This window comes from Salvia splendens, chromosome 10 (assembly GCF_004379255.2).
Source record: "Salvia splendens isolate huo1 chromosome 10, SspV2, whole genome shotgun sequence".
Taxonomy (NCBI): domain Eukaryota; kingdom Viridiplantae; phylum Streptophyta; class Magnoliopsida; order Lamiales; family Lamiaceae; genus Salvia; species Salvia splendens.
The window spans coordinates 20,714,560-20,777,216 of record NC_056041.1 but is presented as its reverse complement, the minus strand read 5'-3'; the positions used below and the strand labels follow the sequence as shown (position 1 = coordinate 20,777,216).

At 38.9% G+C, this 62,657-nt stretch overlaps 4 protein-coding genes and 1 long non-coding RNA gene across 9 annotated transcripts; 3 read left to right on the top strand and 2 right to left on the bottom strand.

Annotated features, from left to right (window-relative positions):
* Positions 1–4,435: 4,435 nt before the first annotated feature.
* On the bottom strand, positions 4,436–10,719 carry LOC121750081 (protein FRA10AC1-like). The gene is made up of 11 exons (XM_042144536.1): positions 10,568–10,719; positions 10,424–10,491; positions 10,137–10,218; positions 9,601–9,684; positions 8,964–9,003; positions 8,383–8,428; positions 6,964–7,022; positions 6,351–6,418; positions 5,848–5,931; positions 5,687–5,751; positions 4,436–4,763 (listed from the first exon to the last, which is right to left on the bottom strand). Exons 1-11 carry the CDS (start codon positions 10,621–10,623, stop codon positions 4,675–4,677), a joined length of 741 nt encoding a protein of 246 aa, XP_042000470.1. The 5' UTR covers positions 10,624–10,719; the 3' UTR covers positions 4,436–4,674.
* Positions 10,720–17,987: 7,268 nt separating this feature from the next.
* Positions 17,988–21,834, top strand: LOC121752234. 4 transcript variants are annotated; one of them, XR_006040286.1, is made up of 7 exons: positions 17,988–18,409; positions 19,155–19,231; positions 19,734–19,807; positions 20,059–20,128; positions 20,204–20,307; positions 20,408–20,570; positions 21,606–21,834. It is a non-coding gene; the product is annotated as an uncharacterized LOC121752234 (long non-coding RNA). The 4 variants fall into 4 exon arrangements; XR_006040287.1 differs by having other exon boundaries at positions 19,900–20,128; XR_006040288.1 differs by having other exon boundaries at positions 19,734–19,957.
* Positions 21,835–33,877: 12,043 nt separating this feature from the next.
* Positions 33,878–40,918, top strand: LOC121750780 (cellulose synthase A catalytic subunit 3 [UDP-forming]-like). Of its 2 annotated transcripts, XM_042145385.1 has the most exons (15): positions 33,878–34,203; positions 34,427–34,597; positions 34,833–35,028; positions 36,135–36,349; positions 36,445–36,520; positions 36,623–36,815; positions 37,008–37,274; positions 37,523–37,868; positions 37,955–38,092; positions 38,320–38,445; positions 38,522–38,734; positions 38,850–39,111; positions 39,353–39,555; positions 39,735–40,085; positions 40,162–40,918. In XM_042145385.1, exons 2-15 carry the CDS (start codon positions 34,574–34,576, stop codon positions 40,744–40,746), a joined length of 3,195 nt encoding a protein of 1,064 aa, XP_042001319.1. In that variant the 5' UTR covers positions 33,878–34,203; positions 34,427–34,573; the 3' UTR covers positions 40,747–40,918. The 2 variants fall into 2 exon arrangements, with proteins under 2 accessions (XP_042001319.1, XP_042001320.1); XM_042145386.1 differs by lacking the exon at positions 33,878–34,203 and having other exon boundaries at positions 34,411–34,597.
* Positions 40,919–42,604: 1,686 nt separating this feature from the next.
* LOC121752289 (zinc finger CCCH domain-containing protein 30-like) lies at positions 42,605–46,165 on the top strand. The gene is made up of 2 exons (XM_042147276.1): positions 42,605–42,934; positions 43,730–46,165. Exon 2 carries the CDS (start codon positions 43,815–43,817, stop codon positions 45,936–45,938), a length of 2,124 nt encoding a protein of 707 aa, XP_042003210.1. The 5' UTR covers positions 42,605–42,934; positions 43,730–43,814; the 3' UTR covers positions 45,939–46,165.
* A 4,199-nt stretch (positions 46,166–50,364) lies between these two features.
* Positions 50,365–53,896, bottom strand: LOC121752301 (argininosuccinate lyase, chloroplastic-like). The gene is made up of 7 exons (XM_042147295.1): positions 53,576–53,896; positions 53,243–53,506; positions 53,040–53,156; positions 52,098–52,246; positions 51,513–51,804; positions 51,193–51,357; positions 50,365–50,752 (listed from the first exon to the last, which is right to left on the bottom strand). The coding sequence occupies exons 1-7, from the start codon at positions 53,846–53,848 to the stop codon at positions 50,501–50,503; spliced, it is 1,512 nt and encodes a 503-aa protein (XP_042003229.1). The 5' UTR covers positions 53,849–53,896; the 3' UTR covers positions 50,365–50,500.
* Between the last annotated feature and the right edge of the window lie 8,761 nt (positions 53,897–62,657).

Sequence of the window (62,657 nt, the reverse complement as noted above, 5' to 3'; positions counted from 1 at the left end):
GTTAAAAAGGCCCTTAAGGAGTGGAACAAAGAGGTTTTTGGAAACATTCATGCTAATCTAAAAGAAAAGGAGGAAGAAATTGCTTTGGCCCAATCTTGTTTCGAAGCAAGGCCGACCCCGGATCACAGGACAGCGATCAACAAACACATTGCCGAGTACATCCTTTTGCTGAAAATGGAAGAAGATTTTGGCGACAGAAGGCAGCTCTGAGGTGGCTTGCCGAGGGAGACAAAAATACCCGGTTCTACCAAAGCTGGGTGAAACAAAAGAGGGTTCGTCTCCGCATCCATTCAATACGTGTCAATGGGCAGGAGCTCACCGAGGAAGCCGAGATTAAAAAGTCCGCAGTGGAGTTCTTCCAACAACTCCTTGCCCCCAACAATCCGACACTTGAAGATCCAGACCTCGACCTAATCCAGCAGGTCCACTCAGCCGAGCAGTTCGCTGACATCGCAGATGCTCCAAGTGCGGACGAGGTCAGGAGTGCCACCTTTTGCATTTCCGGAGATAGTGCACCCGGACCCGACGGCTTCTCGGCCACCTTCTATCAAGCCTGCTGGCCTATTGTGGGACCGGAGGTAGTGGACGCAATCAGACAGTTCTTCAGAGGGGCCTTCCTGCCGAGGAGCATCACGGCCACAAGCATAGTCCTTATCCCAAAGAAGGCTTCGCCGGAATCATGGACCGACTACCGACCCATCAGTCTCTGCAATGTTTTAAACAAGATCATTACCAAGGTACTCACCTCTCGACTCTCTCCTTTCCTCCCACAGGTCATCTCCCCAAACCAAAGTGGATTTGTCAAAGGTCGGCTCCTTAACGACAACGCACTTCTGGCTCAAGAGATGTTCCATGAGCTTGCTAGATGCTCCCCAGCGCCTAATGTGGCAGTAAAGATTGACATGGCTAAAGCCTATGATAGGGTCCAATGGCCATTCCTCTTCAAAGTTTTACGCCGTATGGGTTTCCCGGATTCATGGATTTCACTTATGGAGAGGTGTATTGGGTGTTGCTGGTTCTCGGTCCTTGTTAACGGGGCACCCTCGGGCTTCTTTAGATCAACTCGAGGACTTCGGCAAGGAGACCCGATCTCCCCTGCTCTGTTCGTAATCGCGGCGGACTACCTGTCCCGAGCATTAGATAAGCTCATCCTCGGCCAAAAGGACATGACGTTCAAAGCCTCCCGGAGATGCATGGAGATCAGCCATCTAGCCTATGCGGACGACATTATCATCTTCACTCAAGCGGCGGCAAATCCTATGCGCCGGCTAAGAGCCTGTCTCGAAAAATATGAAAGAGTCTCCGGCCAACAAGTCAGCCTCGCCAAGAGTAATTTCTATATTGCCGAGGCCCATGAACACTGGGCAAACTCGATCCAGGCGGAAGGAGGCTTCTCTAGAGGGGCCTTTCCTTTTCTCTATCTCGGTGTCCCTATCTACCGTGGTGTCAAGCGCACGGACATGTTCCTCTTTCTACGGGAAAAGATTGCAAGAAGGATCTCAGGATGGGCACACCGTCACCTATCCTTTGGAGGAAGGCTTACGTTGATTAAGAGCACTCTTGAAGCGATCCCCTTGCACATCTTTCAAGCCGTCGAGCCCACGGCCGGTACCCTCAAGCAACTTGATCAACAAATGGCCCGATTCTTTTGGGGGTCTACGAATGAAAAGAAGCGGACCCATTGGATTGGATGGGAACAAATGTGCCGGCCCACTGATGAAGGAGGCCTTGGGATCCGAAAAACTATGGAGGTCCTCCACGCTTTCAATATCAAACTGTGGTGGCGATTTCGGGAGCAAAACTCCCTTTGGGCAAGATACATGATGGCAAAATATTGCTCCAACTCCACACCGCTCACCTTGAGATTGCCGAGCAGGAGTAGCCCTACGTGGAGAAGGCTCTCAAGAGCATGGCCCCTCGCGCAACCGCACATGAGATGGCTAGTGGGACAAGGGGACATCTACTTCTGGGATGACATTTGGCTTGGCAATAGCCCTCTGAGGGAACTTAGCCTTGATGATAGGGGAAGACCAACCACCCGGGTCTCGGAGTTCATTACAAATGGTGGTTGGGATGTGCCCAAGCTTCAACTCCTTCACAATCAGGCCGGCCTCCCTCAGCATGTTATCGATGGCATCATTAATACACCGATCCTCCATGACGAACAGGATATCCCGAGGTGGAACCTCTCTAAGCATGGGGAATTCACGGTGGCTTCGACATGGGACACACTTCGAGGACGAAACCCGATCATCCATGGTTTGGGGGACGTTTGGAAGGTAGGCCTCACCAACTCAATAGCCATCTTTATCTGGAGGCTTCTCTCCAATCGGGTGCCGGTTGACACGAAACTTCAGTGGCGGGAGATTGAGCTAGCTTCTAAGTGCCAATGCTGCCCCCACAGACCGAACACTGAGTCACTCCAACACCTCTTCATCCAGGGATATGGAGCTCGCAGAGTATGGAGTGAGTTCGACGGCTGGTTCACAGGCCCGTTCCCACGCATCCATATCAATGACACAATCCCTACGAGAATCGAAGTGTGGGCGCGAAGGTGCCAACAGCCGAACAAGAAACATCTTAGCCGAGCCACTCCATACCTCATCCTTTGGTTTATTTGGTCGGAGAGAAACAGGAGCCGCCACCAAGGCACACAGTTTAAACCACAAAACGTGGTATGGCAGGTCCACATGTTCATTCGAAATGCTATGTCTAATGGAAGCTTGAAGCCGAAACATTGGAAGGGAGTTAAACTTGGAATCAATATTCCTCAACAAGCGGCGGCAATCAGGGCGCTACCCCTAGCCATGGCAATCAAATGGAACCCCCCGGATCAGCCGTGGATAAAGCTCAACACGGATGGCTCCTATAATGAAGCGAACGGCAGTACAGGGGCTGGCGGGATTATTCGAGACCACTCGGGTAAGATGCTCGTCGCCGTCAGCACACCCCTTGAAGCCCACTCGGCGTTAGAAGCGGAGCTGTTGGCCATGATCCACGGGCTAAATATAGCCAAGGAATACGGCCTACCAATCTGGATTGAGTCAGATGCAGAGCAAGCAATCAAATTGGTCAATGGGACGGGATGGGGGCCGGCACTCGCTCGGCAAGCGGTGGCGCAACTAACCATTCTCAAACGCCAACTCAAATTCCGAGCCACCTTCATACACAGGGAGGGGAACAAAGCGGCGGACTTCCTTGCGAAAATGGGGCTAGTCCAAGACAGTGGCCTACGAATGCACTACAACTCAGCACCGAGAGAACTATTGGACTTGGTTAGATTGGACGAGATGGGAGTGTCGCACATCCGAAACCTAGACGGGGACGGGCATCAAAGTTGATCATGAGACGACGGGAGACAATAGTGACTAGCTTTGTGGTTAATTGTTTTTTGGAAAGGAGTATGATGAGGTCCGAACCTTGTGGGATCGGACCGCATACTACTCTTGATTTTGTTACGGCACACCACTTTTGGGTGTGGCCACGCCTTGTAATTATCTCTTGTGGAAATATAGGGATGAGGGACCCACGAACCCTCCACCGTAGAGGTGTTTGATTAAAAAAAAAAAAAAAAAAAAAAAAAAAAAAAAAAAAAAAACATTAAGGTTGTCAATCTTAAAATGCAAAACACAAATAATGATGGTTAAAGCCTTTTTTTGCACTATCTTGCCATCAAGTCCACATGTACTATTACAGTTTACATATCTTTATATTATAGTAAATGAGCCTTTATAATTATTTTCTCTTATCCAGACATAAAATTGCCCTATTCGCTCACTCTGTTTGTTTTTTACCGTCCTGTATATCGAAAAAAATAGTCATGTTTGTCCTAAACTAAACCCGTAATATATATTCCACCCATCTGTTTTCGAATCCTGGATGTGAAGGACGAGACTGGAGACATGTCACTTAGGATGGGACTAATTGGGAGTCCCATTAGGGAATTGGCATTCCTTGTGAATTGTGAATGACCATTCCTATATGCAAATACACGTATATGTCAATTTATCAATTTTTTACATTATAAATCAACATTGTAACTTTACTATAGCAATGAATATTGCGGTTATTCCGTCATGAAGAAATCATAAATGTTCTCCTTTCACATAAGGGGGGAAATGACATGCTACTATTAAACTGAATTTATCTTGTATTTTTATAATGTAACTTACATAAATATTTCAACGATTCATTTTACTCTTAAATATAAATCTACATATGAGAAATAGTATTTGGTTTGAACATAAAGTATACCCTCAATAGAAAAGAAAAGAAAAAAGCAAAAGATAATTTACATATTGTACTCCAATCTCGTGGCTTTATTTCACTCATCATAATATGATCCAATAATGAAAAAGTTTCCATGATCAAGACAAGAATTTGTAGGTGACCAAATTATCTAATTAGAATAACAGGGTGGGTAAAGAATGTATAGTAGCAAGGCCAACAACATCATTCACTTGTATTCCAAATCAATTTATAAGAAGCAACATTTCCCAGTTGGAAGAACATGTACTAACCCACAAACTTGTATAAGCACAACTCAAAAGTAGTACTTATAAAATAGCAAGCTGAATGCATTTTGGAATAAAATTCTAAAAGCACATTAGCAATGGCAACATCGGTGTGATGAACTCAGTGAATGCTTCCTTCGAATGAAAACGCTTGTAATGTTCAAGGAAACATCCCACAGAGATATTCGTCAAAGTTTTCATCATCATCGTCTGGCTTATGATCACTGTCAGATGTCAAAGCCTTGCCTCCTGAAAGCCAAATGCAAATTCACAAACCAAGAAATTGCCAAACAGGAGACGAATTTATTTTGGAAGATTAATTGGAGGGGGAGGGGAAGAAAGCAACCATATACCGAAAATCATTCACCAATAAGCTTTTTTATACGGACTTCAGGTAATGCTTGTTAACATAACCTTGAAGCCAAATCTATCCTACCATGTAAGCTGCTGAGGAAGTTTTTTTTACCTTTCTTCTCATGTCTAAACCTACCATCTGTATAGAATTCGATACTGCTATCGCCATTGACCTACAAACTAAGGCCAGTTTCACACTCTCCAAGTCGCTGAAACATCAGAGCTGAAGTTCATGGGTAATGTTTTCTACAGGTTTACTGGTGGTGCAGAGTGAGCTGAGGTGAGGAATGAACCAGCAAAATATTTGCTTTTAAAGAACAAATTGTGGATAAATTAGAGATCCGACTCCCAAAAAGGATTCAGATAAGACATCCATTATGGTCCCATTATTTTCATCCAATTCAGATATGTATAATAATGGCCCAAACTAGCACCCATCAAGGAAAGAATTTGGGTTTTGGAAGCTTGACAGAGTGATATCAATAGAATACCCTAACCGCCTATCCAGAATATAGATTTTGAGATATCAGAAGGCTACTAAAACAGGCAATGCACAATTTTATTAGCAAGGAAAACAAATCCAGCTCCCAAAGAATCATTGAAGGAGAAAGAAGTCACAAGAAGATATCTATATTACACTATCACAGAGTCAAAGACCATAATGCCTTTATCTTCCATAGTTAGGGAACGACTGCTGAGAGTATGTATATGATAGTACTATTTAAACTCTACGGTTGTAATACTTTAAACTCTCCATCCTGTATTTATAAACCACAAGTGATAATAATTCAGGAGCATAATTTTGTGAAGCATAATACCTTTTCTCCTCTCTTTGCCTTTTCCATGCTTGCTACTTGTGTCATCATCACTCTCAGAGTGATCCCTAAAAGGAAATTAATTACCCAAACAATTTTTTTGAATTTCTAGTCTCGTTAAGAAATATGTACATAGTACTAAATACAATTAACAGGACGCTCACCTTTTCCTTTGGTGCTTTTCGCTTTCTATTCTCTTCAATCGTTCCTTCTCCTTTTGTTTCTTATAATATAGCTTCTCTGCACATCTACCCGATAATCAACTTCAATATAGAAATTCATGATCTAGAAAACTCACAAATCAACTTCAATATGAAATTCGCGAAGAAAATAAGATAAAATAAAAGTAGATTCTAAACTTGAGTGATCCCTGCTATAGTTCATCTTCATTATCAATTTGGCAAAAAAATCTAAAACTACATTTTAATGGCCTTTGTGAAGGCCTTATTAAAAGTTCACTTTATGAGCTGTGCATCTAACACCAAAAATAAGGAACAACATAAGATCGCCAGTATACCTACCAATAGGTGATATATCAGGTGCATAACTAAAATGCAAAAGGAATATTTAAGTAACTAGTAGTATGTTAACTAGGTGAGAGACAATAAGTTCCTTTGCTTTAGAATTATATCTACACAACAAAATGATGAAACTGTTAATAAATTACCCCTCACAGGCTACTAATTTCACTAGAGCTTGTTTGTTTTCTCCAGCTTCAAAATAGGAAAAGTTCACCTGGATATGCATAAGTGAGACGTTAGCTAATGCATCCATAAAGAAGATAAAAGAAAGCCTCAATGATAGATAAATTTGTATACTGTCATTAGGAACATCAAACATTCAGTTGGGGTTCTCTTTTTATTTGGAACAATTTGCTATGCTAATTTCCTCTTTGTCATTTCAAATCCAAATCATACAGAACAGATGATAGCTTTTTGAAATTGGCGAGTAACTGGAGCCTTTTCAAGCACATTTTCCACTGTCTCCTTCTCCGTAAAATTGCTATGCTAATTTCCTCTCCGTCATTTTCAAATCCAGATCATACAGTACAGATGATAGATTTTGAAATTTGCTAGTAACTGGAGCATTTTCAAGCACATTTTCCATCCCCCGTAAATTTTTTATCGTTCCATTAAGCTCCATTCAGAAAATAAGGCCACACAAAAATGATACCAATGTCACCTAGAAATAGGAGGCAAATGATGCCAAAAGAAAGTGGTTTCCATTCCTCATTCATTCACTAAAAAATAATTGGCAGATAATCTTGGCCACAAACTTGCCTCATAGCTTGACAAACCATCTTTATGGTCACAGTGCTTATTGCCACAAACAAACTGTCCTGATAGTTTAAGAGGCATTCAGTCAGAATTAATTCCAAAGAGAAAAACAGAAACTCCATAAGCTGAAACTGAAAAGCAACAAACTATAATGAATAGAGAGCACCCAAAAGATCGTTCATGGATAACACCTCATTTTTAGAAAACATTAATGTTTTTTTTTAAGTTATTCTTCTTTTCATTGACACTTGGCATGCCTTTCGTTGCCTAAAAGGTTAACCACTTATGCAGATGGCGACTCACCACCCATTGCACACAATGAAGGGTCGTCATGTCATAGTTATTACATTAGTGGTAGAGTTAACCAAAACTCATATGAAATTTTTTGAAAAGGGAAAACTACTTAATTTTCAAAGGAAGTACACCAAAATAATTCCATCAGGTAACACCAATAAGGAAGAGAACTCCAAATTAATCTTGTTGAATCCTAAATGTCAAACGCCTTCCCAGAGTAAAACTGAATTGCCCTTTAATCTTCTCCTCACATAACTAATTTACTTTCAGCATACTCCATACTACCTAATACCTACAAGGGTCGGGGACAATACAACACTTGACTGGTGTGGTGGTGCCAGAAAAGGTACCCGAAATACATGAAAACAAATAAGTAGCAATTAAAAAGATAGTCTAGAAATAGCTCAGTAGTATGACTGATTTCTACCATATGATGTGTAGCTAATATGAGATCCCTAGCCAAAGTACAAAATGCCCTAGAACTGCATTTGATGAATATTTAAATGGACAATCCAACACTAAGAAGGGATCACCAATGTTTTATTTTAGAATACAGTAAAGAGAAATGTTTTCAACAAAAACTTAACTTTAAACTGAGAATGAAGAGAAAGCATCATTTTTCACTCATGTTTGACTTCCATGATCCAGAAAATTAGTGGTTCTCAATAAAATTCATGGAAACCTAGAATCATCTTGATAATTAACTTTTTAAAGCATTAAAGATGGTTAGCTTACAAAAGATAACTAACTACTTTACCTGGTTCTACAAATTCTAGAATAGTATTTTTATTTGCCAACTTATTGTTTACACTCAAAAGATTATATTTTGAATTTCCAAGAGCATAAGACATAATCTTGGTTAGCCCTCCCACGATTTGTTCTCCTTTATTTTCATTGGCTGTGAAGATATTGACTTATCACTAAAAGTTATACTTACAACAGTAATGCAAAAGTTAGAAGATAAGTTCTGCTACAACTAAATGCTAGACAGAGGAAGAATCATGCTACAAGCATCATTTGAGTGCTTCGTGTAAAAATGTTTTCCATTAACACTTATAGTTGAAAGCTGTCCTAATTACTTAATTCTAAGTACTTAATAGGAGAAAAGGAATTTGAAGTAAACCATACCTTTCCCAGCTATTACTTCCTTTTCAGTCCTCCATCTGAGACCAATCTAAAAATAGAACAAGCTACGTTTTAGCAAAAAGGCTTAGTATAAAATAACTAAATCATGCAAAACTACAGAAACAATAGTTGCATGCATGCGGGTCACCTAAATATACTGTATAGCTAAGTAGGTGAGTCTTACTAGCTAGCCCAAATAAATTCGTTCTGAAATATGCTGAAAGTACAAGTGTTCGTTCAAATTCTCTTATATTCCAAAAAGGGTCCTCGTTTAAGAAATCTAAGTAAACAACAAGCAGAATATATGTATGAGATAGATGGACGTCTCCATACATATCCAAGCCAAAAAAATTAGCATTCCTTGGGTTTAATCAAAGATACTGCAGTTCATAATCCACCATCTGGCTGAAGTTGAGCATCTATGGGAAGCCAGCTGGTTACTTTGATTACTGTTGGAAGAGATTTGAGTCTACAAATTTTGATCATTCTTCTAGGCTCTAGAGGTAAAGTAATAACGAGAGATGGGGTGGGATCCTATTGACTATAAAAGCCTACTAGATGCTAAGGATAAAAAAAACTCATACCTTGCCAGTCTTGTAATGGGACATGTCAGCTATGCAATATCTTGAAAGCGTTAAGATAAATAAATAAATTGGAAGAATCCGTTTCTCAAAAACCAATGTAGCAGCTAAAGATTCTATTTAAGAACTTTTTCATACCACAACATTGTATGAATCATGATGTTGAATGTTACTTGACATGTATATTTAAGGGAACAGAATTAGTAAGATGACATGACAACATTTTCACTAGTTACTTCAACACTAAGTTTGGTATAACTAGCATTTTTTTTATATTTCGGCCTTTGGAATCATGTGTCTTGGCATATTGGTTTATCATATGTCAGCTAGTAACCCGAGAACTATCTAATGTCCCTGAGTTAACATTTTTCTAACTACTTTGGCCATGTGAATGTGCAAAACAAATTTCTCAATGTCATTAAATTGCAACAGACATAGACTTGACAGATCCAATCTGAAATAAAGGACATACTCACATAGCTATATCTCTGTGCTCACCCTCCAATACATGAATTGTCTTTCACGAGTTCAACGATGTGATTGAATCATGTTTACTAATTTTCAACCCCAGGGAGGCAGTAGAAAAACACGAGAAACCAATAACATAGTAAGATACTAAGATCACTTATGCAAAGGATACTCCTTGAACAGCTTGTCATAGTAGCGCTTTACTAGCTTGTGTTCCCAAGAATGATTCATGTCATCTTCCTCAGTCATTATGAACCTTTTGGGAATATGACGAAAGAAATAGTTAGGATCACTGACTAAACATAAGAGCTCAAATAATCAAACTGCAGCGTTATTCATATAGCATACTTACATGTTGGATTTAGTCATTTAGATCTTCAAACCAAAGGTACAAACAATCAACGATTTCTAGAACATATCATTTCAATTTCTGAATGTATTTCAATGACAAAAACTTATACTACAAAGTATTAGTACTAAGTCACTGGACTTTGTATGGTTAGATACCAGTATAAAGCCTAATATATATAGTAGGGCTTATGTTTTCTATCAAAAGCTTTGTATTGTTCACTAGCTCCCAAAGCAAACCCATATGACCAAACAAATCACTTCTACTTGGTTGTCACAACAGAACATTTTAAAACTCAAATATCTTCGAAGCTCGAACTCCCAGGAGCATTTTAAAATCAAACGAAATTTGAAACCTACCGATATCCTTCTCTAATGGTGTCTTGGTCAGTTTTAACCGGCAATATTTCTCGAGCAGATTTCTCTTTTCCATAATAAGCAACTGCAACCATAAAATAAAATGACTTTAAAAAATGATTGACCTCTGCTAATATCCCCAAATGCTCTTCCCACAGAAGAACCAGAAATGCATATACATAGAAATAGTATTTTTTGTTAATGCTATGATTGTTCATAAAAGGCCATATCCTATCATATTCATTACAATAACAGTCATAAATTGATGAAACGAAAATTAAAAAACTGACCGTAATCATTCAAAAATTTCTTGTGGCGATCGAATGCGTTGAGCCCTCGTATATTGTCCTGATACTGCCTGATTGTTCGGATATCCTAATTCAGAATTCTCCGAATATACATAAAAATTTAAAACAGAGAAAAAAAACACATACTGCTTTCTTGCTTGTTTGTCGAAAATTTCTTGCTTGATAGACCCAAATGACGCCATGAATCTCTATATCTCAGCGACGCTTCGATTTTGATCAGAAATCAAAAGGGAATTTCATTATTTCTGGAGTAGTGTTCTGTTCTGTCACTTTTTAAATTTTCATCTATTCGAACCTTTCTTTTTTAGATGGTAAATTAATATTTTAAATATAATAAGAAAATATTTAACTGAGTTTATAATTTTAATTAATTATTTTAGTTATTACTTAAAGCATAAATAATATAGGTTGTCTGGGACATACTAAAAATAAAAGTGTCAATAATATAAGACGAATAATACAGGTTGTTTAGAGCATCCGCAATGGCGGACGTCAACGCGGAATTCCCACGGACGTGCCGGAATTCCGTGGCGGACGTCCGCCATTGTGCATACCGGGCGCAGATACGGAATTCCGAGGAAGACGTCGCAGGTCCGCGGAGTTTAGCGGAATTCCGCACGGAATTCCATCCTGACCCCACCATTGCGTGGACTGTCACGGAATTCCGCACGGAATTCCCGTGTGTTGCATTAAATGTTTTTTTATTTTCTATAAATACATCCAATTGAACTTCATTTCATTCACACCACTTGTTTTAACGAGTATCTCTCTCTCTAAATACCTTTCTTTCGAATCATCAATGGAGCACCACGATAGCGATTCTTCTCCCGCCTCAAGCGATTCACCGGCGCCGCATTTTCCCATCTAGTATGCAATTTTCCCAGTCGATGTCCCAAATTCAGGGGATGCTGCCCCAATCTCAAATGCCATCGGGCATGATGCCGGGGTACTACAACATGTACCCACAGTGGTATGGGATGATGCCCTAGATGCAGGGGGGTGATGCCCCAAATGTCGGGGATGATGCCCCAGATGTCGGGGATGATGATGCCCGGGATGATGCAAGGATCGCCTGGCGCTTCGGGGGGAGTAGGCCGGGGGTCCCTCAATCGCCGGTGGACAACGTCTATCGGCCCTTTATGGACCTATTGTCAACGGACAACCCGGTGAGTTCTCCTCTTGAGACTCAGTTCACTGGCATCGACACGTTCTCGTTGGAGGAGTTGAGGCTTTCTCCGATCCGGGAGAATCCGCCGGCGACAGAGAGGATGGGGAGGACAGGGCGAGGGAGGGGCAGTGGACGGGGCGTCCCGGTGTACGCTGCTGACGTGGGGGAGGGATCCAGCGGGACCAAGAGGACCATATGGAGCTCGGACGAGTGCGTCGCGCTGGCGAAGGCGTGGATCAGTGTGGTTGAGAATCCATATGTCGGGGCGAACCAGCACAACGACCGGATGTGGTGGCGCATTAGCCAGAGCTACCTCCAGTTCAAACCGCCAACGGGGAAGCTCCACAACTCGGAGCAATGCCGGAAACAGTGGGATCGGTTGAAGAAGCCGCTCAACCAATTTGTCGGCATTTACACAAACAACCTCCGCTCGGCAACCAGTGGCATGTCCACCGAGGATATGAAGCTGTTGTCTCACCAGCAGTTCCTCGACTCCGAAAAGGGCTTCGGGGAATTCAAATATTGGGAGGTGTATCTCGCGGTGCATGATTCACCCAAGTTCACTGCGGGTGTGGGATCCGGCTGGCCGAAGCGGACAAGGATCAGCGCATCCGGAGAGTACAGCAGCAGTGCTGGTTTCGCTGAACTCCCCCTCGCCGATGCAGAGTTCCCCACTCCCACGTCTTCGGCCCTCCGCCGTTGCCCGATTGGGCAAAGGTCCGCCGCATGTTTGTCGAGGGGAAGTCCCAGCGGATCCGCCGAGGCCCAATCGACAGCACCCACCCAAAACGATCCGGATCCCGAGAACCCCTCATATGCCCGCATCGCCGCACATGACACATTGTTACGTGGGATGCAGGAATGGTGCCAAGCAACCGACCCCCACTACAAGCGGAAGCTTAGACCCCTCCTCAACAGTATGCGTCGCGACTTGGGGTTCGATGCGATGTCGGATAGCGACGGCGAGAGGGGCAACGGCGGGGATGGCGAGGGAACCGATGGCGGGGAATCCGAGGAGTGAGAAACCGGTTTTTATTTCAAAAATAATGTACTTTTTTTTAATCAAGTATGTTTTTTAAAATAAAGTGGTTAAATTTTCTCTGTATTCGTGTCGAACTTTTTAATTCCATACATTGTTTAATTCCGAAAAGTGTTTAATTTGTTAATTTTGTTTGTTGTGGGAATTCCGTCGGGAATTCAGCAGGGAATTCCACCACTATGCAGCGGGAATTCCGTATGACGTGGCAGAGCAGTGGGAAGTCCTTATGACGTGGCAGGATGTGTTTTTGAGAATTCCGCGGGGAATTCCGTCGGGACATCCGCACCACTGCGGATGCCCTTAGGAGTAATATTTATTTGAGAGTACACTTCAAAATTAGTATCTGAAAAATAAAGTTCGTACATTTTAGAGCATCAGGAGTGGAGCGGAATTCCCGACGGAATTCCCAAAAACACCTACTGCCACGTCATACGGACTTCCCACTGCCCTACCACGTCATACGGAATTTCCACTGCACAGTAGCGGAATTCCCAGCGGAATTCCCACATTAAAAAAATAAAGACAATATACCTATGACTGATGAAAATGAAGGAATGTGAGAGCATCCACAGTGGGGCGGACCCGATGCATCGGGCGGGCTATCGTCCGCCTTGCTACTAAATTGAATAAAATAAGAAATGACAAAACACATACCATATGATCATGAAAACATATTCTGAAAACATATTCTGATGCATTTTTTTATGTCCAAACCTGAAGACAATATACCTATGACTTATGAAGAAATGAAAGAATGTGAGAGCATCACAGTGGGACGAACGATAGCCCGCCCGATGCTCTCACAGTAGGACGGACGGTAGTCCGCCCGATGCATCGGGCGGGCTATCGTCCGCCACTGTAGCAAGGCGGACGATAGCGTCGGAATACGCATCGTCCGCGGTATCGTCCGCCCCATTGTGGGCGACGCGGATGACACCGCAGACGATGCAACACGTTCTTTTTAATTTGTAATCTATATATACCTCATTTCTTATTCCATTTTTCACACCAATCTCTCTTTCCGATCTCTCAATTCTCTTTCATCACACACTAATCTTTTTCTCACTCTAAAAATGAGACCCGACGACGACTGGAGTACCTCGGAGGGCATTACTCGGGCCTTGACTCGTGCTTTATTCGATTGCGTTCATGAGGATGCAGCTGAATGCTTGGCCGAAATGGAGCGCGAGCGTGAAGCGACGGAACAGCAAGTCCAAGAGGAGCAAATCCAAAGGCCAATTCAACGTCGGACCTTTGTCCACCGCGAGCACGACTTGGCTCACCAACGTCTGTTCGCATACTATTTTGCCGAGGGATCACGGTGGGGCCCGATGGTTTTTCACCGCCAGTTTAGAATGAGGCGAGATCTTTTTCTCAACATTGTCCAAATGTTGGAGGCACGTGATCCTTACTTCCAGTATCGGGAAGATGGCAATCGGCAGACCCGGACTACGCCAATGCAGAAATGCACGGTTGCGCTCCGGCAATTGGCCTACGGCACCACGACAGACATGTTATGGAGGGGAGTTGTGGAGACAACTGGTCGCGAGTGCCTGAAGAAATTTTGTAGAGGAGTTGTGGAGGCTTACAACAACAAATATTTGCGAAGGCCGACTACTGACGATTGCCAGGCCCTTACGAAGATACACGAGACGGTGCACGACTTTCCTGTAATGCTAGAGAGCATAGATTGTATGCACTGGGAGTGGAAGAATTGTCCGACGGCGTGGAGAGGCCAATTTACTAGTGGATACAAGGGCAGCCACCCGACGATGATCCTCGAAGCCATCGCTGACCATCGACTCTGGATCTGGCATGCTTACTTCGGTGTGGCAGGGTCGAACAACGACATCAACGTCCTGAACTCATCATATCTCTTCACCGAGCAATGCAATGGCAACCGCCCGACCATCGAGTTCACTACAAACGGACGCCGACATCATATGTGGTACTACTTGGTCGATGGTATATACCCGAGGTGGCCTGTTTTTTTGAAGACAATCAGTTGTCCAATGAGTCAGAAGAGAGTTTTATTTGCTCAAAAGCATGAAGCTGCACAGAAGGATGTGGAGCGGGCATTTGGTGTGCTCCAAGCGCAGTGGGCAATAGTGAAAGGCCCGACGCGTTTTTGGTACAAGGACGTCATCGCCGATGTCATGTATGCGTGCATCATCTTGCATAACATGATAGTCGAACACGAAGGTGGAAGCGTCACCGATTGGGGCGATGATGGAGCTGGATCTAGCTCCAACACGGCGACCCCGCCCCACGTTCGAGGATTACCGATGGGCTACAATGAGGTTCTAGCTAGACATGCCTCAATATGCAACCAACAAGGCCATGCTCGGCTCATGTCCGACATGGTTGAAAAAATTTGGGAACGTAACTGTCGTTGAATTTGTAGTTTTTTTTATTTCGCACTGTACTCCTTGAACTTTCAATAAAATGAAGTTTTTTTTTCAAATTTTGTTGTGTTTATATATTCAAAGAAATCAAATGCTATATGGCGGAATATAGAGCAGACTATATGGCATTCCACTGCAGGTGAATGGGAGGAGGATAAAATGGTGATGCGGCGGAGGATAGGCAGGCTATAGGACACCTCATTGTGGATGCTCTGAATTCCATAGTTTCAATTTTCACCTTCCAGTAAGATCACAAAATTAGTAATATAACAATCACATAAAAGGTATACAAATTATGTGTAAAATATATGAATTTTAAAGTATTACTATTGGTGAACAGTAAGAATCCTAGTGGAAAACAAAATTGCTGAAAATTTAATAATGCAACCAGAGAAGGTAATGTGGAAATGAGAAATAAACTATCATATTTATCGGCCAATGAAGAAGCTATTCTAATTATTGTAACTAGAATTCTAAATAATGGAGTGGTTAAATGACATAATAAAACCTCCCACTCACTTCACTTAATCACTTGTTTTTAGCTTTTAATTAAATAGTTAAATGGTATTTAATTATACATTTTTAATTTAATATAAAATTTTAAATTAAATAGCAATCTTGTAAATTTCTCCAAAACTCCCCTTTTATATATTGTATAGATTACTATAGATATTTACATATTTCTTACACATCACATTTACATTCAATGTATATACATAACTATGTAGTTTATTATTTTATTATTATTATTATTATTATTATTATTATTATTATTATCATTTAAACGTATAAATAAATATAATATTTGCTTTGTATGTAACTTTTTTGTTTAATAATCAATATATACATCAAATTTTTGTTTTAAATTAACATTATATGTTAAATGATTTTTAAACTATAATCATGTTAATAATATTATTTTATACTACAACTTTACAGAGACTAGTGTTAACACCTGTGCTATGCACAGGGCAAAAGATTTTTAAATAGTGAAGATATATTAACTTAAAATAAAGAATATAGAGTAAATAAATATAGAAATATTACTTACAGATTCGAAGTAATTAAAATAAGTATTTGTAATATTATAAACAATTAAAGATATTATAAACAACAACAAAAAGATATTTGTACTTCTCTTAACCCACTCTCAATGAAACATTTCATATTTTAGCAGATTATTGTATACTATTTCAATATTTGATATAAGTGTAGTAGTATAAAATAAAAGAAATAACAAAAGAAGAGATGTGTGGATGAAATCATATCAGACACACAAATAACGAAAAATGTAATACTACTATTTACAAAAGAAAAAAAGCAAACTATTTGAACGAATACATAGCTCACCGGTTTTGATTAATAAAACATAAGTATTCATAAATGCAAACAAAAACAAAAGAAAAACAACAACAAATCAGTAGCTCATAGGCTCTCTCTCTCTGTCTATATTACTCATTTTTCATGTTCTAAATATGTGATATTATTCCCCTTTCTCCCTTTTATTTTTAAATTTCCTAAAATTGTGATTTTATCTCTCGCTAATGATTTCACACGTACTATCTCATTCATAATTTCTTATATTTACATGATATAAGATTTACGAAATTTACACTTTGATACTATCTAGTTTCCTGTTATATATATTTGTTGCAATTTTTTTATTTCATGAACTAATAATAAAGAGAAATTCTAATGTATGTAGATTAAAAAAAGATATAAAAAACTATAATGATATTTATGGTTATGAATATATGTTAATTATAATAAGTATATATAATGTTATAAACAATTAAAAATATTATAAGCAATAACAAACCACCCTAAATGAAACATTTTCATATTCGGCAAACAATTTTATACAATTTTAATGTATGATATGAGTGGCTTAATATAAAATAAAACAAATGACAAATAGGAGATGTGTAACTAATGGTCAAAGATATGAGTTAGTTAGAATAGCTCAACAAAATGTGATCAACAAAAAAAAAATATTCATATGTAGGGGAGTAAAACCAAGGAAAACAACAACATACCAATAGTTTATAAATTTTGGAAACTTCTTTGTAAATAACATTAATAGTAGAATCAAAAGTGAACATGGATGGTGGTATACATATACCGAACGTCCCAAGTTTGGTTGAGATTTGCTCTTAGAGTTGAAATGAATGGAGAACAATATAAACAACATTAATATATTTTTAATTTGTGAAATGAATAGAGAAGAATATACTTTGTTATTTATAATAATATAGTATAGAAATAAATATTTATTAATTAGAATAAAGATATATATATATATATATATATATATATATATATATATATATATATATATATATATATATATATGGATAATGCACTGACTCATGAGGACAAAGTATATACTAAGAAATAGTTAAAGGAAATTAAGATAGAAAAGGCAAATGAATGTGAAAATTAACTATATAATAATGGGACTATCAACGGATCCACCTACATCAACTACAAAAAAAATATTATTAGAAGAATAAAAGTAAATTAACTATGATAAAATTGCAAACAATAATTATTTATAAATTTTCCAAATTTAGAAAGAAATTAACACATTTACAAAACAATTTGATATAAAAGCATAATTTCATTACAAAAATCCATTTAGAGAAGCCCAATTTACAAAAGCCCAAGTTTTCGAAATTAAGACACAAATTGACAAATGGGCTGAATTTGTTAAATTTAATTCACAGCCAAATTCAATGATAAAGAAAATTCCAAAGAACATAAAATTTCAAGCCCAGTCTTAGAAACATTAATATCAGCCTAAATAAAAGCCCATACAATTTTTAAACAAAAGCTGCCACTTAACATTACACTAATTTAAATTATTAAACATAATTAATCAACTTAGCTCTAAAACAAACATTATTAACTCAAAAATATATAAAGCTTTTGTCACAACCATTTACGCCGCCAACACAAACCCTAGCTCACTCCTTCTCCACGTCGCTATGACTCCAAATCGACCGTTCTCTGGCGGTGGACGGCGGAAAGGAGTCACATCTCCACAAATCGTCGACGCCTCAACCTCCACGCCTGTCGGAGACGGCGATAAAACCCTAATCACCGCCTCGGAGACAAAAAACCCTAATCCCTTCACCTTCTACCCGCCTCCACCGTCGAGAACGGAGAAATAGAGGAGTTCGGTGGTGCGTACAATTCCATTATCGAAACAGTGAGGCAGAGGGGTTGATTTCTTCGAAACCCTACGAAAATCGTTGGCTTCGAAACCTTACCAAAATCGATTGTATTCGTCGAAACCCTACCAAATCCATGGCTTGCTCCTCGGCTACACAATTCCTCTCCGAAACCAAAATAAGGTAAAAATTGATTAGTCTAGAATGATAAGTTTTAGTTTTTAATTGCATGTTCATATATTGAACTTATTTCGCTTTGAAAATGTTTGCTAGGAACTGATATAAAAATTCTAACACCTGCGTCAAAGCAGAATCAAGTTAACCTTCGACATTTTTAACACACTAATTATTATTGTATTCATATTGCGAACTCTCATTGTTGAAAATTTAGCTGGTTCTGTTACGAAAACAATATCTTCAGAGTTTATCTGTGATTTGTGGATTAAATACATATCATGAACTTTATTCTGCTTGATATTTGATTTGTCAGAATCCCAAGTTCTTTATAAATTCTAACATTTTTTCCCTAATTTTGCAAATGCTGGCAGGAAAAGAGATGAAAAAATACAGAAAAATGAACACTAATGTAGTTCATAGATAGCATAAAAAGCTTAACATATTTTGAAACCTGATGGGGGCAGGTTGTGGCACACATATTCACTTAACTTAGACAGCTTGTAGGAAGATTAATTCTTTTAGTTTAGTAATTAAGTTTTATGGGTTGGACCAGTTATAACATCTGCAAGCTTGATTTATTAATATCTTTGATCATCTAATTTGTTGTGTCATTTTAGTGTATTATGTATGATAAATTCAATGTCAACATATCGACACAACTTGGTATTCAGTTTAATTATGTGTTATAATTAGGAACATACTGAACTATCATTGATTACACATTCAAATGTGTTATAATTTCTGTCACCAGGAGCAATCTCATAAGCATGGACTGAATAGACTTTGATGATAGAGTTCGTTATTCTCGGATGAAGATTATCTATCAAGGTAATGAAAGAGGTCATAATTTAATTACTGCTCTTTGTGACATAAAACAATTACTGCACTATCAGACAAGTACTTACTATTAAAGAAAACTATGTATTCAACACAAGGACATAGTCTCATTTATTTACAGGGACTGATCTCTTAAAATAAGAAATATAGGAGGCAGGAAAGGAATAAAGATTACATACAACTGTTTATGAGGAGGTCACTAATCTCTATAAATTGAACTGGGTATTCCAAAGAATTGATATTAACTGCAGTTACTACTTTCCATGGAAAGAGAGAAATATTCCAAAATAAGAACCCTCTTTAAAGATAATTTTATCATTATTTGCACAATAAAGACAGGAATAAAAGATCTGAGCAAATGAATGTTACTCTACTTCATAACCATGACAGAAAGAAAGAAGGTTAGAGTCTGTATGAATTATTAAAATAGTATTCACTTATCATGAAAATGGGAATTTTACTTTAAGAACTTTAGCTCATTGTTTTTTTGCAGGAACTAATATCTAAAAAAAATAAGAAGTACAGGTGGAAAAATAGGAATAGAGATTGCATACAAATATTCATGAGGTAGTAACTAATCTCATTATTTTGGCATTATAATTGCTGCCTTCTTACAATTAAACTAAACATACCATCCTATCATGAAATACAACTTTTAGATTTGTGATCATTCTTTCTTGTCTCCTGAATTTCCTTCAAAAAAGATTTTCAAGCAAGGTAATGAAAGGTTCCATTCTTGAATTACTACATTCTGATTTAAAGAAACAAATATAGGAGGATCAGTAATATATTAAAATTAACTAATCTTTTCTGTGCAGGAAATGAATCTCAAAACAATGATATGAACATGGAAAGATGATATGCATTTCTATACGCAACATTAAACAAGTAACCATCTCAATTTCAGTTTGTGCCTTATTTGATAACAAATAAAATTTCATGTGCATCTAATCCTACGTACAGTTTCTACAGGAAATAATGTACAAAAATTACAAAATGAATTGGCAAAAAGGAAGAAACATCGAATGCAAAAAGGAAGAAGCATGACATGCAATATGTGACATCAGGTAAACAATAACTGATTAGTTTAAATTACTCTAAAAAATAAGTATTCTATTCATACTCATCAGAAGTGCTGATACACCTTCTGAAATGACTTCAATTTAGGAAAATTCAGATCAAGAACGGAGGCACAACAACTGTCAGCAAGATCAGGAAGGCAGGCACATTCATTAGTTGCAGGAACCTCATGAACCAAAATATGAATGAGAGGTAGCACTCAAAATTTCACAGATGAGGTGCATCACAACAATGACAAATACAAATCCAGGTTAGAAACCTACATCCAAAGTGTTGTGCTGAGTAGTTATAGTTACTTATAAAAACAAAAGTAACATGAAGACATAATATGAAACTAAAATAGAAAGAAATAGTGATATAGCATAAATAAATTTCAATGGAAAGAAATACATTAAGAATAAAGACTGCAAATTCATAGAATAATAAATAAAAAATAAATGGGTAGCGAAAAGGAATGGAGTGGAGAATGTATGAAGAAACTGAAGTAATTCTTTGTTGCTGATAATGTGAGTGATTTCTGTTGCAAAGAGCTTGCTTATTAAAAATATGCATATAGAAGAACAGTGAGTGAAGAAGAATGGAGTGGAGAATGTATGAAGAAACTGAAGTACATCTTTGTTGCTGATAATGTTTGAGTGATTTCTGTTGCAAAGAGCTTGCTTAGTGATTATGAAGAGTTGGGGCAGGGTATTTATAGGACACAAATGGAGTGCAAGCTGGTTAAAAAAAGTGCAAGTTCCCAAAAAAGCACAATCATGAGAAAGGCATTCCATTTAATAAATCAAAATATTGTGTCAGCTAATAATCTTCACTGAATGGGCTTTAAAAATAGTCTGTAATATATTAATAGGATTTAACATATAATATTAATAGGATTCAGGTTCAATCTTTCGATTGTTTTTGAACTGTCATCTACTAATAACTCCATTCTTTGTGGGGAATTAATGCATTTAATAGTGTTTCTCCTTTTGTTTACAGAAAAAACATTTGAAATATTAGTATATTTAATAAGGTCTCTCACTATTTGCATATAGAAATTAATCTCTCATTATTTCGAGATTATGTATTCCAAAAGTTTTATATTTATGGCTCCTAATATGTTGATTAATTTATTACAGCATCTCATTGGAAACAGACAAATGGATCTGTGACAGTTTTCTCTCGCCTCTTCATAAACTATCCACCCCCACCCATCTTTTATTATATTAATTCATTTACATTTTGTTTTGATACTATATCTGAAAGTTTACTTAGATTTTAACTGATGATGTATTTAATTTTTCAGGTATGGATTGCACCCGTGAGTTTAATTTTTGACTGTATTTAATAATTTTTGAGGTATGCATTTTAACTAATGATGTATTTACAGTTTCAGTACGGATTCTATTAAATCCTTTTATTCTTTATTAGGATTTCTTTTGTTATATTTTATATTTATATGTAATAGTAACTATTGTAATAGAATAATATATAAAAAGTAGGCCTTCAAGATGACAGCTATTGGCCTGCCTCTACACAACTTTCCACAAAATACTACACTCAATCTATATTTAAAATTAATTAAAAAAACTTAAAAATACAGCAACTATAATGCCCAGTTTCCCGCCAAAAAGGGCAAAATTGGCATTTAAAAAAGTTTCCCAAAAACTCTCACTTTAGATATTGATAGATTGAGCATTATACAAATATTTGTAGCAGTATATTTTTTCAAAAAAAGGAATGCCTATTTTTACTTATTACTTGTATTTTTGCATAAACTGAAACAAAGAAAATAATACATACTATAATGTTATACTTTGAATTCATAAAGTATTAATAAATTAGATGAAATATGCCCTCGAGGAATCCATGGATAAAATAGAAAAAAATAAATAGATAAGGACTTGAAATGTGATTAATAATTTTCCAGAGACTTGTGGTGATATTTTTTCAAGTTCAGAGACTAAAACGTGTAAACCTCATTTTTCAGGGCAAAATTTGATGTTCACTCTTTAGTTAATTAGTTATGATTTACTGATAAGTAAATTTTAATTTTTATTCCATTACAATATAAATTGTACTAGTACTACTAGTATAACTCAAATTTTGATTAAACTAACAGTAGTGTAACCTCATGAATTGAATTTGACTATGTGGTGTGGGTTAGAGAAGCCCAATGTTATTTGAACCGTCGGTTAACTGTGAAACCAAAACTGTGGGTCTGTAGGGATCAGACTACCCGGATTCACTAATTACCGAGACCTCTTTGGTCTTGTACAAGATAGCTCAGTCAAACTATCACCCTCGCAACTGATTTTATATAAGTAAAGTCTAGCTATTACAACAGATATAGCTAACTATCTCGGACCACAGCACTCCTGGACCCGAAGCTCCAAGAACCACCGAGAACCCTGCACACTAGAAACCCTAGTTAGTAACACAATAGACGATCCTCTCGGATCTAAACAAATAATGTAGGCAAAAGAGAGAAATCAAAGGAATCGCATAGATCTTGTAGCTATGGCTCAACCACCCGCTAATAGTACAGATCTATTCACCAAAACCATGATCCAAGGGAGCAACGTTGAATCCAACCGTGAAACTCTTCACACACCACATATTACAACCCCAAACCACTCCACTATACCGGATCTATCCACTCTCAAAACCACTCACACAAAAAACCTCTCAACAAGAAACCCTAACTTCTCTGGAACTCAAGCAACCGAACCAGTTGCTTATTCTCACCCACACACACGTTTAGTCACTCAAATATCCGTGATAAATCGCAGTGAAACACCAGAGAATCATCATCATAGAAGAAAACCAAGGGAAACTCAAACAGACGCGAGAGAGAGAGAGAGAGTGAGAGAAAATGAGAGAGTCAGAATGAAGTGAAGCGGCAGAGATGAGAGAAGGGGGTATATCATCCGGGGTTTGGGCTAGGGCAAACACAAGCCCGCACCATTACCTCGGCCAAAATAAATCCCAGGTCCAACAATAATAGTCCACCAACAAATCAGCCCATATAATCAATATACTCCACCTTGGATATTATTTTGGGAAACCAATTGCACTATTAGCTAAGGTTTAAAACATCATTTCCTACAAGGCAGTCCCCACAGCACCAAAGAACCAAGTTCACTTGCTTAGGGAAACCACCAGTTTTGCCTACTAGGCTCCAGAGGGGCTGACACCCATTAGCCTATAGGACTTAGTGCCTCTAGCCACCATACACTCTTACCAAAGTAGATAAGGTGACTAAGGTCTTTTACCCCCGGGACATGCAGCTATCCTAGGTCAAAATGCAGATACTTAATGCGGAAAAGAAGTTTTTCAAGTGGTAAGCATTTAATCCCCATGTCAGCTGGGTTTTTATCAGTGTGCATTTTTAAAAGATAAACTTTATTCTTTTCTACAATATCCCTGATGTAATGAAATCTTACATCAATGTGCTTAGTTCTATCATGGAAAACATGATTTTTATACAATTGAATGACAGACTGAGAATCAGAGAACACAACAGGAGGAGTTTTCACAAAATTGAGTTCAGAAAGTACTCCCTTCAACCACACAGCCTCTTTCATTGCCTCAGTAATGACAATGTACTCAAATTCAGTAGTGGACAGGGCCACTATATGCTGCAACTGTGATTTCCAACTTATACAAGAACTGCATACAGTAAAGACATAGGAAGTGGTGGACTTCCTCTTATCTCTATCATTAGCATAATTGGAATCAACAAAGCCAGTCAATTTAACACCTTCTTCACATCTAGAATAGCACAAACCTTACTTTGCAGTATTTTTAAAATATCTCAGCAACCATTTCAAAGCTTCCCAATGATCAGGACCAGGATTAGACATGTATCTACTCAAGCAAGACACAACATAGGCAATATCAGGCATGGTGCTAACCATCAAGTACATCACAGATCCAATAGCATTAGCATAGGGAACTTTCTTCATGGCATTGATATCATATTCAGATTGAGGGCACATGTCTTTACTCAACATAAAATGAGCAGCTAAGGGCACAAAAGCAGGCTTAGCATCATACATGTTAAATTTTTTCAGAATTTTGTGCACATAGGGTTCTTGATGCAAAACAAGCACACTCTTTTCTATTTTTGAAAATATTAATCTCTAATAATTTATGAGCATTCCCTAAGTCTTTCATGTCAAAATTCTCACCCAAGGTAGTTTGCACGACAGTTATGGTTTTCAAACAGGGACTCATGATCAACATATCATCCACATATAACAAAAGGAAGACAGGCACAATGTCAAGGTTCTTCACATACAAGCAAGCATTAAAAGTACTTCTAACAAAGCACATCTTATGCATACACGCATTGAACTTAATGTTCCACTGTCTAGGAGATTGTTTCAGACCATACAAAGCCTTTTTAAGCAAACACACATGATTAGGAAACTTAGGATCAACAAAGCCTTCGGGCTGTTTTATATAAATTGGTTTATCCAAATCACCATGCAAGAAAGCAGTTTTGACATCCATTTATTTCAATTCACAATCAAAATGAGCACACAATGTAAGCATTAATCTCACAGTAGTAAATTTAACAACATGAGCAAATATTTCAGTGTAATCTACCCCCTCTTGTTGAGTAAAACCCTTGGCCACTAATCTGTCCTTGTATCTCAGACCCTCCACCTCAGATTTTAGCTTATAAAGCCACCTGCAATCTACCACAGAAGTACCAAGAGGCAGGGGTACAAGTATCCAAGTAAGATTGATTTTTAGTGAATTCATTTCCTTCTACATGGCTTTATGCAATTCATTCCAGAACTTAGATTTAGTATCCTGCTTATAAGATTGAGGCTCATCCCCATCAGATTCATGCACATTAAAAGCCAAATTGATCAAAGCAACCAACCCTACATAGCCATCATCTTTAGCAGGTTTTTTAATATTTTGCCTTCTAGTCCTATCTCTAGATAACGCATAATCATTCAAGTTGGGAGCATCAATAGCATTTTGAACCCCTGAGGGACTATTTAACACATTCTAAGGAGGCAAGGGAGCATTCACTCTAACAGGACTAGCATGCATTTCATCAGCATTATCCACATTGTCAGGCAAGGGCACATTAATAGCAACATTATCTTGCAGATTTCCCGCATTAGGTGTTTCACTAGGTGCATAGATTGGTGTAGAGTTCCAAAATGGTTGCTCCACCTCACTTGGAACATCCTGTGGATGCTCCACATCAGTGGGCTTGTCTGTGGACTCCACCTCAGTGGGACGGTCATTGTCCACACTCTATGGAGCAAGGTTTTCAGTCAATTTCAAGCAGGGGAACTCAGTTTCATTAAACACAATATCCCTGCTAATGATGACTCTAAACCCAGGCTCATCTCTCAGCCATACTCTATACCCTTCCACACCTTCAGGATATCCCAAAAACACACATTTTCTAGATCTAGGTTCAAGTTTGTCAGTTTTAGTGTGCACAAAAGCAGAACAACCAAACACCCTCAGATGAGAAAGGTTAAGGGATTTTCCAGTAAACACATACTCAGGACACTGTCCTAACAAAGACACAGATGGAGATCTATTCACAAGATAAGTAGCAGTCATCAAAGCTTCACCCCAAAACTTTTTGGACAAACCAGATTCAGCTAACATGCATCTCACTTTATCAAGTAAAGTCCTATTCATTCTTTCAGCAACCCCATTTTGTTGTGGGGTATAAGGCACAATTTTATGTCTCTTAATACCAAAACCAGCACACATATCATCCATTTGTTTATTACAAAACTCCAAACCATTATCAGTTCTAATAGCCTTGATCATTTTCCCAGTCTGAGTTTCAATAAAGTTTTTCCAAGTAACAAGTTTTCCAAAAACATCATACTTATGTTTCATAAGAAAACACCAGACTTTCCTTGAAAAATCATCAATTATAGACAGGAAATACACAGACCCAGAGTGGGAAGACACACATCCATATGCAAGTATTCCAAAATATTTCTTTTTTTTTTATGAATCAATGAATGGAATATAACGACATAAAGTAAAGTACAAGCAAGACACGAGAATACCCGAGGGATACATGCCTAAAAGCCGAAGCTAAGTAGGCCGATGGGGGGGGGGAAGTAACTCAAGGGACAAACGTACCCTTATAAACGGTAATACAATCTATAAATTGTACAAAGATAATACATGAGTAGGATCAAACATAGAAACATCACATCGGTAGAAGTCTTCACGATGGGATCCTCACGACATGCTCCGGTAATTCCCTCAATCAATGTGTGCTTGTACTCGTTGCTACCATCCACGTTACCCCAATGGATGTAGGGTAGGGCCTCGTTAAAACCTTGTAAAAATAAAACCCAGTGGGAAAAAATCCCTAGGAGGAAAAATAGTACCCCCGTGGCCGAGAGCAACGCTAAACTCCCAAGTGCTCGGTAACCTGATCATGCGGATAAAGGGAGTATAAGACTGCATATGTTACCTTCTTCACTTCAAACACCAGGTGCTTGGGTTCAAAAGCTGATCCGTCGAATATCAAGGCATTCCTGTCTCGCCAAATCAGGCTGACCATTGCAATGAGGGCTAGTCTTCTAGCCTTGCGCATAACAGCTGCTCCGCTTCTTTCCTTGAGCATCCACTTGATGGCGCTCGGGATAGTAGTGATGTTCCTCCTCAGTCCCAGCCAGGATTTGATCTCCTTCCAAACTGCCCAAGTCTTGTGGTATTTGAAGAAAAGGTGGTCCGCGGACTCCATATGCGCCATGCACAAAGGGCAGCATTGGTCGATGTTCTTGTAGCCCAGTCTGTTCCTCGTTGGGAGTCGTCCTCTGAGGGCTTGCCAAGTAGTGAAGGAGTACTTTGGCGGGACAAAGTCCTTCCAAACGAATCGGTGCCACAGTCGTCGTTCACCTTTTGGCCTGAACCACTCGTACGCCTCGACCGCTCCCTTGCTCTCGTTCCACTGTCCCAGCATCTTCTCCACTTCTCTTCTCGGCCGGTCGGTCAGTAACTCGTCTCGGATTTCAAGCAGCCTCTTGAAGAGTGGTGAGTCCCGCGATCTCGCCGTCCATTCCCACAACATCCGATCCTTGAGAAACACACTATGGATCCATTTGATCCACAATGAATCCTTCTTCACGTGAATGTTCCACAAGTTCCTCGCAAGTAGAGCCTTGTTCCACACCCAAGGTCCCGAAAGCCGAATCCCCCTTCATCATTCAGTAGGCAGAGATCCTTCCAAGCCACGGGGGGATATTTCGTACCCCACAGGAACTCTCGGCAGATGGAAATGCCCGATCCCTCACATTTGCTGGCAGGGGAAACACTTGTAGCCAGTAGCACTCTACTCCCTGCAAAACAGAGCGCACAAGTTCAGTTTTACCGGCATATGAAAGGTTCTTACCTGTCCACTTTTTGGTGAGGGATGCAATCTTGTCGATCAGCGGCGTGTAGTGCATGATGTTGAGCTTGCTCGACGCAAGAGGCACTCCCAAGTACTTCATTGGCAAAGAACCCAACGGGAAGCCGAAAATACTCTTGATCTCCTCCAAGTCCCGTGATGACAGCTTGTCTCCTGAAAAAATGTTAGACTTGTCCTTGTTGATCTCCAAGCCCGAACAGTCCGAGAATTCCGCCATTGCATTCTCCAAGATCTCCATGGACATGTAGTCGCCCCTACTAAAAAGCATAAGATAATCTGCAAGAGCCAAGTGAGTAATCTTTTCCTTCGCACATTTTGCATGGAAAGGTAACCCTATGTTGTTTACCTACCTAGCACACATGTGTCACAGAAAGATAAATCACCATGAACATCAGATTCAGACAAGATAACATGTTTTTTCAGAATATTCAGCCCCTTTTCACTCATGTGACCTAGCCTATTATGCCATAACATCAATTTATCAGATTTCACAACATTGGCACATGCTTTTTCACAAATAAGAGGCACAACAGTACAGACATACAAACCACATTTTCTTTTGGCCTTGAACAAACACATGGAACCTTTACAGATTTTCATGCACCCTTCCCCCCATTTTCCACCAATGCCAGAGTTTTCTAAAGAAGTGTATGACATCAAATTATAGCATAATTCTGGAACACACATCCTTCAAATTCAACACATAGCCATTCTCAAATTTCAAACAAATTGTGTCAATACCAAGAATTTCACACTTCTTGTCATCAGCCATTGACACATAAGTATTGGTTACATGCTTTATCTCAGTGAACACTTCCTTGAAGGGACTAACATGATGTGTACAGCCGGAATCACACAACCAATCATTTGATGTAAAAGGACTCACAGGGGAAGCATTTATGTACACCATATCATGCAGCATAAACACAGATTCATTTTCAGCATCTTGCAATATTAGCAACATTTTCAATCTGAGGGTTTCCATTGTTATTAGGAGGCTTATTCTTTTTAGGCTTATTGCAATCTCTTTTAAAATGCCCAGCTTCTCCACAATTATAGCATTTCTTAACAAATCTGGAGTCTTTACTATTGGACCTAGATCTAAATTTCTTCTTGGAATTAAACCCACCATTCGATTCATTCCCCCCTCTTGATTTAGATCTTCCTCTAACATTTAAAGCCCTATTTAAAGCATTTTTGTCAGAGGCTCTTTCCCTCAGTTCCATTTCTTTAGATTTTAGGGAACTAATAATCAAATCCAGAGGAGCAGTGTCTCTACCATATTTAATGGCAGCTTTCACATCACTATAAGAATCATGTATGACATTCATCAAAACAATACTTGTATATTCATCAATAGTTTTATCACCTGATCTCTTTATATCTTGAACATGCTTTTGAAATCTATCCACATTGTCATCAATATCTTTTGACAAATCAAGCTTAAATTTGAAAAGTTTTTCAAGCAGATACATCCTTGAAGGCATAGAATTTTCAGTATACAAGGTATCAAGGTGTTTCCACATTTCAGAAGCAGGTTCAATGTGATTAACCTTCCTAATCACAGAGTCAGACAAATTGAGAATAATAGTAGCTTTAGCCAACTCATTCATTTCATCCAGTTTATCTTGTGGAGTATCATCAGGCACAGAACCATCAACAGATTTGAAACCTTTTGTTGAATAAGAACACATTTCAGTTTCTGTTTCCAAATCACAAAATCATTTTTGCCATTAAAAGGAACCAGGCTAACAGGTTGGGTCATTTTTTAAAAAAAAACAAAAAACACAGAGAGCAAGGGAAAAAACACACAATCTTGCAATCAGCCAACACAGAAACAAGCCCACACAGACAGCAAACATGTTTTTCATATATTTCACCCAAAAAAACACACAAAACACACAGGTCATACCTCAAATCCCTGACTGTCACGAGCAACACTGGCTAAGGCTATCCCAGTTCACAATCACTCACCTCTAGAGGGCGCAGGGGGTCACTTAGGCAGTATAATATGCTAGGTGGTCAGGTGAAAGGAGATCAGAGATCAAAGAGCACCAAGAAACCACGGAAGCAAGCAAATCACAGAGAAAAAACGCAGCTAAAACTAAGTCTTGCCAAGACTGTCTACAGCAGCAAAATCTCAATCCTATATTTGGCACTACACAGAAAATAGAAATCCAGAAAGTTTCAGCCAATTTACCAGAGCAAACCCCCTACTTGAGGGAGAGTTCCACGTGCCCACCTCCTTTAAGCGACTCGGTGTGCCGGAGTAGTCCCCCCTGTGGCTCTGATACAACTGTAGGGATCAGACTACCCGGATTCACTAATTACCGAGACCTCTTTGGTCTTGTACAAGATAGCTCAGTCAAACTATCACACTCGCAACTGATTTTATACAAGTAAGGTCTAGCTATTACAACAGATATAGCTAACTATCTCGAACCACAACACTCCTGGACCCGAAGCTCCAAGAACCACCGAGAACCCTGCACACTAGAAACCCTAGTTAGTAACACAATAGAAGATCCTCTCGGATCTCAACAAATAATGGAGGCAAAAGAGAGAAATCAAAGGAATCACATAGATCTTGTAGCTATGGCTCAACCACCCGCTAATAGTACAAATCTGTTCACCAAAACCACGATCCAAGGGAGCAACATTGAATCCAACCGTAAAACTCTTCACACACCACGGATTACAACCCCAAACCACTCCACTATACCAGATCTATCCACTCTCGGAACCACTCACACAGAAAACCTCTCAACAAGAAACCCTAACTTCTCTAGAACTTAAGCAACCGAACCAGTTGCTTATCCTCACCCACACACACGTTTAGTCACTCAAATATCCGTGATAAATCGTAGTGAAACACCAGAGAATCATCATCAGAGAAGGAAACCAAGGGAAACTCAAACAGACTCGAGAGAGAGTGAGAGAAAATGAGAGAGTCAGAATGAAGTGAAACGGCAGAGATGAGAGAAGGGGGTATATCATCCGGGGTTTGGGCTAGGGCAAACACAAGCCCGCACCATTACCTGGGCCAAAATAAATCCCAGGCCCAACAATAGTAGTCCACCAACAAATCAGCCCATATAATCAACAGGGTCACGGTTCATAATCAAATTTGTGAGAAAATTGTGGAACCAGAACAATGAGTTTGAAGGAGGAGAACCAATTTGGGTTTACTAAAAGGGCTATTGGATTTAGTGTTGTGTGTATAAGACAATTGTATTTGAGATAGTCTTAATCAAGGTTTTGAAGTTATGTAGTATTTGGTTTCTAAGGTAGGAGATCAAACAAATGATCAGTCCCTATGGTAGGCACTACATTGACACCACATTAAATTGCATTGGTACCATAGTAAATTGATTTGATTTTAGTATTGCATCTTGATGTTGAAGCTACATCACGTACTTTGGAGCAAACTTTTCTCTATCTTTTTTATTCTTCAAAAATTTATCCCCCAAGTGGCAGAGATCAAATGTGTCTGCATAATGGTTTGTTGAGGTGGAGTGAAGAAAAAAGGCCCATCAACCGTACAATACAGTAATTTTGATATATAAGGGTGTCCACAATGGGGGAGCCGCGGCCCGCGGCTCGGCGCGCGGCCCCCCATTGCAAAGGCCGAGAGCCGGGGCGGAGAGGCGAGAAGCGTGGCTGAGCCGCGGCCGCGGCCTTCACGCGGCTGAGCCGTGTGAGCCGCGGCCCTCCCATTGCAAGCGCCGAGAATCGCGGCTGGGCCGCGGAAATTATTATTTTTTTTTTTAATTTTCGAAATTTTGTGCATAAATATACTACATTTCCACTCCATTTTCCAACTCCATTTTACTCTCATTTTCCTCCAATCTTCCCTTCCAACTTCAATTTAACCTTGCAATTATGGATTCCGACGATGAACAATTCCAACAAGCGGTAGATCTAGAGGTACACCGATATGCGGAGCCAAATATCGCATGATTCACTGCAGGTTGATATGGTTGAAGAGGTCTGGAACCGTAGAAGGGGCGCTGCAGAGTGATTTGGGTTTCCGGCTTGTTGTTTTTAAATTATGTCACTTTCGTTGTATAATTTTCCTATTTCAATATAATACAACAAAGTTATTGTTACATTTTTTCTAGGTTGTGAATTTTCTAATTTACAATCCACATTATTTTACTTTAATTAAATTAATAAATATCATAAATTTAAAACTAATAAAATTTATTAGACTTAAATTAAAAAATAATATTAAAAAAATAAACAAATTAATTTTTTTTAAAGAGGGCCACATTTGGTGGCCCTTGTTATTTTTGATAGTTTTGTTGACTTTACCATTACGGAAGCCATATGAGAGCCACGAATAGTGGCCGGGCCACAAATGGTGGCCCTTGGCCTTCAAGGGCCACCATTGTGGACACTGAAAATAAATTCTCTGTGTTATTTGATCGAATCTATTGCATAACACCACTAGCTCTTGATTTGTCTCGATTCTTTACTTGCCCCTAACATGAAATGACACAAATATATTAAGGTCAACCCTAATTGCAGATTACGTGGAAGAGGTTGGTTAAGTCGTTGGTTGAGATGACTCCTTGATGGAAAATAGTGGAATGGACTGAGTTTTGTGATAAGTTAATTTCATTTTAAAGTTGAGAAATTGCCCAATATTTGTAAGGGATTGGAGAGTTTCTCAAATTCATTTCTCAATAATAAAATGTAAATATTGATTACTAGCAACTACTCTCACAGCCTTTTACATATGTCAAAACTTGAAATCATAAGCAACCTACTTCAATAAATATTTATATCGTTTGAATAAAAAATAGCAATCTAACCACTCCTTTATTAATAATAATTAATAATAATATAGGTACAATATGAGGAAACAAAGTAATCATATCTTCAGTACTCCATTCTTGAAGCTAAGAAGTCATAATCACTTGCCCTCTACATCATTTTCTCGTTCTACAACTTATTTTAGCTTGCATAGTGTAATACTACTATTAAAATGGTTAATTGATTACATTCTCAAATTTTAACTTAATTTCAGATTTTCGGCTACGTTTTTAAATTTATTAGTACAGTATTATTAATATTTTTATAGTTGTAGAAAACACACACACCCAACGCCACTCTATTCTCAATAATTATGTGCGTCATTAGTTGTAGCAAAAAAACATACAAGTAAAGTATCATATACTGAGGAGGCACGACTTGCCACCATAGTAGATTAGAAAGTTCCTAGAGGGCCGATTTTAGTCTCCTGGAAGCCCCCTCTGCCGAGTATATTGAAACTAAATAGTGACGCATCATTGGAGAGTGAATCGAGACAAGCGTTTGGTGGTGGCGTGATTTGGGATGATACAGTGCAATGGAGACATGGATTTGTCGTGAATATTGGGGTATGTTATATTCTTTTGGATGAAATTTGGTGTATTTTCCATGGGTTGGAACTTGCAAAGACACTTGGAATAAGAGTGTTGGAGGTGGAGAGCGATAACTTTGTAGCGGTTGCTATGATACTGGGAAAGTTCGAGGTGTCTGTTAGTTGCAAGACTGTAGTGGGAAGGATTTGTAAATTAATCTCATAGTTTGACTCAGCAGTGGTGCGCCATGTGCATCGTGAGGGGAATTTTGCAGCAAACTTCTTATCACACCATGCCTACAACTCTGCATGCTTTGGATCAACCACCGCCAAGTCTTAGTATTTGGCTCCTTCATGATAGATTAGACATTTCATATTGTCATTAGTTTATTTTCAACTCAGGCTTAGCCTGCTTTCTTTACCAAAAAAAAAAGTATCACATCAATTTTTTTCATAACAAGTCACATCCCCATCGTTTTCAATAGTTATAAACTATCTACAAACAAAAATCAAACCAAACATCACCATTCTTTTAGCTATCTAAGCTATCCGCATAAAAACGTTAAATTAGTTTTCAATCTCACTACTCACAAACTAAATGTAACTTTAAACATTGATATACATCAAGACATTATGTTACACAAAAAAAAAGAAATAATTTTTCAATTACATCCCGATCTTGGTAAGTCACACTCACGAATTTAAATTATTTCTTAATGATAAAAGGGCACTCCAGTCTGAAACGTACAATCCTTCGAAGCGCTGTAATTATGAACAAAGTACCACTCCACTGGTTGCACTGTCGGTGGAAAATAGTGCAACCGTCACTCTCTCTCTCTTTCTCTCTCTCTCTCTCATCCTTAGCAGCTCCACTGTCGTATTCTTCCCTTCCACGCCATTTTTGATATTCCTCATATTTTTTATTTCCAACAATCATAATAATTGAGATTTGAGAAACCACCCACTCGTTAACAGCTATACATATCTCTCTCTCTAGTGAGAGAATGCGAGCCGACAGCTAGTACTTCCTCTACTCGCTCTGCTCTCTCACTCTGCATTTCCATCTCCCTAGCATTCTGTTCAGATCGCCTGCGGACCCGTTCTGTGATTAATTCACCGCATTATCTGGATTGCACGGTGAGATTTCTGTTTACGGCTACGGCGCCTTTTGCAATTACTCAGTAGATATTGATATCTGTTACTTTTTGTGAATTGTGTGGGTGATATTTAATGCAGTGTTTGAATAATGTCGCTTCAATTTAGTTGGAAGAGTTTTGATTATTTAATTGTTCCATAAACGTGCTGAATCTGAGTGTCGGCAGGCGTGATCGAGGGTTTGAATTTGTTGTTTTTGTGTTAGTGTTGGATGTAAACAATAGATCTAGCTTAGAGTTGACTAGCTCGGAGGGATTGAGGCAGGACATTTTTCAGTAGCGCATTTCCCGGGGATGTTAAATTCTGAGTGAAGCTTTCCATCCGGCTGATTCTGATCTGAGACTCACTGACAATGGAACCTGAAGCAGAAATCAAGGTTGGTATGAATGTTGTTCATCGATATCATGTTCAGATAATTGCTGTTCTTTTTTATCGGATACTTGAGATACCTTGACGAACGGATCCATGGATTCCTGATTAAGTTTTCTATCTACTTCTTTGCTTATTTTTATGTATACTTTTGTTTCTTACTTTGAGTGTTGGATGTGATTTTATTTACTGGGAGTATTATGTTCCGTTTTTTTAACATAGTTACCATGTTCGGTTGCTAGGGAAAGACCTTGAAGACTATTGGCAGCCAGGTCTGTCAGATCTGTGGGGATGACGTGGGCTCGACTGCTGACCTTGAGCCATTTGTTGCTTGCAATGTCTGCGCATTCCCGGTTTGCAGGCCTTGCTATGAATATGAGAGGAAAGATGGAAATCAGTCTTGCCCTCAGTGCAAAACCAGATACAAGAGACATAAAGGTATAGTGAGTTTTAATAAAATTGTCACATCATTTTGCCTCTTCCTATCCTCTTTCAATTTTGAATAGATCAGATGCAGGAAATAGTAAGAGTTTCACAGTATACTGCTAAATGAGTTGCAGCGTATCTTTCTGTAGTTTACCATAAAAAACTATAATGAGTTGCACTAGTCGGTAAACATCTTCAAGGTTGTCAAAGTTTATCTTATAGTAAATCTAATGCTCCTGAATTCAGATGAGACCAATATATGAAACTTCAAAGTACTGATTTAGATCAGTGACCTCGGGGGATTTGTATCATATGTGAAAACAATGTTAGGAAGGGGTATAGGTCTTGAAATATTCCACATACAATGCTTGAACAGTATATAAAGTAATGGGAGCGGTATTCTTGTCTCTCTATTTACTTGTTATTTATTCCATCCGCCCACCATTAAATGTCCCATTTTACCATTTTAGGATGTCTGTCATTGCATGTCTAATTTCACTTTTACTATATATAGTAAGTCTCACATTCCACTAACTCACTTACTTATACTATTTATTTATAAAACTAATGTTTAAAAGCGGATCTCACATTCCATTAACTTTGTCCACCCATATTCATTTACATTTCTTAAACCATGCTGATCCCAAATGGGATACTTAATGGAAGATGGAAGCAGTACCAATCTATTAGTTTAAATACTTTTCTTGGAAAGCTGTGTTTTCTGGAATAATTGGGTAGTACATATGCTTTTGGTTTCATTTTTACAAGGAACATCTAAAGTTTTTACAGGGCAGATTCTAATTCTAATAATGTACTAGAACATTTTGGTGTTTGGTGGTCTCACATCTAGTTTGCATATTGTTATGTTTTGTTATGGTATAAATGTAACAATTATAGCATTAAGAAAATGATTACGCGTGATTTTTATTGATTATCTAGCTGTGATATACATAAATATAAATCTAGCTGTTGTGATATGCATAAATATAAAAATACGTTCTTAATATAATTGAAATACTGATGTATCTACATTTATGCCATAGGTCATTTCAAATTTGAGAAAATTACTACTGTTTCAAAATCTGGTTTCTGAAAATGAATTTGACACTTTCAAACAGGGAGTCCTGCAATTCATGGTGACAGTGAGGAGGATGGTGTTTCTGATGATGTCGCTGTTGAAGCCCATTACTCTGAAACTCAAAGTGAGAAGCAGAAGATTTCAGAGAGAATGTTGAGCTGGCGTGTTAATCATGGGGGAGAAAGTCTTAATGCCCCAAAGTATGACAAAGAGGTCCCTCGAAACCACATTCCATTGCTAACGAATGGAACGGATGTAAGTTTTAATGCTTTTGGTTCACTATATTCTACTCTAGTGTTGTGCATTCATATATCATGGCATAATTGATTAACCTTTTCTATGTTTTGCAGATTTCTGGGGAATTGTCTGCTGCATCACCTGGCCGCCTTTCAATGGCATCTCCACCTCCAGGAGGCATTGGAAAACGTAATCTTTTACTTTGTTACGCTTCCTTCAATAGATTGTAATGTTCTTGTTCCCTAAGTATTTTTATACTTTACCTAATAGCTTCCTCTTTTCCATTTCCAGCCAGGATCGTGGATCCAGTGAGGGAGTTTGGATCCCCGGGCTTAGGTAATGTTGCCTGGAAAGAAAGAGTGGATGGCTGGAAAATGAAGCAGGAAAAGCCTGTTATTCCAATGACTACTAGCCATCCTCCTTCAGAAAGAGGAGTGGGAGATATTGATGCAAGCACAGATATTCTTGTTGATGATTCTTTACTGTAAGTTCACAATTTTTTATTTAGAAGTTTTCTCTAGGTATACAGGGTATGATTGGAAAAACTTTGATGATAATGATGAATTCAATAGAACACCCTGTCTAGCTTCCTGCTTTCATGTGGCTGCAAAAATGACACACTCTATTTTGTTGCGTGGTCTCCATTCTTCCTCTGATAATATTCTTCTTGGTGCAGCAATGATGAGGCCCGACAGCCCCTAGCAAGGAAGGTTTCTATTCCGTCATCAAGGATAAATCCTTACAGGATGGTTATTGTATTGCGGCTGGTGATTCTATGTATTTTCTTGCACTACCGAATAACAAACCCTGTACCCAATGCATATCCATTGTGGCTGATTTCTGTGATTTGTGAGATTTGGTTTGCTATATCCTGGATTCTGGATCAGTTCCCAAAATGGCTTCCTGTCAACCGCGAGACGTATCTTGACAGACTTGCTCTGAGGTGAGAAATTGTCAACGTATGTGTATATTTTTGTTTGGCTTCATTGTACGTTCCTCCCAGTTGAAAGGCCTGTACTTATAATAGGTAGATAGTGCAGTGCCTTTGTTTAGTTCTGCTGCATTTATTCTGCTAAGCTCTTATATTTGTAGTTTTTATTTTACCAAAACCCCACTCTTTTTATCCTAACCGGAAATCACTTTTTCTGTCTGATTTTGAAAACTACATAAATAACGTGTGTTGTATAACAGATACGACCGGGAAGGAGAGCCATCACAATTAGCTGCTGTTGACATATTTGTCAGTACTGTTGATCCTCTGAAGGAGCCTCCTCTTGTTACAGCTAATACTGTTTTGTCCATTCTTGCGGTAGACTATCCAGTGGACAAGGTTTCTTGCTATGTTTCTGATGATGGGTCTGCCATGTTGACATTTGAAGCTCTATCAGAAACATCTGAATTTGCAAGGAAATGGGTTCCTTTCTGCAAAAGGTACAGTATTGAGCCACGGGCTCCCGAATGGTACTTTGCTCAGAAGATTGACTACTTAAAAGATAAAGTCCAGCCATCTTTTGTGAAAGACCGTCGGGCTATGAAGGTGAGAATTTTATTTTACCAGATTTTCCCTTCACGTTTGTTATTTGGTCAAACTTCTTATTTCTTTCTTCTGGCTTTGTACTATAGAGAGAATATGAAGAATTCAAAATTCGTATCAACGCTCTTGTATCCAAGGCTCAGAAAGTTCCCGAGGAAGGTTGGGTTATGCAAGACGGTACACCATGGCCTGGAAATAATACAAGGGATCACCCTGGAATGATTCAGGTGAGAAGATAACTGGAGTTTCTACCTTATTGAGTCAAGCGTCAATGTTCCTTTGTACAGTATAGTGTTTGTTCAATTCATATGCAAAGGGCGTACATTTCTCATTGTTTTCATGTTCCTCTTTGTTTAATTTTAAAGCAAGAGCCACACATGCTGCATGTGTTCTGCCTCAACAAACATTTACTTACTTGCATTCCAGTAAAGGTCTTAATATTTCTTGCTTATAGGTTTTCTTGGGCCAAAGTGGGGGCCTTGACAGTGACGGTAATGAGCTGCCTCGGTTAGTATATGTTTCTCGTGAGAAGCGTCCTGGTTTCCAGCATCACAAGAAAGCCGGTGCCATGAATTCACTTGTAAGTAATCAAAAGATGTGTTTTTTAACATCCAGCTTATCATGCCGCTAGCTCTTATGTACTATACTTCTTGCAGGTTCGTGTGTCAGCAGTTCTTACCAATGGACCTTTCTTGTTGAATCTCGATTGTGATCATTACATCAATAACAGCAAGGCCTTGCGTGAAGCAATGTGCTTTTTGATGGATCCGAATCTCGGGAAATATGTGTGTTATGTGCAATTTCCACAGAGATTTGATGGTATAGATAGGAGTGATCGATATGCCAATCGTAACACTGTCTTCTTTGATGTAAGTTTTAGTGTTTCTAATCAGAACAGTTCTTAGTTACTTACAATCCATGTCATACAAGTTCTGATTTGGTTACCTACGACTGATTTTCGACCTGTTCCTTTTCGCTCACCAGATTAACTTGAGAGGTTTGGATGGTATTCAAGGGCCTGTATATGTGGGTACTGGATGTGTCTTCAACAGAACAGCTTTGTATGGTTATGAACCTCCTCACAAACCTAAAAATAAGAAACCCGGGATGCTTTCTTCCTGCTTTGGTGGATCAAGAAAGAAAAGTTCTAAATCAAGTAAGAAGGGTTCAGATAAGAAGTCTAGCAAGCATGTTGATCCTACTGTTCCTATCTTCAGCTTGGAGGATATAGAGGAGGGTGTTGAAGGTATGCTCTTCTTGAATCTAACAAATCAAAGCATGGTTCACGTGTTTTTCCCCAAAACTATAATATGTTAAGATTTACCACCGTGATTGTTCTGCTTTAGATAGTCGCTCTTTCAGTACAAAGAGGCATGAGTTGCGGACATCATTAAAATTTCAAGTGTCAACTCTATTTGCTTCATCCCCTTGTGTTGCTGATTCATCCCCTTGTGTTGCTGATTCACCCCCTATGTTGATTGAACCAGGTGCTGGATTTGATGATGAAAAGTCATTGCTCATGTCCCAGATGAGCCTGGAGAAAAGATTTGGACAGTCAGCTGTCTTTGTTGCATCAACCCTGATGGAGAATGGTGGTGTGCCTCAGTCTGCCACACCAGAGACCCTCCTGAAAGAGGCTATTCATGTCATTAGTTGTGGCTATGAAGATAAGTCAGAATGGGGAAGTGAGGTATGCAATCTTTACTCCATCTGCAGTTCTATGTTGCATTCATACTGTGTACTCTCTGCCTTACTAATACCTTGAAAATTGAAATAGCTGGATGCTTCTATTGAGATTTCCTAACTTCTGAAATTAATTCGTGTCCACTTGATATTCTAATGAGATTCATTTTCCTCTCAAATATGCAGATAGGATGGATCTATGGTTCTGTCACAGAGGATATTCTTACAGGATTTAAAATGCATGCACGTGGCTGGCGATCAATTTACTGTATGCCTCCTAGGGCAGCCTTCAAGGGATCAGCTCCAATTAATCTTTCTGATCGATTGAATCAAGTGCTTCGATGGGCCTTAGGATCTGTGGAGATTCTTTTTAGCAGGCATTGTCCAATATGGTATGGATACAAAGGGAGGCTAAAATGGCTAGAGAGATTCGCATATGTCAACACCACGATTTACCCGATCACTTCCATTCCTCTGTTACTTTACTGCACATTGCCAGCTGTCTGCTTGCTTACTGGGAAATTCATTATCCCACAGGTGTGTCTTTCTCGACAAATTTAATGTCTCTTGTGGAAGCTGAGAAACATGTTTTAACCTATATATTGTGTTACAGATTAGTAACCTCGCGAGTATCTGGTTTCTTTCCCTCTTTCTCTCCATCTTTGCCACTGGTATACTGGAGATGAGGTGGAGTGGTGTTGGAATTGATGAATGGTGGAGGAACGAGCAGTTTTGGGTCATTGGAGGTGTCTCGGCTCATCTCTTTGCTGTATTCCAAGGTCTGCTCAAAGTTCTTGCTGGAATAGATACGAATTTCACAGTCACATCCAAAGCTGGAGACGAAGAGGGAGATTTTACTGAGCTCTACATGTTCAAATGGACAACTCTTCTGATTCCTCCTACCACTCTTCTCATCGTAAACTTGGTCGGAGTTGTTGCTGGGATTTCCTATGCAATCAACAGCGGGTACCAATCATGGGGGCCGCTGTTTGGAAAACTGTTCTTCGCCTTCTGGGTGATTGTTCATCTCTACCCCTTCCTCAAAGGTCTTATGGGGAGGCAGAACCGCACCCCCACCATTGTCGTGGTGTGGTCGATTCTTCTAGCTTCGATATTCTCTTTGCTGTGGGTCAGAGTTGATCCCTTCACTACTAGAGTCACTGGCCCCAAGGTCGAAGAGTGTGGAATTAACTGCTAATTTCGGCTTCTCAGAAGGGACTTTTTTGTCTTTTTTTTTTGTGTAGAAAGGGAAAGATAAGAAAGCTAAATTGTTTGGTATACTTATAAGTTAATGAAATGTTTGTCTATTGAAATGTTAGAACTTGTAAGCTGCAAACCATATTTATAATGCATTAGTTTATTTTTTTCCATTCGTTTCTTTAGCTGCATTTTCTTTCCTATTTGTGCAAACCATAGTTTTACTTGCATTTTTTTGTTGATCCTTAGATTAAAATTCCAATATACTGTATGATATTAGATCAATTCTAGACCAAGCATCAAAATATCGGTGCAACTGCAATAATCAACTATTATAGTCCCAATAAAAATAGAACAGGTGTAGAATTATAACTTGATAGACATATATAATTCTGACATTGCAATGCTGCCCAAAAAAAATAAACTAGGATACTTATTATTTTGTGTATTCTAAAATTTTGGCGGTATAAACAATAACTACACAAAATTTTTGACGGAAGTATATCACGTTGACATACAGTACTATATAAGGGCTTGTCTGGTAGCATTGAAATGGAGTGAAACCCCAATTCCAACACGCCTATTCCACCGTTTGGTACGCCGAACACCAAACGGCCGACCCGGGAATCATCTGCCGGGTTTCAGCCTTACATAGACTACTATCAGTGAATCTGTGTCAACTCTATTAAGGTGAGGAGCTGGTATTAGATTTGGGCGTCCGTCGATTAGGCTGAAAACTGCACAATTGTACCAATTTGCCCTCCGAAGTCGGTTCTTCCTCTCATTTTGGTTACCGTTGGCAGCTCAAATTCCGTCGTCGCGACTTCGCCGGTCTCCAACTCATTTCATTTCCGGTTCCGTCGTATTACCTTCGTCCGGGTATGTCTATTTGTAGTGTTTTGTTGTTCGATCTGTTTGTTTATACATTGAAGATGTATTTGGTGTTGATGTTTGAATTGGGTCCGATTTGAACCAATTAGTTTCTACATCTGTAGCTTAGTAATTTGCACTGTCGAATTGCAGTTTTTGGAAGGGCGATCTGTTGGTTTATGTTTTGAATATGGATTTAGTCTGGTTGTGATGTTGCATTCGTTCTGCATTTGTGCCAATTTTGCGAATTTGTCTTCGATAAGGCTGAGTTGCATTATTGATTTCGTCCTGCAAAAACCATTGTTACTCATTTTTGGATAGATTGTTGTGCATCTAAGTTTCCTTTCCTTACTGCCGTATTAGTTCGAATTTGAGGTTTATTGGATTTCGATCTGTTGGTCAGATGGGGTGTGCGACGCTAATCAGATCCCAGACCTGAGAGGGTAATTTAGTCAGATGGCATTTTGTTTCCTTCACTCACTTGTTGAACCAAACGCTGGAAATAAGCCCAAACATCCTACATGGGCTGAACCAAACAACCTATTATCCTATCTACCAAATCAAGAAAGCCCATTAACCATGAAAACATGTTAATAATTGTGGTGGCTACCAGACGCCCCCTAACTCTAATGTAAATTCTATCTCTCATTTTCGGTACAAAAAACTATAGAAATTAAAGAAGCATTATGAGGTAATTCTTCCAACAGTTATCTTAGAGTAAGTCCACATCAAACAGAACAAATCATTAATTATTTATAAAATATGCTCCATGTGTTTATAATTAAAAAAACGAATTACTATTATTATTGAGCTGAATAATAAATAAAAAAATCCAACGCAAATGCAGTGCCTTTAATATTAGGTCTGTCTGCTTTCAATTTATAAAAGAAAAAACAAACCGCCGCCCTCGATAAAAAATCTCATTTCAACACCATTTCATTTCGCTCGAATTTCAACACCATTCCATTTCGCTCTAATTTCATCTACATTTCAATTCGAATTTCATTTGCAAAACCGCTCCTCTCTCTCTCTCTCTCTCTCTCTCTCTCTATATGTGCACTGTACCTAAAACATCTCCTCTTTCACTCCAGAACAAAAGCAAGCTTCCCCCTTTCGCTTTCGCTTCCTCTCGATTTTCCACCTCTTCTCCCTTCCGACTCTACACTCCATGTTCTGCATGTATTCGTCTTCGCAATGAATAATTTTGTGTATGTCACTCGTATTTTCTGGCTCCACGCAGTAGATCGGTAAATGAGTGATGGATACATTATGAACCGCCCGCAGATCTTCATCAAAAGCTTCGATTTCTGGAGTCCATGGTCAGTTTTTACTCATTTTCGTTGTTTCTCCACGCTTTTTTAGTTGCGTTGACTCCGCTTTGAACTGATCCATTTTGGAGTGTTGCTTTTAGGTTTTGCTAATATCTGTTTCCTTTTTGTGCAAATCCGATTTTGTGAGTGAGTGTATTGAAAGTGACGTTAATGATTGCTTCAGTATTATGACAATTGGGGGTGTTTAGTCGTTTAATTAGAATATTTGAACGATCTGTGTTGAGCTGGCTTTCTTTTATATGGGTGGGGATATAGGTTTGGTGCGATATTCGATTTCCATTATAAGATTTGTTATTCTAGATGAAATTAGTAAAAAAAAAACATTTGGAAATTATTAGGTTTTTGAACTATGATGCAGAGTACAACCTACTTTCGGGTAAATAAACCCCCCCTTCTGTGATATCGGAATTGGTAATCCACCAAATCCAGTTGATGGCATGTTCCTTTTTTCCATTTCCGTTAGAGAGGTAAACTTCTAAGAGTCTGGATCTCAAGCATATGCTTTTCCTATCTATAGTACTTATAGGTGCTATTAGTGCACACATGTAAAAGTTAAAACTTGTGTTTTCTGAGTAGGGTTTATATCCTGAAACTGCAAAGTATGGAGTTTTTTTACTACTTGTACTAGATGATCACTCAGTGTTAATACAGAGTAGCAACATTCATGCTTTTGTTATCAATGCCTTGTCGATTTGTTTGTTTCTCTGTTTGTTAAATATGTATTTCTTATGGCTGTGCTTTACATGACCTCATGATTGAAGACATATGTTGTTTAACGTGCAGCTGACTGGGCTATGAGCAGTGGGCTGGATATTCAACATCCAATTCTTCTGCTACTGCCTCATCTAGTGTGACGAAATCTGAATATATGAAAGGAATGGGTCAATTATCTGTTGAAACTGAGGACTCTTTTTCCAGTTTGCTTGAGTATGCTTCCAACAATGATGCTGAAGCTTTCAGGAGAACAATTGAACTTGATTTATCTGCTGTTGATGAGGCTGGGCCCTGGTATGTTCGTAAGAGAGGTGGAAAGCAGATTGCACAGGAGGAAAGAACACCTTTGATGGTAGCCGCTACGTATGGTAGTGTTGATGTGTTGAAGTTGATAGTTGCTCTACCAGAGGTTGATTTGAATAGATTGTGTGGCCCAGATAAGTGGACTGCTCTCCATTGTGCTGCCTCTGGAGGATCTGTTAATGCGTTTGATGTTGTAAAGTTGCTGTTGTCTGCTGGTGCTGATCCAATTATTGAAGATGCCAATGGTCAGCGCGCAGTCGATCTGATTGTAGTTCCTCGAGGAAATCCTAGTGCTAAAGCTGCTCTTGAAGACTTGCTTATGAATAGTTACTCAGATGGATATGTTGGTGACAGCAGTGTACAGGTGTCAGTAACTGCTTCAAGTGCATCGTCACCTAACTTATCATCATCTCCAGAAAGTGAGTCTCCATGTTCTCCATCTGATTCTGCATCGTCTCCAACAGCACTGAAGCTCAGTGACATGGCTGCTAATTCTTTGTCTGAGAAGAAACAGTATCCAGTGGATCCATCTCTTCCTGACATCAGGAATAGTATCTACTCGACTGATGAATTCCGTATGTATTCGTTCAAGGTCAGGCCTTGTTCAAGGGCCTACTCTCATGATTGGACCGAATGCCCTTTTGTTCACCCTGGAGAAAATGCCCGCAGAAGAGACCCTCGGAAGTACCATTATAGCTGTGTTCCATGTCCTGATTTTAGGAAGGGAGCTTGCAGGCGAGGGGATATGTGTGAGTATGCACATGGAGTGTTTGAGTGCTGGCTGCACCCTGCTCAATATCGTACAAGGCTATGTAAAGATGGCATGAGCTGTGCTAGACAAGTTTGCTTTTTTGCGCATACCCAAGAGGAACTTCGACCTTTGTATGTCTCCACTGGATCTGGTGTTCCTTCTCCAAGGTCAGCTGCTTCTGCAGCTTGTTTCATGGACATGGCCACAGCTCTAAACATTTTACCTGGCTCACCCTCCTCTCACTCTGTCATGTCTCCTCCTGCATTTAATCATGTCCTGTCGCCTACGGCAAGTGGCATGCCTCATTCCTCTGCAGCCTGGCCTCAACCAAATGTTCCAACCCTTCATCTTCCTGGTAGCAACTTCCAGTCAAGTCGCCTGCGATCCTCCCTCAGTGCTCGTGATATTCCTCCAGATCTAAATATGCTTCGTGACTTTGATGCCCAGCAACATGCTATGAATGACATGGCATCTTTCTCTCCGTCACACCCCAATTCTTCTATGTTGAATCGTTCTGGTAGATCCAAGTCATCACTGACTCCTTCCAATCTAGAAGAGCTATTTTCAGCTGAGTTTCCACCGTCACCTAGATTTTCTGACCAGGCAGTGGCTTCTGGCGTTTTTTCTCCAACGCACAAATCAGCTGTTCTTAACCAGTTCCAACAGCCACCAAGCCTTTTATCTCCTATTAACACTAACATGTTTTCTCCTAGACATGCTGAACACCATTTCTTGCAGGCTTCTTTTGGTGTCTCATCCCCAAGGATGTCACCAAGAAGCTTGGAAACTGCATCCCCGTTGAGCAATCGCCTCTCAGGATTCGCCCAGCGTGAGAAGCAGCAGCAGATGCTGCATACTCTTGGTTCCCGTGAGTTTGGTCCCAGCCGTGCACCCCCTGTTGGGTCCCCTGTCGGTTCTTGGGCAAAGTGGGGATCCCCTGTTGAGAAGGTCGATTGGTCAGTCGGCCCAGATGATCAAGCTTTTCTTAGAAGATCTTCGGCTGAACCCAAGAACGATGGAGAAGAACCTGACGTGACATGGGTGCAATCTCTTGTGAAAGAATCACCACCCGAGATGAGGGAGAAACCTGCAGCAGCTTCCGGCTCCGGTGCCGCGCCATCCGGTGAGTGTTTAAAAACAAATCCTCAAGTTGACTCCACTGATCATTCTGTTATAGGAACATGGCTCGAGCAAATGCAACTTGATCAGCAGCTGGTAGCCTAGTAAACAAAATTCATTTTGAGTTAGACAGGCAAAGGCAAGACTCGTAGGAAGTAGTACATAAATTTTTGGGCTCTTTTTTTGGCTGGTGGTAGTGAGTCAAATTGGTTGCTGGAGTTCAGAAGTTTTATTTATGAATTTGAATTTTTCCCCAAGTATTCTGTACTGAACTGAACTGAACTTAACTTTAATATTTATTGATTAATGTAACATGAGTTTCCTTTTATTAACTGGGCTGTAATAATGGAAATCAGTCCAGTTTGGGCGTTATTCATCTTTTGTAAACTCAGGCGCTGATGAGATATTGCATTCTATTAAATCTTTTAATTATATATTTGTTGTCACATTAATATCAGGAAAGTTGGCAAACTAGCTATTGCATTTGATTGATGTCCACCGTTTATCTTTATGATTGAATTAGTATGATTGTTTTGACTTGAATTAGTATAACACTTTGTAGGATCAAAATCCTAACTTTTGTGCCCAAACCCTTGAAAGGGACTTTTGACTTGATTTGTATAGTTCACACTACACACTTTTTGACACGTTTTAATACTTATACTAGTACTACTCAGTTACTTGGTAGTACTTAATTGAGTAGCGCCAAATCCATACTACTTTCCTATAAGATATTCAATCTCTATTTAATGCTTTTAAAGTTAATTTTATTTTGGTTAATTGTATAAATTAAGCATTGGAATTTCATGCAATTCAGTTTTCAAGCACATAGAATATGAGGTGGAGCGTAGATTAAGATATACGACGAAGGATGATATGTTCCATTGTGGAATATGGTAATATTACTGAAAAGTGACTTGGTGGAGTGAAAGATGACACTATGGAAAATGGAATAAATACTGCTGAAAAAACGACTTGGTGGAGTGCAGTGGTGGGTGGGGGATACTCACTTTGCAAGATAAGATTTATTATTCGAAATCCTTGTTTGACACGACACAATAATGCGATACAAATTTGTACGGAAATAATTGAAATGGGATCAAGTTTTATTGGGTTCGTGTACGTATTGAGTTTGACCTGTTAAGAACTCGATAATTTCGGGTTGAGTTCGAGTTGGATGTGGTTTGAATATAGATAACCCTTTAAAAAAATTACTCCAAATTATCATTTTCATTATCTTTATTATTATTTTTAAAAATAATTCTTTACTTTAGGTATTTAATTTCTTGTAAATCGGGTTTAAATCGTGTAAAATGGATTTTTATCTTGTAAATCAAGTTTAAAAATTAGGTTTAATATTGTAATATTGTGTTTAATTGTGTAATATTGGGTTCAGGTAATTATCGTGTTATTAACAGGTTCGGTTCGGGTTTGAAAGTAGCAAGTCGGGTTCATGTTCGGATGACACGGGCGATGAGTACAGACGGCAGCGACAGTGGCGTGAATCCGAGATAGAAAGGTGAAAAGAAGAAAATGGAGAGGAAAGAGAGAGAGAAAGAGAGGAGAGGGCAGGGGTAGGGGAGAGAGAGAAGTCAGGAAAGGATGGAGGCACCACTTTCATTAGGATTAGTATATGTATACCAATTGGACTTTAATTAGTTTGGGAGGTTAAATTTGGTCTTTTATGTGTTGGGCTATAATATAACTTAGCTAGTTTTTAATTTGAGTTTCTATTTTATTGGACTTTGTATAATAGTGAAAATTAAATTCTTTTTAATTTAAGTATACAGAAGTATTAATTAACTACCCACTTTGTATTATTTTGTAGTATATTGAAATGATTTAATGTGTATTTATTAAATAAATTTAATTATTTATAATTAATATTCAAGTTATTAGTATTTATTAATATATTTATATTTAAATTACTAAAGGTAGTATACAATTATACATACTTAGAATTCAGTTTATTTTGATTTCTTCTACTAAATAATATATATTGTTGTTCAAGACTTTATTTCGTTTTTATGCTTCTCAAAATATTCAAATGTGTATTTATATTGTCATATATTGAATTTGAATTTAGCAAAAGCGAGTATATAGATCGTGAAAACTTTTATTTCAGCATTCGTTTGATAATTTCATTTTATTTGTTGATAATCTCAAATTTGTACGAAGAAATCACCTGAACCATGCATCGCACGGGAATTTATACTAGTTAAGCTAATGATAGAGTGATTGATGTTCGAAATAAAAGTCTCAGGTTCGAGCTCGTTGTAAGATGACATTTAAATTTCCATCTAGAGTAAACAACAAATTTAGTCTCTAGACAACTGAGTTCTAACATTTCCAATACCTAGATAATTTTATTAGCAATTTAGCACCATTAGTCCCTGGACGTATGATCACATTACATGGACTTTTGCACTATTTCAAGACATCTTTACACTTTAAGCTATTTTTCTGAACTAGGTGCAAAATTGTCTATGGCAATAAGTGTATATATGGGGCATCTACTAATAGAGAGATGATTAAAGTATAACTAATATTAAGTGTATAACTAGAGAACTAAACCCTAAATAAATCTCAGCCATTCATTATCTTAATCTAATGGCTAAATTAAGTATTCATTTTTTATTAATAAAAATTGCAGGGGGTATTTTGGGAAAAAAACTCGCGTCTAAAATGGCAATCTCCCTCTCGAGCATCTGAACACTGGCTCCGTCCCTCCGGTTCCTGTACAAATGCGGCGGCGGCAGAGACGTCGTTGGAGATGTACGTTCACCCTCTAATTTCGCCTCTTTTTTTGCTTCCTTTGATTGTTTTCTGTATTTTAAATTATTAATTCTCATTTGTTTATCTGCAGACCTACCTGGGGATCTAAATTTTCAGGTTTTATTTCAAGTGCACTAAATGCTCGGCTGAAATAACCTTCAAGACAGATCCTCAGAACTCGGATTACATTGTTGAATCCGGAGTGTCGAGGAACTTCAAGCCTTGGCGCGCCGAGGATGAAGAAACGGAGGAAGAAAAAAAGAAGAGGAATGCTGAAGAGATGGGAGATGCCATGAAGTCAATGAGAGAGATGTATATCTCTATATCTGTATTTCTATCTCTACGTAGAAAAGTTTTTTTAACTGCGATACTGAAAAGCTTCGAGAATATTATTAGAATTTAGATATTCCTATTAATTACGAATATTATTAGTCAAAGTAAGAATTGTGCAGCCAGTGGGTTTTTTCCTAATTATATTCGGGTATTTGTTAACTATGATTTGATTTTTATTCCTTTTGAAAGTTGGGTTTAATTTAGTCACATTATTCTCTTCATATATTAGTGTTAACAAAATACATCACTATAACAAAAAATCAAAGAAACATCACTATAACCTTGTGCGGTGTAGAGCTGCTGAGCTTCCTTAAGCATTCATAGATGTCACATCACTATTAGATTGTTAACAAAACACATCACTATAAGCATATTTTATTCACTGTTGTTAATAAAATACATCACTATAGAACTACACAGAAATTATACATAATAAATTGTTGGATTCAGTTAACCTCTGCAGAAATCCAACTCGCCATCAATCATCATCACTACACAGAACTTCCTTCATTGCCACCATCGCTGTTCCCCAGAAGAAGAAGGGCGATATTAGAAGCCCCCATTCCAACGCCAATTCAACCAACGTATCTCTCGTCTCCCCTCTCACCTGCTCCGATTCTTCACTGATCACGCATTCGACATCCAGCCCGGTGCCTATGCAGTCGATCTCGTCGGAGTCGGTTTTGAACTCCGATTCCGGGGCCTTGCTCCTTGCTAAGAAATTGGACGGAGCGATTTGATTAATAGGGTTCCTAATCGATTGTGAGAAGGCATTCCGCCTCCGGAGAGTGATTGTGAAGGTGTTGGGAGCTCTGGCGGCGGCGTAAATGACGGTGGTGGCGGCGAAGGAAGAGCTGCAGCAGCAATTCAACGCCATTTTGTGTGATACTAATTGATTTTGGAGAAGAGAAGAAGAGGGAAGATGCGAACGCGGTTTCTTTCAAATGAATTGAATTTGCAACGACGTAACCTAATTTTGGTTGTCAATGACCATTATACCCCCGCTTGATTATTGTGAAGTAAATTTGTGAGAGAGAGAACTAATTTCTCCTTTAAATTCTAAAATTACATGTATTAATACTAGCATTTGATTTTCTTAATCTTGTGGCTGTGATTTGTTGTAGTTAGTGGGAACTTGCCCTATATCACTACTCTACTAATATGTACTGCATATGAAGTGTTATTAAATACTTCATCTGGTATTTTATTTTATTTTTTTATTTTGGTTTCAGTCAATTTTTATTGTACTCCTTTTTCTTATTTTTCAATTCTTTTTTCTTTCTTATTTTGTACTATTAGTACAAATTGAAATCAAATTAATTTAAAATCACACATTTTTTCGTTAGACTTGAGTTTATTTAATTACTGTTTATCCTTTATTCCCACAACTTTAGAAAAGGTGTGTAGTTTATCTTACTAAGTATAATACAAACTCAGTTCCTTAATTCATCAAAAATGAGCTCTGTCCGGTTTATTCCAATAGGCTTACAACACATGTTCTGAGAGAAATAGAATACAAAAAGAAAAATAGATCATAGCAAGTAAATGAAGCCATTCCTCTACCTACTCAATTCTAACTTAGCAATCCAATAATCCAGCTGGCCGGATACACATTCCGAGCCGGTGGAGCCATACGAGCTGAAATTCTTTATTGCTTTCTCGACTCCAAGGTACTCATACACATCCTTGTCAAATGTCGGGCTTATGCTTCTGAGCTCATCGAGGCTCAGATCTTCAAGACGGCAGTTTCTTGAAACACAGAAAGCAACAGATCTTCCGACTATATCATGAGAAGTTCTGAATGGTATTCCCTGCACAGAGCACATGTGTTGCCATTAGCTACAAGTTCAACTGTTGAGCTACACAGGCCAACCTAACAACTAACGTTGTTATGAGATTTACGTTGCCAGCTTCTTGGCAGAAGAGAGCGCTTTCAACAAAAAAAATACAGAATGGTGCCTTTCTCAATCTGATAGTCATGCATTAACTAAGTCCGTATATAGCCCAGTCAAAGGGCATAATTTTGGCGTTTCCAGTTGTTCAGTTCGAATTTGTCTATTAATGGAGAAATATAGCCATATTTATGATCTTCTACATCCAGACGGCTTTCATTTTTCAAATAGTTGATCTTATGATGGTGATCTTAATTAATTCCAATGGCTGTCTATCCAAAAAAAATGTTACTATCGTTACAGCATACTGTGAATATGAATACAGAATGTATGATTTGCAACAGGATATTATGGTATACCTTTTTAACAAGGTAGTCTGCAAGTGTTGTTGCATCAAGGTGACCAGCTGGTAGAGCAGCCTTTATCCTCTCCTGATTGTAAGTTATATTTTCAGCAAATTCTGCAGACACTTCGAGCATTCCCATTATTGTTTTAACACTGTCAAACACAGGTTCTTTGTCTTCCTGTTTGAGGGGAAACAATAATGAGGTTCCCATGCATAAAATAAATACAGAAGTGTATAAACTAGAGGCAACATGTTAAATATTGATTGGGCCGGATGAGCAACATGTGAAATAGCAACGGAGAATTGGAGTGGTTAGATTATATAAGACTTAACCTGTAAATCCCGGTTGTATGCATGAGGAAGACCCTTGCACAGCACAAGAAGTGAAACCAGGTCCCCTATAACCCTAGCAGATTTCCCTCGGACAAGTTCCATTGGGTCTGGGTTCTTCTTCTGAGGCATTATACTGCTTCCAGTTGAAACAGAGTCACTAGGAATGATAAAGCCAAATTCCTCTGATGCCCACAACACCCACTCTTCACCAAGGCGCGAAAGGTGGACAGCTGTAATGGAGTTTGCAGAAAGGAACTCCAATACAAAATCTCGATCTGAAACTGCATCAATGCTGTGCCATATAAATGTCACCATAAATGAGAGAGAGCCAAAAATCAATGGGGAGCATAAAGCAAGAAAATAAAATAGAATATTACTTATATACCACTATATAATATTATCACCACCAACTCATTCATAACTCAAATGATGAAAATGCATAATAAAAGGACATGGAAACATAACCTATACCTGTCAAATTCTTCCTTTGCCACTAAGATATCAACATTCGGAAAAAACTTCAATGATCCAAAAAAAAAGAAGGAAAAAGGAAGTCATTCAATGCATGTAAAGAATCACTCCTACCTGTTTCTCATTGGGCCTGTGAATCCAAGAGCTTCAGAAGTCATAAATCTATCAATGGGCAAACCAGTTCCAGCTAGTGCACAAGCACCCAGGGGGCAAAAGTTAAGTCTTGCACGGCAGTCCAGCAAGCGTTGTGCGTCTCGTTCAAGCTACAATACATGATTGACTCACTGATTATGTGACTGCTCTTTTTCAGATATAAGATACATTCATATCATGAAATTGATCATATATTGCATCAAATAAATCAAGCTACTACAAACTAGACCATATCCAAATCATAACCAAGCGAGTACAAACAGAAAATACATCCAAATGGGCAATAGACCTAATTGGCTTGATCATTTTAATTTAAGGTTTCGCTAATATAAGAAATGAATACCTGCTCCTCTCAGCCGCCAGAATATACACAAAATTAACAAAAGTGAACTTCGGATGGACGGAAAGCATTTCAATTAATGCTACATATCTATGATCATGAGAAGAAAGGCAGGCAGATTAAAAATGTGACTCCACCATGCAAAGAGTTTTAGAATTTGCAAAAGATGTTTTAAACTACAGTTTTAAATAAGGAGCGAACAGTTATATGGGATAACATAACAACAACCAATATTGGATAAATGAAAAGCTTCTTCTTTTGAATAATTACAGTATTGCAGCTACATGATTTCCAAACAATGGAACCAAAATCAGGCATTTAATACAGAAGTAACAAAATTGATGAGTTTGATTTGGCAGACATCTAGGATATCCATTATATTGGTTCTCTAAGCCTTAGGCCATGTTAACTGACATCAAACTAGTTGAACTTCTTAACGAGTCTGATGTTATTGTCCAAGTATAATCACACCACACCATATATTTTTCCACCTTTATCATATTCACACACAAGTAATATCCAGAAGTTCATCATATTATATAGTAGTAAGTGAAATAACTAACCGGCTCAACATACGCCAATAGAAGATGTGGCAGAAGAACAGGCTGTGCCCTCTGCATATGAGTGTACCCTGGAACTATCAGATTCTCATTCTTCACAGCCAATTTAACCAGCGCAGCCTGTAGAATGCACGCGGATATAACGAATGCTGCAGTCTCAGCTTGATTCCACTTAAAAATAATATCATCAGCATTATAAAAACTACCTGAAGTTTCCTTATCCTTGAAACAATGGCATCAATGGCATCCCTACACCAGAGGCGAAAATCGGTGCAAACTTGATCATTTCTGCTGCGGGCGGTGTGGAGCTTCTTAGCTGGCTCGCCAACCAAGTCAGTAAGCGCGGCTTCGATGTTCATATGCACATCCTCTCGGTCAGTCCTCCACACAAACTCTCCCCGCTCAATTTGGCCCCTAATCACATCGAGACCGTCTAGAATCCTATCCCTATCATCGTCAGTGATCAATCCCTAGAAAACAAAATTACACGATCAACAGAGGAGAGCAAATATGCGACAGTGTGAAAATGAATTCAGTACCTGACGAGCAAGCATGGAGGCGTGGGCGCGGCTTCCGATAATGTCGTGGCTGTAAAGAGCTTTATCGAAGGAGATGGACTCGGTGAATTTCTCGACGGCGTCCGTGACGCTGTCCTCGAAGCGGCCGCCCCATAGCTTGGCCTCCTTGGAGCTGCTCATGTGGAGGGCGGAGACGGAGGAGAGTGCGCGGCGGGGAAGGAGAGGTGTAGGTCTGGGAAAGGGGGCGGCGGAGGAGGAGGAGAAGGGTTTGGAGAGAAATGAGAGGGATTCCATTATTATGGTTAGGTTAGGTTAGGGCAATGTGTATGTGTCACTCAACTCCTATATTTCTTCACTTTTATTGAAATTATTGATAAATGTACACAAATTTAAAAGTAGAATCATGATCTCCAACCCTTTACTATCACTAAGTCAATATGAATACACATCATCCACCACACTCCTAGTTCAAATAACTACAATATTTTGATTTTTTATCCTATATTTATATATGATTTATAATATCCCATATTTCCATTTTTTTCTCCTTTTTTATTTTATTATTTATGGGTCTCGTCATCTATTACATAATTTCAACCATTTTTTCTCTTTCTCCATTACTTTACTAATTACCCAATAAAACTCGTGTCTACTCTAAATGACCTATTTCTATGGGGCGGAAGGAGTAAGTATTTATTTATCATGCATATGGAATCATGAAGAAATGTGATTATTTTTTCCACCAAGACTCTAATGTCATTAGTAATCTAAGATTGGAAGTTACTCTAAATTAACATTAGCAATTGTTTGCAATCGATTGTCCACATCTATCTAATTTCATAATATCAATTATACTCGTTTCTTCAAGGTACACACTTGAATATCTTCTATAACCATAATTCGACTAATCAGTCTATACTTATTTGTTCCATTGACTATTATTATTTGCTATTAATTTAATTAATAAATGACAAACCATGTTATTAATGGGTTTGCCGGTAAAAGATACGCAAATCCAATAAATTAAGAGTAAAGAAAATCTATTTAGTTGATTATAGGATTAACTTATATATGCATAAATTGACTAAAGGTTTTTTTTTCCTAAATATATGGAGATTTTATGATTTTGGTCCAAAACATTATCTTTTGAATTATTCGGTCTCTCACAAATAAAAACGAGTCACATTTAGTCCGAATTGGACGAAAATGGTTAATAATTAAGTTAAGAATTAAGTTAATATTAAGTTAAAAATTACACTGCCGAGCCAGCCCCCTCTCCTCCGCCGCCGGAGCCGGTCCTCTCCCCTCCACCGCTGGAGCCGGTCCCCTCTCCTCCACCGCCGCCATACGGTGTCAACCACCACCTCAATCTCCCTCCTCTTCTAATGAAAAGAAAGGAAAATTTGATGCATATAGTATGGATAAGTTGTATTTTTAGCATAAATGCCTTATTGTGCGTAAAAATGACATCTTTTATTTGAATATTTTTAAATTTCTTATTCTACATTTATATAAGTATAATTTATATCCATTAATTTCATATAATATATTTTATTATACATATGGAATTATCAAGAAAATAATTAAGATTTTTTTTCCAAGAAGTATTTATGTTAACAGTCAAACATGATACATTCAGTATTATACCACAATATAGTGTCATTAGTAATTCAAGTTAAGTCAAGAAGAGATAAATCGACTGGAACGAATTCATAATTGAACTATTTCTCTGGTAAGCAGAGAATAGCTCGTCTAGCTGAGGGAGAGAAAGGGGATCTATGGACCTTGATCGCCATGACTATTCAAGAAATGCAAAATAAACTGGGGAGGGAGCATCTCCAGTGGCGGCCTTCCGGTAGGACGTCGGGTCGGACGTGCGGAAGGGCGTTGGGGACGTCCGCCATTGGAGCGTCGAAGGTCGGATACGGACGTCCCGTGAGGACGTCGGGTGTCCTCGGACGTCGGCGCGACGGGCGGGGGGACGTCCGCCATTGTGGCGTCCAGTCGGACGTCCCATTTTTAAATTTTTTTTTAAAAACTCTATATATACGGCTGGTTGAATTTTATTTCATTCGCATCACTTGTGTTAACAAGTTTCTCTCTCTACATTTCTAATTTCAAGTATATCTAGAATGTCTAGTGAAAGTGATAGCGAGAATGAGTTGGAGGTCGCTGTTGAAGGTGCGATAGAGAGACTGCTACAACAGAGGTTGCAGCGGCGGCAGCAGGCGGCGGTACCTCGGCCGATCCATTGTCGAACTCAAGTACCCCGTGACCACATTGCTGCACATATTCGGTTGTATGCGGACTACTTCGCTCCGCAACCGCGTTTTGGGGAAGCCTTATTCCGGCGACGCTTTAGGATGCATCGTCCGCTGTTTCTGCACATCGTGGGTGCTTTAGAGAGAAGATACCTGTATTTTAGGATCAGAGAGGATGCAGCTGGCAAACCCGGACTCACGCCCTTGCAGAAGTGCACTGTCGCAATCAGACAACTGGCGTATGGAGGCGCGGCCGACATGTTTGACGAGTACATCCACATTGGCGAGTCGACAGCCGTCGAGTGTCTGCAGAATTTTTGCGCGGGCGTGAGAGCGATATTCGGGGAGCGGTATCTTCGGAGTCCGAGCCCCGAAGACTGCCAGATGCTGATAGATATGCATGGGTCGGTGCACGGGTTCCCTGGGATGTTGGGCAGCATAGATTGTATGCATTGGGAGTGGAAGAACTGCCCCGCCGCCTGGAAGGGGATGTACACTACCGGCTTCAAAGCCAAGCATCCCACGATGATCCTTGAAGCTGTAGCTGACTACCGGCTGTGGATATGGCATGCTTATTTTGGAGTCGCCGGGTCCAACATCGACATCAACGTTCTCCAGTCGTCGCCCCTGTTCAACGCTCAGTGCAATGGCGTTGGTCCCGCCATCAGTTTCGTCGCCAACGGCAACCAGCATAATATGAGGTACTATTTGGCGGATGGGATATACCCAAACTGGCCCGTCTTTGTGAAGTCAATCAAGCATCTGCTCGGACAAAAGAAGACATACTTTGCGAGCCGTCAGGAAGCAGCGCGCAAGGATGTGGAGCGGGCATTTGGTGTGCTCCAGAGTCGGTGGGCGGTTGTGAAGGGTCCTGCACGGCAGTGGTATATTCCCAACATCGGCGATATCATGTACGCATGTATCATAATGCATAACATGATTGTCGAAAATGAAGCTGCGGAACTGACTCAGTGGACCAACGAAGATGATACGGGTGCAGGTCCAAGTCACGGCGTGGCCACCGCGAATGTGAATATGGGGGTACCTCATGGAGAGGTCGCGCGGCTGCGTGCATTTGCCGACATGCGGCAAACAGATGCCCATGTTCGACTTCAGCAGGATATCATCGAATAGGTTTGGACTCGGAGGGGTTGACGTGATAATGTATGAAGTTTTTTTTTATTAGTATGTAATTTTTTTTTTCGAATCATGTATGTTTTTTCCGATGAAATTGTTAATTTTTCCCGTTCGTATTCTCGGTCAAATTTTATTTCCGTAAATGTAAATTGTTTTATTTGTAAATGTATGATTTTTTTTATTGCGGGATGTCCTAGTGGGAAGGGCGGATTGTGCAGGGGATGTCCTAGTGACGTGGCAGTGGGATGGGAAGTCCTAGTGACGTGGCAGGAGGTGTTTTTGGGATGTCCTAGTGGATGTCCTAATGGGACATCCGCCCACTGGAGATGCTAATATATGATAGGATATCTAAGTCATTTCGTTTACTTGATTTTAGCTATATTTTTTGTGGCATGTTGTGCTTTTGTGACGATGCACCATATTTTGTGGACTTTGGATTTTGAAAATGATTTCATTGCATCTATCATCAATGATTTTGATACGAGAATCTCTATAGAATACCACCATATCTCTATTATTTAGTTAATTAGTGATTTTCTATATCTTTTTTATATAATTAGGATATTTATTTCTTGATCATTAAGTTAGGAGCCTTTATTATCTTTTGAATAATCCATTTGAAGAAATACATTTATCTTTATCTTTTTGTCGTCTTTTACTTTTCTCTGTAATTTACTTTATCAAAAACCCTAGTTGAACGATAGTTGGCTGCTCGATACGAGTTTACTCGTATCATCTGGTGCTTTCATTCGGTTCTCATCCTCCGAATTACCTTCATCATGTCATCCACCTATGCTGCCTATTACCATCACCAATTCGACTACCGTCAGTCGCAATTCGCCCACCAGCCATCGCAGCCCATATATCAGCCACCACACCACCACCTATCGCAACCCATATATCAGCCACCACACCATCCTATTGGATCGTTAGATCTGCAACAATCCTATCCACATGATAGGCATTTCCACACACAATATCATCCCTACCAGACCCGACAGCCCACTTGCTGGGACCCGCCATGGGTGCTCACGCAGCAGAGTTCTTCAACCTATGATCAGTCGCCGCCTCACGGCCCGTACCTCGCCTATGGTGAAGCGACATACCAGGGTTCTGACCCCAATAATCCTGACCTCATGGCTCGATCGCTCTCCCCTGCCCAACTAGCCGCAGTAAACGATTACAACGATAAGCTACGTGTGTATAGATTGGACCAAGCCGCCCTGCTCGCCCGTATGACCGCTTGGTTTGAGGAGAACACTGATGATGAAAATATAACTGAGGAGAACATTGATAACACTTTCACGGTGGTATTGAGTGCGGATGTTCCCAAAGATATTCACGATGTTCCCAATAACATCACCGATGTTGCCATCAACACTGCTGTCGGGGTGGATGTGAGCGATGAAATTGAACAGAGTGAAGGATCTCAAGACGAGGCACGTGAGATGTTGAGGGACAACAAGGTACTCCCGAGATATGCTCTGCAAGTGCTTCCCTAGAACCGAATGATTGGAGGACAACGTTTATTGGACAAAGATGGCGTTGGGCAGGTCTCCTTGAAAGTTCTCCACATAGCTATGGTCATCTCATCTATGGGCGTGAGTCGCACGGAGCCCTTGCACATTACAAGCCCTCCAACGGCGTCCATGGTCCCGGCGGTACTGCCACTGCCAGGAAGCCAACAGCTAAACCAAACTGCAGCGAGGCTGGAACACCTACTCGCCAGGGTGGTGCGTTTCGAGGCAAGACTTGATGAACACGAAAGGCGTTTGTCACTGAGGCCTGAACCTGACCCCCCCGGATTGGCATCAGCCATACCAGCCTTACAATTGGGGCGCGCACGCAGACCCGCCCAACGGACTGCCGCAGAATTACGTCCAGCCCGTTCTCGACCAGCAAGTCTCGACCTATGGTCTCGTGTCAGCGTATGATCCTGAGCTTTACCGCCACCAATTCAACCCTTACCCAGCCCTTCCCTTTGCCCGCCACCAATTCAACCCTTACAAGTGGATATTATAATTGGACAGAGCAATCTTTTGCATTTGATCCAGGAGGGGATACGCGATGCTCGTTGTTGCTTCTTGGTTTCCACCTTGAGGACATGATGAATTTTAACCATGAGGGAGTTGATACGAGAATATCTATGGAATACCACCATATCTCTATTATTTAGTTAATTAGTTAATTAGTGATTTTCTATATCTTTTCTATATAATTAGGATATTTATTTCTTGATCATTAAGTTAGGTTACTCCTATTATAAATAGGAGCCTTTGTTATCTTTTGAATAATACATTTGAAGAAATACATTTATCTTTATCTTTTTATCGTCTTTTACTTTTCTCTGCAATTTACTTTATCAAAACTCTAATTGAACGATAGTTGGCTGCTCGACGGGAGGATCCCGCGAACGAACCAACATCTTCTCTGCGATCTCTCGCAGTTATCTCTCGATACGAGAGTTTACTCGTATCAGACTTCGTCGTATATATGCATGTAATTTCCAATTGAATTTTAATGTGATTAATAAAATTAATCCCATAGCTTGTTACTCCCATCATCCCATTATAAAATTAATGTTATAGACACCGAAGTTGGCTTTAATTCTATTGCTTTTGTTTGTCACATATTTTATTATTATTGCATGAAGGGATTTCAAGTTTTTTTAATGATTGCAATGAATTGTTAATAGTTCCACTGACAGATCCAGAAAATAAAACTTATGGGGTCGAAAAAAATTTAATAGTAATATTTATATAATTATTAATTATTTTATTTATATATTATTAAAATATCATTTTAAAAAAAATTATTTTTCTAGTTATGTTTTTATTAATTTTAACTACAGTTGAAAACAAACTAAATTAAATTAATTAACCATGCTATTAACATTTTTGAATATTTTACCCATATAATACCTATTAAAGCTAAATAAGTGACATAAAATAAACAATCGCATATTAAATATAATAGTGGTATTAATTAGTACTCTAGTTACAGCATAAAAACTAAAAATAAAATATAATGAAATGGAGTACTATATATCATCAATAATAAAAAATATTCTCAGGTTTACTAAATCGGCTTCTCTATTATTTTCTTCTTTTCCCCAATTCAGAGCTCCTCCTCAAATTCAAACTCGTTTTCTTATCAAAATGTTCACCCTACTTAAATTTTCTAATTAACAACAATGGTTTCTCTGTAAATCTCTCTTCTCCTCTCAATTTGTTACGACCGCCTTTACTAAGGATAGTAAAGACGGGAAAATCGTGACTAGGGAAGGGACTAAGGAGCGGGGAAGAAGAAGGGGAAAACAATGAAAGACAACATCTTAAACAAAGCTTCAAAAGAAAAGTTTTAATCGATTAAACAATTAAGCAGCGGGTTAATATCTCAAGGTAATTGATGTCATAAAGTAGTGTAGAGCAAAACGAAAGACTTTATCAAGAACGATTCGAAACAAGGCAGCGGAATAAAGGTGTCTAGAGAGTCATAGGGAGACGCCTATGTATGAAGACACGACACATCCGGAATTTCTTAAGGCTCGACTCAACATCCGCCACAACATCACCGCTCAACCTGCACATTTTTAAAAAGAAATGCAGGGCTGAGTACTTGACATACTCAGTGGACACACACCAAAATATTTGATAAAGTTATGTCTTACATACCATAGTGAACTCGAGTTTTAACATTTTAGAAAAGAATATCATCGAGTATCACAAAACATTTTCGTAGATTGACCAGTCAAAACAATCTCCCCACTTTCTCCACAATCAATCAATCACAGTGCGATGAAAGTGTGGTCACACTATTCGCCCACGAGACCGACCGACTAGCAAGGACGGCTCCCGATCCCACCTGTGTACACAGCCTGATAGGGTTTGCGGCCCTACTCAGACCCGAATTCGTTTCACACATAGCCTTATAGCCTAACAGAGCAAGCTCAAACGAACTAGGCATCAGACAACAATCTCAACATCAAAACAATCATGGCATGACATAACACTTTAAACCACCCTTATATCTCCAATATCATAATTTTGAAACGTAAAAGAGTTTTAGTAAAGAAAGCCCACCTCAATTGCTTACAAACACGGTTCACAACTTTATTGAAATCCTTGCTCTTCGTACCCACGTACGCACTACAACCCTTATCAACATCATAACCACATAATACAACACAATTAGTTTTCTATCAACACATTTCCCATGCATGCCCTATCGTTTCTTTCATCGTTTTCTCATATTGTCCATACCAACGTTCACCATCATAAACAATACGAACCCTTTGGCATACATCAACGTGCAACGCATAATCACATCATAGGATAAGTTCTTACTCACACATGTATCTTGTATTTCATTCAAAACTTGCCAACAAGACTATTTCAATCAAGACATGAATCTGGCAGAACAGCGCAGTCGTTTTGTAAAAATCATTAAAAATCCATCCGATATCATTTGAAGCTAAAATTTGGTCACCACACAGTAGACACATCAAGATTTATTCAGTTAAAAATACACACCAAAATCACATCTTTAGGTCGGTCAAAAACAAAAACGAAACTCGCTGGACGAGAATACAAATTCTGACAAGACTACGCAGTTCAATTAAAAAATATGTTAAAAATTCATCTTTTGTCAAAAGAGGCTAAAATTTTGACACAACACAGAAGACACTTAAAATTTCACTCAATTAAAAATTCGTGCCAAAATAAGATCGTTTGGTTGGCCAAACACTCGTCGGAACCTACTGTCCGAACACCACAGATTTCATGCTCAACATTTACAAACTAGGGTTTGTCTATCATTCATCCACACATACATATTCATGCTTTCAACACATATTCCCGCTTCAAAAATGACATCACAACCATGTTCTCCTATTTACACATAGCATTCACCAATGAATCATCCACAAACTCACACACACACATACATACACGCACATACACATTGGTGAAGGATTGATGGAGAAGAAGAGAAAGAGAGAGACGTGTGGTATGGAGAGAAGATGGAGGCAAAAATATGAGGGCTAGGGTTAAGGTTCTTTTAATTTATAGTCTAGGATAAATCTCACAATAAAGCAATTAAAATTATTGAAGAATAAAATAGAGGTCAATGAATAAATCTCTCCATTAAAAGGAAAATAGGCGTGTAGTATGTGGGGAGTAACTTTCGAAAATTGCTATTTAATTAGCATAGATATTTATTTGGTATTTACTTGGAGAGAAAGATACTCACAAAATAAGTAAAAAGATATTGAGTATCTCATAAATAAGGTAACAAAATAATTCAAGCATCTCCAAGTGGGGAAATAAAAAAGGGGCGTGTATAATGGGAAAAATCAAGGAAAAATACTTATATCCTCAAATCAAATAGGAATAGAATTTAAATTTGGTAATTTCTTGTAGGAAAAGACTCCCACAAAATAGGTAACAAATAAATTAATCTCACAAGTAATTGAAAGGCATATGGGCGAAAATTATGAGGTTTTAGGGAAAGAAAGAAAGAATCAAATCCTAATTAACATATGATATGGAGAGATTTGGCAAGATATGGTAAGATTTAATTGGACTTTAATTCAAGGAAAGAGATAAACAAGATATCAATTAAATCTACAAAAATAATTCCTTCTCCTAATTAATAGGAGATTTCGAAAATCTCAAGGGATGGCCAAGGGGTCGAAAATCATGTAG

Excerpts from the sequence above, each read along its gene's own strand:
- LOC121750780 (XM_042145385.1), top strand. The coding sequence starts at position 34,574 with ATGGAACCTGAAGCAGAAATCAAG. Across the intron at positions 35,029-36,134 it reads CAGATACAAGAGACATAAAG|GGAGTCCTGCAATTCATGGT; the intron begins GTATAGTGAGTT and ends ACTTTCAAACAG. Across the intron at positions 39,556-39,734 it reads AGTCAGAATGGGGAAGTGAG|ATAGGATGGATCTATGGTTC; the intron begins GTATGCAATCTT and ends TCAAATATGCAG.
- LOC121750081 (XM_042144536.1), bottom strand. The coding sequence starts at position 10,623 with ATGGCGTCATTTGGGTCTATCAAGCAAGAAATTTTCGACAAACAAGCA. Across the intron at positions 10,492-10,567 it reads GACAAACAAGCAAGAAAGCA|GCAGTATCAGGACAATATAC; the intron begins GTATGTGTTTTT and ends CCGAACAATCAG. Across the intron at positions 6,419-6,963 it reads ATGGTTTGTCAAGCTATGAG|GTGAACTTTTCCTATTTTGA; the intron begins GCAAGTTTGTGG and ends ATGCATATCCAG.
- LOC121752289 (XM_042147276.1), top strand. The coding sequence starts at position 43,815 with ATGAAAGGAATGGGTCAATTATCTGTTGAAACTGAGGACTCTTTTTCC.
- LOC121752301 (XM_042147295.1), bottom strand. The coding sequence starts at position 53,848 with ATGGAATCCCTCTCATTTCTCTCCAAACCCTTCTCCTCCTCCTCCGCC. Across the intron at positions 52,247-53,039 it reads TATTGGCGTATGTTGAGCCG|CTTGAACGAGACGCACAACG; the intron begins GTTAGTTATTTC and ends CATGTATTGTAG. Across the intron at positions 50,753-51,192 it reads CAGACTACCTTGTTAAAAAG|GGAATACCATTCAGAACTTC; the intron begins GTATACCATAAT and ends TGCTCTGTGCAG.